The sequence below is a fragment of the Rhipicephalus microplus genome, chromosome 3 (assembly GCF_043290135.1).
Source record: "Rhipicephalus microplus isolate Deutch F79 chromosome 3, USDA_Rmic, whole genome shotgun sequence".
Taxonomy (NCBI): domain Eukaryota; kingdom Metazoa; phylum Arthropoda; class Arachnida; order Ixodida; family Ixodidae; genus Rhipicephalus; species Rhipicephalus microplus.
The window spans coordinates 230,336,297-230,408,385 of record NC_134702.1 but is presented as its reverse complement, the minus strand read 5'-3'; the positions used below and the strand labels follow the sequence as shown (position 1 = coordinate 230,408,385).

At 45.6% G+C, this 72,089-nt stretch overlaps 2 long non-coding RNA genes across 2 annotated transcripts; one reads left to right on the top strand and one right to left on the bottom strand.

Moving 5' to 3' along the window:
- The first annotated feature begins 18,399 nt into the window (after nt 1-18,399).
- LOC142804161 (uncharacterized) lies at nt 18,400-21,660 on the top strand. The gene is made up of 2 exons (XR_012894482.1): nt 18,400-18,718; nt 19,696-21,660. It is a non-coding gene; the product is annotated as an uncharacterized LOC142804161 (long non-coding RNA).
- Nucleotides 21,661-39,743: 18,083 nt separating this feature from the next.
- Nucleotides 39,744-66,608, bottom strand: LOC142803520 (uncharacterized). The gene is made up of 2 exons (XR_012894151.1): nt 66,518-66,608; nt 39,744-39,995 (listed from the first exon to the last, which is right to left on the bottom strand). It is a non-coding gene; the product is annotated as an uncharacterized LOC142803520 (long non-coding RNA).
- Nucleotides 66,609-72,089: the final 5,481 nt, after the last annotated feature.

Sequence of the window (72,089 nt, the reverse complement as noted above, 5' to 3'; positions counted from 1 at the left end):
GCCGTGACATATATTTCCAATGAAATTTTGTGCCAGCGCGGAGATTTATTTGAATATTATGTACGGCTTTTTAGCAAGAATGCAGCTTGAATTGGCCGGAAGTTTTTCCCAATCTTATACGTACTGGAAAGAACAGACAGTTACTCACCTCGTCGACCATCGCGTCACTGAGAATGGTGATGTCCAGAAAATCAAGGCTCGTCAAAACCGTGTACCAAATAGCGATCAGGTTCTCAAGCGTCCTGAACTCTTCGACGAAGTTGAGATAGATGCTGGCGCAGAATGCGCAGAGAACCATGCTGCCAGAGACCGCTATAGCATGCCCCCAGGTGTCGTTTAATTTTCGCTTGAGGTGCAATATTGTGCAGATGTTCAACCGGACTCTCTCAACCAGTCGTGCTTGCTTTTGCGGACCAATGTCGTGAATACTACCTCTTTGTACGATGGAGCGTAGAACCCTGTGCTGGTGCTCAATGTATGATCGGATCACTTCGCAGCATGGTCTGAGAACCAGGAAGCACGCCGTGTCGTACACATAAAACAAGAAGTTTCCCGCGGTGACCATAATCTTGAAGCTTATGCTCAGGGCTGGACCGTAGCTGAGGTGGTCTACCAATTTTATTGAGAGGTAACTGCAGATGCACACGTTCGCTATGAATGCCACCAATAACAGAGGTCGAATCAAGCAAGAGATAAGCGTTGGCTTCTTACGAATCGTTGGTGCAACGAAATGAACCTGCTGCTCGTACTCGAACGATTCGTTGAAGAAGCACTGCAGGCTTCTCGATTTTATGAAAGGTAGAGACGCGTTCAGAGCTGCTTTAAAAGCGATGACGCCGTAGAGTAGTGCATTGATGGCCGTGGTAAAAATAAAATCGTGCGCGAATATGGCGAGCCAAAGCTGGTAGAAGAAGGTTAGCTGAAGAAAGGTACACAGCAAGAGGCAAGTCATGGAATAGATCGAATACAACTTATTCAAGGAGAACTTTTTTGTGCCTTCGTTGCAGTCTAAAGTCCGAGGATTGTGGATAATCAAAAGACCAGAACATTTGCAGATCATTTCGTACCACTTGAAGTGACGCCTCATGAAAGAAGACATAATGACCGCTTTGATATTTGAAAAATGAACGTGTATTTTTTCTGTTGTCTTCGTTGAAAGCGTAAGAACCTTCTAGCGACGCCTGTATAGAAAACCACAAGTTGTCGGTGTCTCACGAGTTGTCTGCAAAAAGAAAACAAATATTAAATAGCAAGATGTCATGCAGCTTTCTCTGAGGATGCTTCGTCATATGAAAAAAAAAACAAGAGAATCGTTTGTAAACTTTTTTGCAGAAAGAAACTTGCATGAAAGATGTGAAAAAATATTTAAAACATGCATAATGACTTCGAAATCTTGCGCAATATCTTGTACTTTATTGTATAGAAGTATAACAAAGAATGCGTAATAAATGCGCAGATGCTGCTCATAAAAAGTCATGTAGTGACATGTTTGCACCACTTATGTCGACGTTGCTATATTCATCGTAATTGTCAAAGCTTATAAAGTTTTTCCAAAGGTCATTAGAGTTGTACGCTTACGTACGTAAAATCGCGTTCGGGAAAAGGTCATACGAAGTAATGACTGCGTGGAAGTTCAGCTGTCCCCCTCCAGTTTAACGTCGTTACACTCAGGCAGGACGACATGAGACGTTAAACTGGCATGCCTGTCCGACCACGTTATTAAACTTATGGTGCCCAAACACTAAAGAGGAAGAGAATAAATTGAGAGAAAAGCGTGTTGTCTTAAATTTGAAAATGTCTTCATATGTAAACGTGACTTCAGGCGTGTCACATAGTAGCGTTCTGCGTCCGCTGTTATTCTTGGTTTACATAAACTATATAGCAGATAACATAAAATCCAACATAAAATTATTCGCAGATGATTGCGTCATCTATCGTCACATCACTTCAATCGCAGACACTGAATTATTACAAATAGACTTAGACACAGTAACACGTTGGTGCTCCACGTGGAATATGTGCTTTTATGTCTCAAAGTGCAACCCCGTCAGGTTTGCAAAAAACAGTTCAGGAATCCAGCACACATACAGTATTGAAGAAAAGGCAGTTTAAAAAGTAACTGAGTGTAAATCTTTAGAAATTTATTTAACAGAATCATTTCATTGGAACAGGCACATAAACCAAATGATATTAAAGTCTCGTAAAATGTAAATTTTTATTCGCAGAAGCTTTCATTGTGCAACAAAACAGGTAAACGAAGCTCTCTACTTCCTGTATGTAAGGTCTATACTTGAATATGCTTGTGTTATCTGGGATCCGGCTCAAAGGTATCTTGCAGAAACCATAGAAAAAGTTAAAAACCGGCCAGCCCGTTTCGTCAGCAAAATTACGACCCATTTGTTAGTATATCAGATATAAAGGTCATATTAGGCTTGGAAACTCTACAATCTTGAAGACGGAAACTTTGACTAGAACTTCTGCACAGTATATACTATAACCTAATAGGAATTGATAAGTCAGAATACCTACTAGCACCAACATATCGTTCCACAAGATGTGAACACACACATAAAATACGAGAATACGCATTCAAAACCAGAACTTTCGCCAACTCCTTCTTTTTAAAAACAATTAGAGACTGGAACGAACTTCCCGAAGATATCGTAAAATTGAGTGGCAACAGCGCTTTTTTTTTTCATCGTTGTGACATCGTGACTTGCCTATTCACTTTTAGTACCTGTTTGCCACGTGCCATATTGTGATAAAATATTTTTATTGCATGCTGTAACTATTATAGGTTTTTTTTTACTTTCCAGAATGTTTAAAGCGTCACTCTCACAGAAATATAGTAACCACATTAAACTTTGTGTGTAAACCCCCTGCAGTAACGCCACTATGGAGTTGCAGGTACTCTGTAAATAAATAAAATAATAAAAATTAGAAATCGGGGCATCTCGTTTGCTACCCTGTACTGAAGGAAGGAGGAATGGGTACTAAAGATGAGCAAAGTATACGGGGGCCCAATAGCCTACTACTACCACGCAAAAACTTCAATAGGCCTTGATATTTTCTCTTGGCGAAGGCAGATCGTGTTGGCTTTCGAGCGCTGATCGTTCTGACAAAAGTCTGTCGTCAAGGCGGGCTAACGCAGCAGCTAGTGACTGTCTCTGCACGCTGTAACAAGGGCATTGACAATAAAGGTGCTCTCTCGTTTCATCGCTGCCACATTGGTCGAAAGCAGCACTGTCTTCCATTACCAAACATTAACTCACGCGTCTGCAAAGACTACTCGTACCTTCGCTCACTTGATGGTCAGCAACTTCAGAGGCATCATCAACGTTATTCTCTCGAAGCCTCCTACCAACATCAAGCGATCACCCTACCTTCGAAAAAAGTTTTGCTCGTTTATTTCACTTCCCTGTCGCTTTTGATCGGATAAAGTTGCCGGGGCTACTGTAGTTATACTCACTTAATAATGCGTCTTCCGTAAGCCTGAATGTTTCCTTCATGTGGCCACCATGGGGGGTCGCAGAAGTGGAACCTTCACTGCTTCAGTAAAAGTCTGGATATTTATCGAAAGAGAAATGCATCGACTTGAGAGGTTTCTTCGTCCTTCTTGGCACTTGTTCTTTGAAATCAATATGTGGCGTAGTAGGAACTTTTTATTAGTACACTCACATGCTGGGAGAAAACAGTGAAAGAAAAAAATTCACTGAAAACAAAATTCGGGTGCACGTTCACAAGGAAAAGTTGAGACGCCAACTTGGTCAACATTGATCTCTAACATTTAAAGTGATACTTGTTCGGGGGTCTCCATTATCACACTAATTGTTTTACCGAATGCAAGTGCTACCGGCCCACTAGCCGTGTCGTATGAGCCGGTGTTTACAGGACCCCTTGCATAGTGAGGACACTAAAAAGGCACTCACTCGGCGCTTACTTAGTGCTTTGGATCATTAGCAAAAGAGGTAAATAGAAAATATCACCCCTGGAGCAAGTCCCTAGATGTACTACATGAAGCTGGCGTTCGCTGAGGAATAGGAGCGTGCTACAACAGTATTATCCCCGAGAAGTTGGGGCTGAGTCGCCTGACGGGAGGCCTGGGGAACATCATGGCTCGCGCTATTCGATGCTCGGATAAATTCAGATCGACTTGAACAAAGAAAAGAGACGCACAAAATACAGATGAACGCTGACTCACAACTGAGCTTAGTTGCACTTCAACAAGCCTTTTTATGCCCTAAACCTGCTTTTATCAATATATACACACATGACCAAAATTAAAAGATGACCTCTAGCTACCACTATGCTGTAAGCAAACAAAAAAAGAGGAATTCGCGTGCCTACAGCGGGACGGAAAATCAACTCTTATGGACACGTTTATCACACCAAGCCAGGAAATTTTTTATCATAAAAAGGCCACTTTCAATTTCATTTTAGAAAACGCGCCTTCAAAATACAAAGCTGAACACACACAGTCCTTGAAATATTTAAGTAGCCTGAAAGTGAAATAGATGTCGAAAAGTACTTGTGAACAACGAAACATGGTAGAGCACGTGAGCATTCATGATCATCATCATATTAATTTTAATTACCATCAGCCTGACTATGCCCACTGGAGGACAAAGGCCTCTCCCATGTTTCACCAGTCAACTCGGTCCTGTGCTTGATGCTACCACTTTATACGCACAAACTTCCCGATCTCATCACTCTCATAACTAACTGTCTCCCTCTCATCCACTTTCCTCCGCTTGGAATCCAGTCTGTGATTCCTAAAGGGGCCCTGCAACACTTTTTGATCATGGTCAGAAAACGATCGGTAGTAGCGGCTCCCGGCAACACGCGAGGCAAATAATATAGCACAGCAGGTGGCCTGGAATTCACAAAATAATTGAAGTCGGCGTAAAACTGCTTTCTCTTCTCTTGACAAATCACGTTGTATGCCCGAAAATCACACGTCAACAATCAATCTATCAGCCATTGACTGATTTGAATTTGGTACGCTCGCTCGTTACAGAGATCACCGTGGGAGGCCGCTACTTGTCCACGCGTGTGCGCGCGATGACACTGCAAAAGCCGCGCATTCGAAGAAAAAAAAGGATCAATTTCGTGAAGCACGCGTGACGTTTTTCTGTGGCCCTGCCGTCTCTTTCTGCTTAGCTTCCAGTGCTTTCGCTGGGACGAGAGAAGAGGGAATGCAATTGCAACATGCGACAAACCTTTATAACTCCACTCGCACTGAACGGATTCTTAAAATTTCTGCCACGTTGAATTCATGAGGAAATAAGCTATTCCAGTGAGTTCATTATATGGTTACTTTAAAATGTGTTTCAGGGCCCCTTTGATGACCAGTGGTTATCTCGACTTCGCACTACGTGCTCTACCCATGATCAATACTTGTTGATTTCAACTATGATGTCCTTAACACCCGTTTGTTCCGTGATAGACTGCTTTCTTCTTGTCCGTTAGGTTTACACCTATAACTTAACTTTCTGTTGATTACTGCGTCATCCTGAACTTAGGTTGAACCTACTTTGTAATCTTTCAGGTTGTTTTTTCTAGGTAAGCACAGGTAAGATGAAGCAGTTATATACGTTTCTCTTGAGGGATAGTGGCTGTCTATCAGTCTAAATTTAATGTGAGCATTAAAGAACAGTAAATAGCGTCCTAAAGGGCAGAGGCCAGTGTCAGTTAGTAAAGCTATCACCTTGTGCGCTAGCGAAAACCGTGCAATACAAAATCAAAAGCAATGTCAAGAACAATACAATGACAACCAGGAACGAATCAACGTAATTCTGAACCCAGCACAAGGGGACACAACCATGAACGGCAACATTTAGGCAATTTACCTCGTTCGTTGGACGAAAAAGAAGCGTCAAAGAGAAGAAATGACCAACAAAAATATGAAAGAGCCGGTGAGAGCGAAACGAAACCTTCAACAGGACGTGCTTACGCACTGATGGTCAGCTTACCTAATAAAAATGCTTCAACAAGTTCACATTCAGTCCTATCTTGGGCTCTCCTTGGACATTTAGTGGCATTGAAATGTGGCGTGCAGCCACAACTCTTCCAGTGCTCGGGTAGGAAGCCACCAGCCTTATTGCGCCCATTCAGGTTGCGCTCCTTTTCACGCTCATTAAAATTACCACGTCTTGTCTCTCTGTAACGCCGATGCTGAATGTTCAGCCTGTGTTTTCACGTATCGATTCAGAGAAGTGCTGGTGAGTGTGCACGGCAGCTTTCGGTGGCAGCCTGTGTCCGTTGCAGCTGAAAGCGCGTTGCATCGATATTCATGCTCATCGCTCCTTTTGAGGACACTGTACGACAGAAGCAATGGTTCATTCAGGTTAACCAATAGCAAGGCTATGCTGTACAGTCATTGTTACTCCTCGGAATTGCGTGTTATTGAACCCAGAAGTGCCGATGGCATGCATGACAGACTCGGCCGGTAAGCTATAGGTTTACATTTACTGGGAGTTCTACTCGTACGGGTCACATAAATTTGACCAAAAGCGCCGCAGGTGGCTCACGAAGGTTGAAATTTGAGCATTACGTAAGCACCTCACTGTTACGTCAAATTGTGGCCGAAGAAAGCAAAACTGTACAGATTGCCAGAGATGCGTTTGAGTTGTGTAGTTAACCAGCGTTTTATTTTTACGTTCTAGTACACGCCGCGGCATCGCAAACCGGATCAGACGCCATATTGCACTGTTCTTAGACCATTTCACGTCCAGAACTGCTGAAAGACAATACCAACTGCGTTTGTAAGCGCCTAGCAGCAACTTCAAGACTTGAGCGTAAGTGGCTTCACCGCATTGAGCCTGTACGACCAATTGACGTCTGATAATTGGAATTGTATAATGAAACTGGCGTTGAATGCCATTTAGTTTTATAATAAAAGGTTGATGCACCTACGCAGTGCCTAACGATCACCAGATACTAACAGGTGCAAGATGTATATTTGCTCTTCAAATACCCGCCATAGAGATATTGCATCACTGGCCCTAGAAGGTGGCATGACATCCTGGATATCAATGGCGGTCACTGTGTGTATAGTCTCTAGCGCAGGAGATATATGTATAGCATTAATGTTTGCTGTGTTTGCAGGGTTAAAATGTGTCTGTCGATGTCCGTATTTTATATAAAGTGTGACGTAAGATTCAATCAATCTATGATTACTGCGTAGAAAAAGCTCCACGATCTTTTGTCTCCACCCACTGTCGGCCCCAGTGCCGAATTTGTAACGCCTCTGTATATACGCTGCACATAAACCTTCTTTAACTCACCGTCGTCTCATGCGCTCGTCTATCAGCTCTGCGCAGAAGCAGTCGCGAGCTGAGAAACCTACGCTACCAAATGACTGGTGACCTTCCCGGTAGAGTTCGAAGCAGTGGTGCCTTCAGGACCGTGTTGGCGTCACCGTCTTTCGTAAACAGTGGTTGCAGCGGTGAGATTTCGTGGCGCCCTTCGTAACGTCGTCGGAGGCGCGCTTCGCAACAGTGGTTGGCAGCTGTGGGATCGGCCGGCGTCAGCGACATCGATGCGGTGAGTGCCTGATGTTTTCCCCTCAGTTCCCCAGACTACTCTAGCTCAGGTTATAGCAGTTTACAGAAGGGCTGTGTGAAGCATTAGAGTGAGCTTTGATCGCTTCAAGCCAAGTCGAAGCGCTTTGAAACCAAAGTTAATGCAGAGGGTGTAAACACGGGAGTGTTAAAGATTGCTTGCGCGTCTTGCTAGTAGATTTATAGTGGGTACGGCAAGTAGATTCTTAACAGGGGCAAACAGCAAGAGGCTAGTGTGAACGCTGGAAAACCTTAAAGTGAAGGAACTCATCGAAATTTGTGAGGAACTCGGCATCACTTTGGGCCGTGCGAAACGAAAGCAATCGATCCTTGAGATCATGAAGAATGAGGGAGTGTCGGCTGAGGAAGTCGATGAGGCCTGGGTGGATATCAAAGCACGCCGCGAGGAGGCTGAAAGGCGAGAAGCTCGCGAACATGAAGAAGCTGAAAGGCGAGAAGTTCGTGAAGAAGCTGAAAGGAGAGAACGCTGCGAGGAGGCCGAAAGACAGGAGCGCCTCGAGTTGCAACGAATAGAATTGGCAATCCTACAGTGTTCGCAGGCGCCTAGCGTAGCTTCTCCGACGATTCAGGTCAGCGGTTATAGAGTTCGGGACCCATTGCCACCGTTTGTAGTAGGCGAGGACATGGCGAAGTATCTCGTCCAGTTTGAACACGTCTGAGAGGAAAATGCTTTGGAGCGGTCTCTTTGGGCGCAGAACCTGTTAGCTCTTCTTCCCGGCGAAGTGTCCGACGCAATAACTTGCTTGTCGAGGGAAGCGTTTGAGAGCTATGACGAGGTTAAGGAAGTGCTCTTGAGACGTTATAAGTTGTCACCCGAGGCTTTCAGGCAAAGGTTCCGGTATGCTAAAAAGCGGAATGAGTCACACGTTGACTTCGCGTTTCGTCTTAAAGCCGATTTAATTGAATGGCTCAAGGGCGAAGGTGTTTATGACGACCGCGATAAAGCGGTGGAATGCGTTGCATTGGAGCAATTCTACTGCTGCATTGAGGAGGATGTCAAACTTTGGCTGCAGGACAAACTTGGTGAAACACAGCTAAACAAGGCAGCAGAGTTAGCTGAGGAGTATTATACTCGCCGAAAGTTGCATAGCAGGGCAGTGCGCGTAGAAAAGGATGAAAAGAAATAGAATTCTTCAAAGAAACCTGATCAACGGAAACCCACTCCGCACCGTAATTTTAAGGACTCGTCTCTTACGAAGGACACTGTAGGGGAAGGGCAAAAGAAAGCGGAGAAATCGAGTGAGGTTCCTAAATGACGCACTGATATTACAGGGGCGTTTGAATCACGGAAGCCACTGATCTGCTACAACTGCAAAAAGGAAGGGCACATCGTGATAAACTGTAAGCAAAAGTTTGCTTTTGCAACAATTCGAGAATCGGAAAAGAATATGCGGTTGTTAGAGCCGTATCTCCAAGAGATTAGGGTGAATGGGAAAACGTGTCGAACACTTAGAAACTCAGTGGCAACCATGGACGTTGTCCATCCTTCATTGGTGTCTCCAGACGACTTTACAGGAGAATGCGCGTGGATCAGGCAAGTCGCCGAGGAGCAGAGTGCTTGCTTACCAATCGCTACAGTTGTCATTGAAGGCCCGTTCGGTAAGCTTCGCACCGAAGCGGCTGTGTCTACCGCGCTTCCCGATCGTTTTCCTTATCTTTTCTCTAACAACTCAGAGCAGCTTCTCAAAGAGCAGGGTAAATCGTTCTTCCCCAACTTAGCGTACATGGCTCTCACGCGATCGCAAGCGCGGAAGCTTCCGCAGGAGCGTGATCTTGTTCAATGCGGTGAACTCTCAAGTGACCTTGTCGGTGGATCGACGGAACCTCAGAGAGAAAACTTTCCGCGTGAGTCATCTGAGCAGTCACTCGAGCGGCCCGTCGACGAAGCGACCAGCGCGGTTTTCGTAGCAGGGGGAGACGACATGGCGCCATTGAATCAGAGCGAGAGGGCTGCAACGCTCTCGCCTGTAGCGGAAAGTTGGAGTGAGCTGTCGAGGGTTGATCGAGAAACGCTTATTCGAGAGCAGCGTGAGGACCTCTCGATTAAAGCGCTAATGGAAAGCGTAAACTTGGGAAAAAAGGAAAAGGATGTTTCTTTTTTTGAAAGAGCAGGGCTTTTGTATCGGAGCTACACAAATGCCCAAGGTCGCAAGTATGAGCAGCTCTTGGTGCCAGAAAAGTATCGTCGCCAACTATTGGAACTGGCGCATGAAAACGCATGGGCAGGACATCTCAGCATAAAAAAGACCAAGGCTAGAGTTTCGCTTGAGTTTTATTTGCCGAAATGCTGGAAGGATATCGAAGACTTTGTCCGCTCATGCGACACTTGTCAGAGAGCGAGGAAATCCACGGACAAGTGGAAGGCACCCATGAAGCTTGTGCCAATTATGACAGAACCTTTTCGGCGCCTAGTAATTGATATAGTCGGGCCATTGCCAGAGTCAAGGCAAGGTTGTCGGTACATCCTGACGGCTCTCTGTGTAGCCACAAAATTTCCGGAAGCGATACCACTTAAGGAGCTCAATTCTCCTCATGTCGAGGATGCACTGCTATCTATATTTGCACGCGTCGGATTTCCTTTTGAAATCCAATGCGACAATGGTAGTGTCTTCACCAGCTGCCTTACCTCTACCTTTATGGATAAATGTGGAATAAAAGTAGTGCACAGCTCGATCCATCACCCGCAGTCTAATCCGGTAGAGCGTATGCATTCCGTTCTGAAACGGATACTGAGAGCTGTCTGCTACGAGCACAAATTCGACTGGGAAGCGTGTATTCTTCCCGCTATGTTCGCTTTGAGATCAGCTCCTCATGAGAGCACTGGTTTTAGCCCTGCAGAGCTTGTGTATGGCAGGAGTTTGAGAACACCATTGCAAATGCTACGCGAGTCCTGGGAATGATTCGATGAGGACCCTATAGTAGTTGTGTATGTTTTAGACCTCCTTCAGAGGCTTGGAAAAACGAAAGATCTTGTGGAAAGCCACATGAAGGCTGCACAAGTGTTGTCGAAGGAGTACTACGACAAATCGGCGAAGAAGCGCTCTTTTGAAGTGTGTAGTCAGGTATTGCTGCTGCAGCCGTCCAAAAAGAACAAGCTTGAGGTTCATTGGGACGGGCCCGCCAAAGTAATATCGAAGCTTTCTGATACCAATAATGAAGTCAAATTAGGAAGGCGGCAATGCGGTACAATATGCGGTACATAAACCTTGTTTAACTCACCGTCGTCTCATCCGCTCGTCTATCAGCTCGGCGCAGAAGCAGTCGCGAGCTCAGAAACCTACGCTACCAAATGGCTGGTGACCTTCCCGGTGGAGTTCGAAGCAGTGGTGCCTTCGGGACCGTGTTGGCGTCACCGTCTTTCGTAAACAGTGGTTGCAGCGGTGAGATTAAGTGGCGCCCTTCGTAACGTCGTCGAAGGCGCACTTCGCAACAGGCCCAAGAATTCTAATTTGTTCGTTTGAAGATGTGATGTCTGTTTCGCCAATGTGTATTGTGATCAGTTTGCTCCAATTTGTTGGTCGTTTCCCATCTACACTGAGTAATTCGGTCTTCTCTGGTGACAATTGTTATCCAAGGTCATCTAAGGTACTGGAAAGGCTGAGAATTGCTGCTTGGAGTTCGATTTGCATACTCTGCTCGTCGGGATAATCCACTGCTTGTGTCTATATTGTTATGTCTTATGCGTATGTAGTAATACGCGCCATAGTGTCTCTCTCAAGGCTTTCTGCCACTCGAGTCATGGCTAGATTTAAAAAATTGGCCCCGTATCTACATGTTTATCTGCAGATGTCGTCGAAAGGATGATAGTCTTGCATGTGGAGAGAGAGAACAAAACGTTTATTTGATGTTTTGCGCAAGAAAATTGGTGGATGGTATTCTGAAGGCGCTGCGTTAGAGGGCCTCGAGCGTGCAGCGGAGGTGAACGAGCGCATCAAGTCACATCACACGTGAGACATGAGCGCCATCTAGCAGTTTTCTTGGAAAATAAAGCGCGTGGCTCTGATACGGGTGTACGCGCCCACCTTAGAGGTGATCTGGTATAGAACGCAAGGCAACGGGTAGGTGCTACCACCGTCTCGTCTTAGCAAGGCGCTGGAAACACTGGTCTTTTCGTGCAAGTATTGCATGGTCAGCGCAGCGTGATCAGCGCTACCGTGCCTAAAATTACTTATGTATGCCTTTTCTAGTAAAAGGCCCACATGCAGTATATATACTTGTTTTTATGGTTCCCCAGACATGCGCAATAATTTCTTTTTAATTGACAATTGCACAAGTTTGAACGCTAAATCTTGAGCAACATAGGTGGGCACTGCTGATAGAGTTGGCCGTTTTAGGTACCCGGTGCCGTTAAAAGAGGACAAACAGACAAACGTACAGACAAGCAAACGTACAGACAGACAGACAGACAGACAGACAGACAGACAGACAGACAGACAGATACCAAAATTTTCCCGTCGAAGGTACCCAAGAAAAACTGTCGTCTTTAAAAGCATAGGTTGGAGTATGGGTTCCTGTGGTACACTCCTATCCAATTAATAGGTTCTGGGGCTCCATTTCGGTGACATGCCATTGGGAAAAAATGTGAACCCAATTGTATGCCTTTTGGCTAGACTACCTTGCCGCCAACTCCTCAATTATGACCTGTTGTTTCACGTTTTCTAAAGTCTTACGCATATCAGCTGCTATAATGTATTCGGGTAGATGATTGCGAGACCTGCGGTTTATTAGTCTGCGGAGCAACCGTTGGCAGTCATGCGTTCGCATGTTCGGTCGAAAACCTGCTTGAGCCGGTGTAGGCGAGGCCATTCGTATTCAATGTAGTGTCGCATTCTCGTAAGTAATATTCGTTCGATTAGTTTACGGCCGGTTGAGGTTAGAGCTATAGGCCGGAGATTTGCTGGTACTGTGTAGTCTTTGCCCAGCTTAAGTATGGGGTAGATTAACGATAGTTTCAGTGACTCTGGCACATCGCTGGAAGATCAGAACTCGTTAATAATTGTCAGGAATTTGTCTAAGGCTTCAATGCTGAGATTTCAAAGCTCTTGTCAAGTGACTCCATCATGTCCAGGAGCTGCTCTCGTTTCGCCCTGTGCCAGGGCTGCCATGAATTCCCCCAATGTAAAAGGCCTGTCAAGGTCAGGCTTCGGGTTGTAAGTCGTTGTTGTAGGCAATCACCCCTGTGGTGTCTCCACGGTGCGAGAGAAGAAAGTTTGAATGACTTTATTTTCCAGCGTTGCAGCGTCCTGTCGCAGGAAGAGTTCCGTAAGTGGAGGCGTGCCTTTCTTTCTACCGAGCAGACTCCTCAAAATCTCCCACAGCCTTTTGAGGCCGCGTTCGCGTCCAAGCTTCTCGCGCGTGTTGTGCTATTCGTTGAATTCTAGAGGTTCTTGGTAGATCTTTATCAATTGGTATTGCCGTTTAGGAGACATTATTTTCGATGGCGTTTCTTTTTGTGTCGATATTGTAGGGTTATCCAATTGGCCTTTCACAAAAAGTTTGCAAGGTGGGCGTCCGTGTGAGTCATAGTGTCGTCACATGGGGCAGTCTCTCTTGCCTTTGGTTGCGCCTCCGTGATCATAGCGCTCAATCTCTCAAGCTCCGTAGAATAGTCTCCGGTAGCTACTCAAAATTTTGTTCCAGTAAAACACAACCACTTGCCATTTTTTCCTGAAACTTTTGCGATTTAGCGTAATTCATATAGGTAGATGATCGCTTCTCTATGTGGTTGAAAGTACGTCCCATCGCCTTATCAACTCAGGAGTGACCAGCGGTAAATCAGGTGTCGTGTCCTGCTGCTTCGCGTGAAGCCCTATACGGGTTGGTGTATCTGGCGTGTTACACACGTTTAGAGTCGACATTTCGATTTCGATTGGTTCGTGCAGAGAACGTCCTCTAAAGTCAGTCTCGACGTGGCCGCAAGATGGATGTTTGGCATTTAGGTCTCCGCCCACCACGATGTGAAGGCTTCCGGCTTGCGCCTGCACTTTACCGAGCCACATGAAGGAACCATTTTAATTCTTGCTCCTCAACGGTCTGCAATAAACTGAAGCTGCAACCAGCAGCCGCTGACCACGTGGGCAAAGCCTAACGCCCACAATTTCTTTATATTAGTTGCTTAGCTGCGGAATTTGTGATCAGTTGCAGAACAGTCATTTTCGATTTGTAGAGCGGTCTGCCCTCGCGACTGTTCATTCTCTTTACCCTGGTAAACAGAATATATAGTACCCTGCTGAAAGGTATGGTAGCCTCTAATGGTACACAATCCTCGCGTCTTCTGCAATATCACTACAAGAAGTTTAAATCTTCCTATTTGATGCCTTAATGTGGGTTCATTCTGGGTGAAACTGCAACAGTTCCATTGAATAATTGTCGGTCTTGTAGCCAGCTTAAACATCATCTCTTGCGTCGCTGGGGCTCCCTCCGTTTTTGATGAAAATTCTGAAAACCGTTGAACATAGTTTGCATTTGGTTTGTATTGTATTCGTTACGATCTGAAATTCCTCCTGTAGTTTTTTTCCAAGCGTCGAGTTTCTGTGGACCATTCTTGGCGCAGGATATTCAACGTCTGCACATATGCGGAGTCTTGCGCAGTAAGTGGCGTTGATGTTGTGAGCATCCTGGTCGGCTGGGGTTGGATATTTCCTAGTTGTTGCTGATTTCTGGAGTTTCCGTTTTTTTCGGCTCGATAATTGCCCAACCCGACTCCTTGAACTCACGCGTTTTTGTGTCACTAGCTGGCGGAGTCAGTTTATGTTGGCACGCTTGTGCACCTGTTTGCGTAGACCGTTGATCGGGTGGTAGTCTTGCTTGTATCTCTTGTAGCATCGTCCTTAATTGCTGGGTTTCTTAGCGCAAATCTTTGATTTGCTGTTCTTAGTCACTGGATGGCTCACGTTGTTGCGGTGTGCAAGCCTTAACTACTTAAGACCAGCTCGCTGCCTTTCGACCCTGTGCACTCTCGCTCATTTTAGTTCAATGATACGTGACGCTGATTTTGCCAGGCAACGCAGAAGTGTTCATCATGCATTCACTATCCTCAGAGTGATTTCATCAACATTTTTTACAGACTTCCTCTGATCGCCAGTACTTTGCATTGTGTCCCAATCCATGACAATTAAAACAGGTTATGACCGTCGGTCAGTACTCATGCACCATAGTGATTTCGTAGTCGAAGACAAGCCTGTAAAGCGTGATTCCGTGTTAAACGTGAGCAGCAGCAAGTTGGTCTTCCTGAGTCGCCGCGCATCTATAATTTCTGCCGTTTTGCATCACAAGTGGTCGAGTATATATTCAATGGTCTGACCGGGACGTACTTTGATGACGCCACGACTACTACTGATTCTTTCAGCCGGCGTTCTTTCAATGCTTACTTCATACGAACGGACTCGGCCACACGTTTTCTCAGCTAATCGCGTAAGTGCCACGAGTCTTTCCGCGTGTTCGTCATCTCACACTGTAACCTTCACGCTGTTCGCCGCAGAGTCGTAGCAAAAAATCGCCAATTCTGTAAGTTCCCAGCTTTGCACGGTCATTTTATTTGCAGCTGTCATAGCCTGATTAGGTATGTCATGCACATGTACCTTATTAAGTGGCTGTTTGAGAGTTCAAAATGAGGTCAGCTCACCCGTGCAAGGTGGAGCTGCTCCGGCTTTGCTTTCATGTTCGGCTTCCGCATGGCGAATATGGACCACTGCGCGCTTCTGTTTTCAGCGTCAGTGTCTTTGGCGTTGTCAGCCTCGGTTTCATCGTCGTCGGTCTCCCGGGTATCCATGTCATCGCTCACTTGCGGTCCCTCCTTCTGCTTGCACTCCGCCACCGAGAGTCACACGTCGGCGTGTTTGCCACAGCTGTGTGACGGTCGTTCAGCGTTTCGTCTTTGGCGCTCTTTGTTGGCCGCGTTGGTCGCGTTCCTGGGGGGGGGGGGGGCTGCCATTTTTTGATGCGTCCACTTTTCGGCGAGCACTCTGCTCCCATGCTAGTGTTCCTCTGGCCCGGCCGGTGCTGTAGTAGTAGCGACATATTTTCAAGCTTACTGGGCCGGCCTCGTTGGGCCACACTCTGCTTGGCTGAGACGGGGTTAGGCTTATGTCCGTGTGCCGCCGTTAAAAAAATGTCCTTGTAGCTCGGGATAAAGGCAACAAGAGCTGATAAAAAGCATAGCACACACACCAGGAGTGCTCACGGTGTCCGTAATCACAATGCTGCTACTTTGGAACAATATTTGCCTGTGAAATTGAAGAAAACATCGAGGAGCCGAGGTGAGCTGCGTCTACACACTCTGGCGATCCAGGAGCCCTCTCTAAGGCACAATTACACAAAAAAGGAGTGACGGAGCCTAATAGGCGCACGCGATTACCGGATAGACCGTTGAGGAGTAACCACAGAGAGATGCGTGTTGCGTGCGAACCACTTAGTCTGGAAAGGGATAAACCGTGCGGCAGATGCGGGCCGTGCGCGAACCGCTGTCGGGGAAACTAGCCGTCCTCTTCTCTCTTGGCTCAGTTTTCCCACCGTGAAGGAAAGAAAACTGAGGAGAGGCCCTCACTGTCTAATCGGCAGAGAAAAAAGTGTGGCGGAAATCAAGTGCTCTTTCGCAATGGTTATATGGCAATGTGGGCACGCCATCGATGCCCCGTCATGGCCCCGTCGTCTCGCGTCGTCGGCAAATCACACCTTTGATCGGCTTGTTTGTGAATCTGCATTTTTATGAGATCGTTCTGTTCGCGGATGACGTAAGGTGCTTAAAGCTAATCCTACATTTAGTGCATGTCGTCGCGATTGGGTGCGGAGTATTCAGCGTGCAATCGCGAGGGGTTATTTCAAGTCCGCGGCAGCTTCTCCGAGAAGGCTTCGCACCGCAAGTTCGCCGTTTTCCTTCTACACCGTGCTGTTGCACTCCTCTGCGATGAAACGATAAATTTTCGATAACAGAACGACACCCCCTGCGACTCTTAATGTTGAACACAGTGGTGACCCGTTTCCGTGCGTGACAGTGACGATTGCAAAGCATTGGCCCGGTGCTCTCACTGAAGGCTGCATTGTCAAGAGTAGAAAAGACGTGTATAACCCAGTTGTGTTTGACACAAGAGGGCGATTTGCGAAGCTGCTTGACGTGTTCAGATTCCATTGCGTTTTGTGCGCGGTAGTTTTATATGGGCCGAAGTTATCTTGGAAGTGGCCGTACCCGAACGACCACCCTGCCCCTCTATAGCTGGACTGAAGTGCCGCCACGTTGGTGTGATTGTATGAAACTCTATGGTGTGAATGTATGACGCACAGATGCAAGGGATAATCTGAAGGTGCAACATAGTTCTATGGTGGAAGGCCAATACAGATGGCCTTGTTAAATTATTTCGCCTACCCTCATCATACCGGCTCACCTGAAAAAAAGGAAGTCCACGGCGATTACCCTGCCGAGTTGCACAGTTTCTTTCTTGCATTCAGCTCAATGAGCTTGAAGCACGTACCTGGAAGTTTATTTGAAAAACCGGATAGCAACGCTTGCACTCAATAAAACGTCGTTCCATTTTCTGTACCCTCGCCTGGGCAATATACCGACGTATAAGCATGGAGTCAATTTACATGTCTGCGATAAAGGTTGGGCATTTAAATCTGCAGCGCGCGCGCCTAAGCGGTTTCTCATGGCAGAAAGAACGGCATCCTCGCGAAGGCGAACTGCCACAGGCACTGCCTGAATAAAATTTTCAGGTGAGAAGTGTTTTGAGCCCACAAAAGACAATTTCGTTGGTTCCCAGTCACGTTGGCTGGGTTTAATGACCCCGATTCAAGGCCTCCTTCGACGCTGATCTTTGGAAAACCTGCACGAAAGCAATTTTAAGTTCACGCGAATTTACTGACATTATTGACACATGGACAAATAGTCATGAATAAATTGAAACACAGTATCACGACACGGACAAAGCGAACGAAAGAAGAAAATCCGCACTCTAAGCCAAAAATGGCCAAAATGGGAGCAACGGCTGTTTTTACTCCTTCAGACCGACTGTTACTCTCCGAAAAGACCAAGCGGAACAAGATGGCCGACCTGTTCGAGAATGGGGGAGCAACTGTATTCATCTTAAGTTTGTAAGGGAGCAACGGAAGGAGGAACCGCTGTAAATGCTCTCGTCACGCAACGGTTACTCCCCGGCAGGACACCGCACACAAATATGCATGCCGCCCACATTGATATTCATGGGCCAGATTGTTGTTTGTTCTGTGTGCCAAACTTCACCAAATCAAAACAGTGATTTATTTTAGCATCCGTAGATAATAAGATAGCAGCGCTGGCTGAACACAGAAGGCCTGAGAATACAGTACGGCAAATACCTAACACACGCAGCAGCAGAATGGAGAGTTGGCACGTCAAAGCGGACCGAACGCCGAAACACGTGCAAAACAACGATAAAAAAAAGCCTAGACACGCCGTTCGTCCGCGAAGTAAGGGCGTCAAAGTCGATCAAGCACCAAAACACGTGCATAAAAAGCCCCCCCCCCCCCCCGCCCAGATATATCGGAGAAGGAAAAAAAAAGCGGACCCAGACGCGCTTCTCATCAGCCATACACTTAGTAGCACGCTTCACCGTGTAGTTTGAGGGCAGAATGACAAATCTGCGCCATCTGCGCCCGCACGACAAGTGTGGCGCTAGTGTAGCAAACGATGTAAATTACAAAGTAATTTTTATTCAGTGTTTATGTTGACTAGCACTAAATAAAAATTACACTCAACTTTTTATATTTATTTATGAGTTTTAGTGTACCTCAGTTTTTTTATATAAATGTATTAGGAGAACACTGAAATTATTGCGCAGACGCCTGTGCTGCCACTGCTCGACGTTTTTTTTTTCGGCGCAACTAGGTTCGCGTTCGCACTACTAACTCATTTTCATATGGTCTGTGGTTGGCGAGCACATGGACGTGCGCGCTTGCGAGCTATGTTTTGATTGTGTGTGTGTGACGCAGATTTGCGTTTCTACTTATTCGTGATGAAGGTTAGTGTATATTTATCTTTATGGAGCGCGAAGTTGTTGTGGATTTTGCTGCTGGGTGGAACAAACGCATCGTAAACACGTCTTCAGCTATCTGCAAGCCTGTTCGCTCGTCGGACAAAGGACTGTGCATTCATCAGCGTGCAGGTGAGTGGCATTTCCAGCAACATTTAATGCTCTTACAATACATTGTTGAGTGGTTGCGCTATTGAAAGAGAAATGATTTGCTCTTATTCACCGTATCCATTGCTAGCCGTATCGGACTAAATTACCTCTATTACCGCCTGCATACCCTCTTGCTTCTCCTGTCACCACTGCAGTGCCAGTGTACTTTTGCAGTTAAAAGTTCATTTCCGCAACACTACCTCGCTTGAAAAAACATTGGGGCGGGGTTGTAGCTGCATTCATACTGGCACTTTTCTACCATTGGCTTTATGTAATGTTAACGGCTGAGTGTTGGGGCCTTGGGCCGCATTTTTTAGAGATGTAAAGTGTATGTAAATCAGTAAGTGAACAAATCATTGTCGCATCACTTCACTGGCATAGCCAGGCGGTTGCGCACAGAATTTTTTGAGGCCGGGCGTAGGGAGCCCAAATTGACGACCATATTCGCTTGCCCGGCCTATTCAGATAAGCGGACCCCCCCCCCCCCCCTCCCCGCACGCCCAAAAAAAAAAAAAAAAAATCTGCCCACATCACTGCGTCACTTGCTTCACCTCTGCGCTGAACGTACTATTTTATAAGCGCACCATCAAGCGAGCAGTTTACATATTGACAGAACAATTGGAGGAGGAATGACCCAAATCTTTCAGATTTCTTTAGTGATGCAAAACCTTAGCGAAACTGAATAATGTAAAAGACAATCATAAATGCTGTATGTTCTCGTTAGCGCTGTCATTATTCTGCATCATGAAATCTTTATGCGCTGTGAAAACTTGGCATGTCGTTGAAGTCACATATCGACGTTAATACCAATCGACGAAAATTTCGACAACCTCAATAACGCCGTTTGGGATTTGCCGCATGCACATAATTAGGCTGATTCCCACTTGGCTGTTCTTAGCCTGTCTTCACTGCTACCAAATGAAACAATATTTGATGCATGTCTTTTACTTTTTTTTCAGGGATATGACACAAATTTGGTTATACTGCAGATAAAGATGCTCCCAACGATGCTAAAGTACAGAAAGCAAGTGAATTTTGGTAAGTGCAGACTTTTTGTACTACGTATATGAAAGCATCGCTTTTTAGGGGCAAACTGTGCATGTGTTGGCCAGAGAATAGTTCATTATGCCACATGGTTACACTGGCACTGACAATTCGACATGGCTCCGCTGGCCCGTGTGTGTGCTAACACTGTTACCGTTAAGATAAAATGTTTATGTTTTCATTGCAGGGATTGCTGTTTGTACTAAAAAGCCAACTGCCAAGATTTGTTTACGCTGGTACTCCTAAAAGTATGCTTTCCCTATTTACATGGATTTTGGCTTGCACAAAGCATAACACTTGGGCCTAGATTCACAAAGCTGTCCATGCGCAGGCCTTCATAACAGCGTTTCTTGACTTGCCTTTACCCTGTTTTCTGCAGATGTTTCGTGGGTTTAAAAGTGCCACAGCATGTTGACCTCCCCCACTCTGAAATATTCGCGTTCAAAGTTCCGCAAGAGTGGGCTTAACTTTCTTGTGCACCTCTTTGCTAGTCCAAGATACTGAAGTGTTATGCTCTTACTAGAGGTGGCAGTGTTTCTAATGTTTGTATTTCCATCACATTGACCAAGTATGCGATCTTGGCTTGACTGGTAGCACATCCTCAACAAATGTCTTTGTGGCACATGTAGAAGGCAGTACAAAATAAATAGGCAGACATTCACACCGGGAGCTAACTTCTAAAAATGGTTTTTTTTTGGAAACAATGGTGTGCTTATTCCAATTTGTCTAACAAGCAGTAACCTGTTTGGCTGTGAACCAACAAGACGTTGAACTAATAAAAGCTTCACATCTTGTTGCTCTCAAATATATATGTATTGGCAAGCTATCTGTGACACTGTCAAACAAAGAATCAGAATATCTGTGCATGCCTCAAGATATATTGCTTCGTTTACATATCTCGTGGCTGTGACTCGTCAACCAAGTGAACAAATGCACCCTAGTTTTCTAAATTTAAAGCATTTTTTGAAGGTAGCACGGTCTACATTTATTTGTCTATAGTTTTGTCCAGCCGTTTGCGTCAGGTACAAAGAAATATACTGAAGATTATCATGTAGCCTCTGCAAATGGTTGCTTTCAAGCAGGCTTTGCATGCTTGGCTTGTGCCTACAGGTATTGCACAATTCAAGACGCAGCAGCGTATGATAGAACAGTAGAATCGAGAGCAACTATGTGCACGAGCTAAATAAGTATTTTAACATGAGCGGACAGTACGTGTTATTTGCCACACACATGGCCTCATTTAGAATGCCCATTGGTGAATGGGCTCATAGAAATGTCACTCAGCTGTGTATAGGAAACAAGTTAACTGAACCTAAGGGTATCTTTAACTGCTACAAATATGCCTTGTTGAGGTGCTGCACATTTTCTTCCAGAATATTGCTGTCTGAGACATCATGTGAAGAGCGTCTACCACATCAGCATTTATATGGCTTGCCAAGTAACGTTTGGCCGAACCTTTCTTTTTTTCACATTTCGTTTTGCAGTATACATCCTAGAATGTAAGCGCTGCTGCAGTGTGTGTGACTCATTGTTATGAATTGATTCTGGCATGTTTAACCTCACACTTCTATTTTTTTTCTTGCAGCAATGAGATGCTTCACATATGCCTGCGGTGACGTTCTGCTGCCCTAGCCTGATGGAAACACCAGCTGCGAAACTTGAGTTCTTCAGAATTGGAGAAGTTGCCCTTCTCTCACCAATGATGACACAGACTGCCCTATGCTAGAAATTCAAGATTGTTTTTCCACGGATGACGCAGAAAATCTTTGATGTATTATGGTGTTTGTTTAGTGCTGGCTGTGGTGTGGCGAAGTCTACTTTTACGTGTGGTCACACGTTGCCTCATAAAAAGAACAATAAAGCATTTATTTTCCTTTCAATATTGTCCACTTTTTGTGTTAGAAGCACCCAAGCAGTGCTCTTCCAAGGAGCTCTCGCCATGTGTTAAGCGTGTGACAAGCATACTCGAGATAAATACTCATTTCCCCAAGAAGTAACTGGAAGCATGTGCAGTTGGTTTTCAGAGAGTAACTGCGAACACGTGGGAGGAACGGTAAAGAGTAACTGTTGCTCTTAGAAGAGCAACTGGTGGGAGTAACTGGTTGGTCGGCAGGGAGCAACTGGTGGGAGTAACTGTTGGTCTGCAGGGAGGAACTGGAGGGAGTAACTGTTCATCCCCCGAAGGAGGAACTGAAAGGAGAGCAACGGTTCCTCCCTCTGCAGTTACTCCTTTTAGGAGAGTAATGGGAGTGGCAATGCAATTGCTCCCTGAAAGGAGCAACCCCTATACCCCTGTTGCTCCGTTTTGGCTTAGAGTGCGGTGCTAACTGCGCCGTGTCGTCAGCGTCGTGGTTAGTTGCGCTCCGTTTTATTGCGTTCAAGAACTGTCATCAAGGGCCATAAATAAACCCCAGGAACACTACGGTGACGCATGCAGTATCGTGCATTATGTTCTGCTAGTGTACTCTAGATCATACCGTACGTCGAACATAAAGAAAATTCAGTCCTCTTACCAGTGGAAGTTTACACCTGGTTCCCGTTTTATCGAGGGCGTCTCAGTTCCTTAGCCGATGTGACCAGATGTATCGCTTTCCGGCTTGGTCAGCTGGCGATGTCTCTGCGCTCTCTTCAGCGCGACGTGATATCGTCTCCGAGCAACCAGATGAGCATGCCCACAAGTGCAAGGCGGCGCACTCCTACTCTTCTCTACTCTTCCCTACTCTTCTCCACAAAATGTGACGTCACGGCCTCTCCTCAGTTTTTTTTCCTTCCTCCCTGCTTCCCCCTTATTTTGCTGGAGACGGTTGCCGTTCTGTCAGGCTCGGAGAGCTTGACGATCTAGCGATTGCGCCGTGGTGCTTTGTGTGTACGTTTGGACGAGCGTGCGCTGCTGCTTTTACGTTTCGCCGCACCCATGAAGTCCGGAGAAGGACTCGTCACGTCGCCACGCCGAGCTGTATATCTCTGTCTCAAGGTGGTCACGACCAACTCACGACACCACCAGTTAGGAATAAAGGCCAACATGGCGGCCGAGCGGACGGCAAGCCTATCGGATACATTATTTCACTCTGACTCAGGGCAGAAATCAGTGCTGGAATATTTCACAAGCAGATGATCATCCTCTACTCTGCCGTACTTGTCAAGTGCGCGATACAAATTGTGCTTGCCGGCAACGAGTTTGGTCGTTTTGTACATCGCACGCACGAAACGCTCCGCGAATGTCGGTTTCGGTGTCTGTAGTTCGCCTGTGCTTTTCGACCACCCGGGAACTGGCCGCCATTGCCCTCGGCCGCCCGGACGCTCGCTCATAGAGTGCTCGCCTGTCTTTGCCGTCATGATGAGCTCTAGGCAGACGATATTGGGCGGAGACCTTGTCGCTGTTTTGCGAGCCGTGCAAAACACGTGCGGTTACATGTAACGAGCTTGGTTGTAGTATGTCGCGCGCTGTAAGTGCACTGGCTGGCGAGTCTTTCGCCAGCGTCGGAACCGATTTTGTGAAAATCAGTCGCTATTGAAGTTGGCTTCCCCGTCAATTGGTCGCAAGCAGCTCGGCGCTGGCCGTCGGTAGCTGCCACGGTGGCGCACTCGCATTTGCTCCCTGCACTCGCTCGGTTTTATTGAAAGGGGCCGCAATAACGTCGGCTTTCTATAGGCGCTCGCTCTAAACCAACTCGGCGCTGTTCGTGGCGGTGGCCCAGCGTGCTGTAGCTCTCCTGTTCGAGGTTTGGTAACGGCACATGCTCCGCGTACAACGACGTGTTTGGTCTCGCGTTCACTTGCTCGAGCTGAACGGTGGCGCTCACTTAGAACTCACCACCTCGCTGGCGGCACAGTGGTTCACGGCGCCTCGGAGTTATGACTGCGGTTACCGCAGTTAAGCTCTTGCGCTACGGGGATCGCAATGTGTCTTTGACGATGTGTGACATCATGATAAAATTATTTGCATGTCCTATTTTACACGTTTGTTTGTATCTCACCTTGCACGAATTTGTCATATCCATGCGTATTCATTCTCTGTTACGTGTGAATAACTATTTTTACAATCTTATTGCGCAGCCGTGGGGACACACTGTGCAGAAGGCTGTGGCTCTGTGCGCTGGCATCTGCGATGCCTGTCATCTATCGCTTTCGTCGGAGCAGCTTCAAAAAACTGTAAGAGATGTGATGGTAAACTTATTTGCGTGTCATATTTTACATGTATGTTTTTGTATCAACTTGCCCGTACTTGTTTTGTGCGTGCATCCTCATCTTCTGTCACGTGTGACCAACTATTTTTACTTTCTTATTGTACAGCCGTGGGCACACAGCATGCAAAAGACTTTGTGCGCTGGCATCTGCAATGCCTTTCATTTATCGCTTCCATCAGTGGAGCTTCACAAGGACTTGAGAAGATGTGACAACAAGGCAGGACTTGTACGTTTCACCACGGATTCTCTTAGAGAATGAAGAAACTTCATGTGTATAGAGTAAAAAAAAAGATTTGAATGTTTCACTTTTGTTTTTAGATGTTGCAGTGACTGCGAAAGCATTGCCACACAGATGGGTAAATAACGTTTCGCGTGTTGTTTTCCGCACCATTTGTTTCTCACTGCACAAATAAATTGGCGAAAAAAGTATTAGGCCTGGCGGAGAGTAAATATAAAAACAATATGTGAACTAGATATAAAAAAGTTCATTCGATAAGTATTTGAGGGGAACAACCGTTCATCCGGCGAGGTGCAACTGTGAGGACTGACGGTTTCCCGGTAAGGTGTGAATGTGGGAGCTTACGGTTGCCACATTTACACGGTTGCCTGATAAAGTGTAAATGTGAGGACTAAATATTAGTCCTTTGAGGTGAGTTGTGGACCAAATGGTTACCCGCTAAGATGTAAATGTGATGACTGAATGTTAGTCCTTTGAGCTGGTCTGTCGGGACTAACTGTTGGACCTGGTGCTGTATTTTCCTAAGAAATCAATGGTTGTGGCAGCCCCTTTATTCCCCATAAGGATGACCACACACCCTTTTACACCCTTTTGCCCAGCATTGTTGTCTTCACTCTTACCTGCTTTTTTCTGTTGTTTTTGGTGATTTGTTCACCTCGAAGCTTGTTTTCAATCCCACAAATCAGGTAAGTAGTTAGTTTTTCGCAGTTCGTGATTGTCACTCTGGCGCTAGGTTATTGAAAATTTTGTATTATGCATTTTTAGTTATTTTTGTTTTGTTCTTTACTTCGCTGTTGGTTTAGTATAGCGCGGTTTTTGCTAAGAGCACGAGAACGCTGATGGTTTCACTAATTGGCATCAATCTGAGTTTTCTAGGATATTACTTGCACTTGTTTAATGCCCACGTGCTCTTCCGCGTTTTGTTGGTCACAAGTTCTTTTGGATACCTACTTCACTTATACCAGGGCAAGTTAGATATTCCACGCCCTGCGCGTCTTCAACTTTGTATTTGAAGATGCGTTTTCTGAATGTAGTTCAATCTGCCATTGTGTAATGAAGAAACCATTGGCATTGTGTGATGAAGGGTTAATTAAGCCTTGGTTTTTCATCACCCTATAGGCATGCATTTTTTTACAAAAAAGGTTGTTTTGAGATCACAATTCAGATCACGCTCATCAACGTAGTCTTTCCGCTGCCAATGCCGGTGTCCGTGATAATTAATACACGAAATAAGAAAAAAACTTGTACTAAGGACACAGTGGGGCTCGAACCCGGTGAACACGGGTCCGCTGCTTGCCAGCCCAGTATTCTACCACTGAGCCACGCCAGTTCCTGGGACTTCTTTGCAAACTTGCCTTAGGCAGGCTAGATGTCGGGAAACGAATCGTGTTGACATGAGTAATAAAGCGTTTTAAAACATCAAGAAAACTACCGGTCATCACACAGTGCAAATAGCGTAACCAGTGGGTTGTCCATTACAAACCATTACAAAAGCTTGTTCTTGATATCCACTTCAGGCATAATTCCTCATGATTGCCTGCCACTACACGAACAATTTCAAGTAAAGGCCGAATGAGTGCCTCTTTGGTGCCCTGACCTCACAGGAGTCACGTAAGCAGCAACTCGTAACACACGGCTGGTAAGCCTGCAGCACATGTCTTCAGTAAACCAATTATGAATGATAATGAAGACCCACGGTGAACATTCTCTTCGAATGTAGAAGGTGCGTAACAAAACTGTAGCTTTGATAAATGAGAATAAGCAACTAAACACTGAGAATGACTCTCTCAGCCACGAAGTTGAGGAACTCGAACAATACTCACGCATGAACATTGTGAAGATCGAGAGCATTCCCTGCTCCCTGGGTCAAGACTGAAGGTCGCGGGTTCGTATCCTAGCTGCAGCGGCTGCATTTCCGATGGAGGCGGAAATGTTGTAGGCTCGTGTGCTCAGATTTGGGCGCACGTTAAAGAACCCCAGGTGGTCGAAATTTCCGGAGCACTTCACTACGGCGGCTCTCATAATCATATGGTGGTTTTGGGACGTTAAACTCCACATATCAATCAATCAAATCTGGGTGAAGACTGCAGTGTAATCGTGCAATTGGTAAAGGAGAAATCTGGCTGTTCTATATCGCCTGGTGATCTCGAAATTGGGGATTGCATGTCCACACGTTCTAATGATACGAAAAAATCATTATTGCCTGCTCCTCCACTCTGACTACGAACTTTGACTTCATCAATAAAGCACGTAAGGTGAAGCTCTGTGTTAGCGACCTTGTTATCACTAGCGTTTATAACGCCCCTGTCGTTATCAATGATCATTTCACCCCAAGCAACAAGGCCTTCTTTCCCAAGACTTTAACACTAAAAAACAAAAAGAACCGAATGTTTCCCTGGACGGACAACTGTCAAAGTAAAGCTAGAAAGACAACGAATAGCCGAGATCTGCGCATTCGCGAAGACTCTAATTTGACCAGACTAAATCTAGCACAATGTTTTCATAGCATCATATTTATTGCATCAACAGGGATGCTCTTCTAGAACCAGACTATGTTAGCTCGTTCATAAGTGAATATATTTTCATCATTCAATTTATGCTAGTAGCCTGCTTTAACACTTCACTGAAATCGATAATCTCCTTTCTTTTTATAGCAACTCTTTTTCAATTATTCATAACGGAAACATAATTATAGGTTTATAACAGAAATATCTAGTGCTTTCCAAGTTACAACTCGAAATACTGTGATAAACGAACTAGCAGCCACGATGGTGAGACCATATATATATCTCTTGGTATTTCTTATAGGAGAAGGCATGCTTTGCACTTTCCTGTAACTAATTGCAAATCATTTTAGACTCAATTCGTAATTGCTCTCCATTTTGCGGTCAGAAAGATTTTATATTCGGCTGCATTTATCCATCTTCCTACCCTTCAGTCGAAGGTTTTTTTTAATCTTGAAATTGTCTTGCATACCGTTCCTCTTGAGAATAAAACTGCCTTATTCCTGGGTAATATCCATACCAACCTAATTACACTTCACCTGTTGTTGTTAACTACACCAGTCTACTGCAAAGCTATCGATTTGAATCCTTAATTGATATCTCATTACGGCAAGTGTCCAGTGGTGCTGGGACGCTCATAGTTCATGTTTTCTCCAACTCGCTAACATCTTTGCAGGTGAATGTTTTGCACATTGAAATTACTGATTATTATACATTGCTGAAACGCTTCAATCGACAGTCACGTCGTCGTCGTTGTTGTTGCTGTTGTTGTTGTCGTCATCGTCGTCGTCGTCGTCGTCGTCGTCGTCGTCGTCGTCGTCGTCGTTGTTGTTGTTGTTGTTGTTGTTGTTGTTGTTGTTGTTGTTGTTGTTGTTGTTGTTGTTGTTGTTGTTGTTGTTCACCTATTGATAGTGGCGCATGCCCCCTATGAGGGATTGGCCAAGAATCGCGTGGTTTTAAAACTTACTGTTCAGATTTGGAATAATGGAGGTATAACAAAAAGATTACTGATAGCCTAGGAAAGTGCGGTGCTTAATGTAATGCATAAAAATATTTACATAAACGAATTTATCCTTAAAACAGAGCAATAATCTGATTTTATACGCATATAATTAAGTGAACATGTTGGGATAGTGAAACTAGTTAATTAGTCAACCTATTAGTTTCATCAATATAGTACCGGACGGCCGCGCATACTGTCGCATTAGAGAAACCAGAAATCGAAGCTCCAAAATACAAAATGACAGGCACAGATCAGTCCATACCAATACCAAGTAAAGGAATTTCTAAACGGGTTTTTCGTTATGTGTTAAACCGCCTGCAGGTCAAAAAGAAATGATCTATTGTTTCCAGTTCATCACAGAACGCGCACAGTGGCGAAGGCGTCTGAGCAGACTTGTGTTTATAGAAATTTAGATTTGGTACCCGGCAACGGAGCCTTCTTTGTGACGGCTACTTCTTGTTTACGAGTGCGGCAAAAGTCTCTTCGCCAGGGACATAATAAATGGCGATATTCCGTAGAGTTTGTTACTGCTGAACCGGTAAAGACTTCCATAAGCGTACGTCTGCGGAATCGAGCAGCAGTGACATAAGCGGATGATGGACAGGGCGGCAAAATCGGTTCGCTGATTGACGGCTTAGCTAGGGAATCGGCTATTTCATTTAGAAATAAACCTTTAGGTCCAGGGACCCAAACTAATCGTACTTTTCTCAAAAGCGCAGGTACTAGTGCATGGAACGCCTTTGTTACGCGATTATCAGCACCAACAGAAAGTGCCGCACAGAGAGATAAGGAATCCGTTATCTTGACAGCTGATGTAATTGCTGTATCTAACTTGCGTAAGGTGAGCACTAGTGCCAGAAATTCAACCACAAAAACGGGTATGAAATCGGGTAGTCGAATGGAAAAAAATCCGATCTAAAATCGGGCTGAAAATACCAACTCCTGACTTTTCATTATATTGCGATGCGTATGTAGCAATAATAACGTTCGTTTTAATACTGCGCAGGTGATCTTGTAGTAAACCATCCAAAATATTATGGGGAAGTCATTTCGCATTATTAGAAAAAAATGTCAAATTGAATTTTCACCAGAGGCTGAATCATCACGATTCGGCATGATGTCGCATATACGTTTAGAGGCTCCAGTAAATTTTGAACAAATATAACTTTTGGGGTGCAAAATCGCGGCCATCTAGCACCAAAAAATTATTCCGTGGTGGAAATAAAGGCTGTTTCTGTCTGTCGTAATGGGGACTCATAAATTCTTAAGAATGTCTGAACAGTCAGGAGGCGAATTCTACTGAAAATTGCAGGGACCCTCGATTCGAGATACAACACTTTGTTAGCAACAGTTTTGGGAAAGCCAAGGCATAAGCGCAAAGCTTCTCTTTCAAGAAAAATTAGAGGCGGCAACTTGTAGGTTGGAACTCCAGAGAAAAGTACAAAACTGAATTCCGAAATGGGACGAACATACATGCGATATATCAATAATAATGTGTCTTTTCTCATACCTATGCGGTAGTTGCTTAGCCCACGTAATATGCCAATGGCCCGCACACCTTTCCCGGCGATATATTCGATATGAGGTCGCCAGTTAAGCGATGTGTGATAAATTACTCCAAGGTATTCAACAGATTCCACCTGTGGTATATACTCATAATGGTAAGACAGAGAGATGTTCACATGATGTTGCAGCGGGAAAACAAGGAGGGCACATTTACTCGGATTAAGTAGAAAGCAGTTGCCATCGAGCCAGCTCTCCAATCAATTAGGGTAAGTCTGCAGCCGTTCACATAGGGTATGAATGCTATCTGCCAAGCAAAAAATGCGATATCGTCTGCATAAACATAAGTTGTTATATCCTGTTTACGTGGAATCGTGCTCATTAGTAAATTAAATAGCACCAGGGAAAGCACTGAGCCTTGCCGTACTCCCCTCGTTTGGGTATGAGTAGATGATGAGAGCCCATCTTTAAAACAATAAAATTTCCTGTCTGCAAACAAATTGTGAACCCACGCTACTATATATGATGGAAAACCAAGGTATTCTAATCGATCTATCAAGATACAGTGCTCCACGGTATCATATGCTTTAGCGATGTATAAGGTAACTAAAACTGCATATTTTTTTATGTAGCCGAGCTAATTGAAGCCGACTTTCTAAATCAACATGGGCATCCCAAATTGAACAACTAGCCCTGAACCCAATTTGACAGGGGCTTAGAATTGACCTCATGATAATAAGTTCATTAATTCGTATATTGATAATTCTCTCAACCAATTTCACAAATTTTGATGTCAGTGTTATCCAACATGTTATCCAACATGTATGCTTCATTTTCATTCTTTAGCAACAACACAATTTTGGCAAGTTTCCATTCTGGAGGTACCCATGCGTTCCCTAACGAATAATTCACTAGTCCTAGCAAAAGATTAGGTGATTCCTGGAGTAAACATTATAACATAGAGTTCGTAATTCCATCTTGTCCGGGAGCTGTCCTCGGTAAGCATAATACTGTCTGAATCCATTCAGCTAAAGAAACTTCTGGAAATTCATGCGAGTTTACCATGATGGACCGAATAGCCGAAAGATTAGCAGTGAAGCGGCGTTCTGGACCTTTCGCTATGTCTTCTAGAGAGGGGTTCATTTCTTGCGGCGTCAAGACACATGACTGCAACGTTAAAGGGGCTGGCAGTACTTTTTTGTCCGAAGATAAGCGAACTAAGCACGCTTATTTTTTTATTTAGAAATATAATCAAAATGTCTACTATGGTATTCTTCTTTCGTGCGGTTCACTGTACGCTTAAATACGCCAGCAAGGAATTGATAGTCCTTCAAGTTTCTTGGGCTCTGATTATGAAGAAGTTTTTTCCAAGCGGCTTTTCGTCTTCTATAATCGCGGGTACACTCATCGATCCACCAATGAGAGGAAGATCGTTTATTAGATGCAATAGAAAATTCGGAATTTTTTCTAAATCCCTCCAGCATTGAACCAATCGTAGATGCAATCTCCTTAGTACTGGCATTTCCAAGCTTGGAAATGGCAGAACGGAGGCCGACTTGAACTTTGCTACGGTTGATGTACGTGGGTTTTGGCTGATTTAAAGTTATTGTTGGACAAGTAATGTCAAAAACTACAGGAAGATGGTCGCTGTTAGTTGCCGAATCCAGAACAGCTTATGACAAAACCTTGATTTCATTGGAGCAAAACGTTAAATCCAATACTGAGCACGTCTGACCTCGGACAAATGATACATGACATTTATTCAGACACAAGAGATTCTGATCAATAGTCCTTTCCCACAGTCGCCTACCACAAGAATCTGTCCTTATACCCCAAGACAAACGATGTGAACTAAATTTTCCTGTAAGTACAATTCTCTTTCTACATGCTACCAAAACACTGTCAAGATAACGCGTACTTTGCTCACCAGAGGGGGGTAACTATTTATAGTTGAAAAAGGGTGGTATCCGGGAAAACACAAGTCTAACGCTACTATTTCACAATCCGAGTCTAACATTCTGAAAGAAATTTTCGCCCTAAGGCATAATTTACTTCATACAAGGATCATTAAACCACCACCACGTGATGGGAGATCTAATCGAAAAGAACGAAAATCTGCAAGATGGAAATTTTTATCTGGTGTGAGCCAAGTTTCTTGGAGAATCATAATATCAAGATTAAAATTATTGCAAAAGTAATGGAAGTCGGTTGAGGCTGAGACTATAGAACAGCAGTTCCACTGTAGTACCCTCAACTGACATATGGTGTTGGGCGCACCGCACAGGCGCATGTCGCACCCTTGTTAGCATCTTCGCGCGAAATAGCTGATTCATTCCGTTTAGATTTGGACTTGATATCGGTGAAGATAGTGGATCTGGTATGTTTATTAGTTCGTATATCGAGGTCTATATCTGTAGCAACACATGTGCTCGGCTGAGGCGTATGTCGGTCCAAGTGCACCTGTGTTCCTGACTGCTTAGCCTTGCCTGCAGATGCAGAAAGTTCGTCCAACACTACACTGCATAGCTGAGTGGCATCGCTGGTAATGTCCGATACTGCAGGTTCTGTACCAGCCTGTACTGCTTGCCTAATATGACTTGAAAGAGTTTGCACCAAACAGTCGGAAAGGTTAGATATAAGTTTATTCATTGCCTTATTCACTGCCTCTTCCACAGCAGTATCAATAGCCTGCGACATGTTTGAGTCCATACTGAAAGTGTAGTGCACTGTAATGCCAGAGGATCCAAAAGCCCTGTATCTAACTATGACAATGGCTTCCCTTCGAGAACAGCACCGGTGGTCAATAACTTCTAGGATTTACACCTCCTGGAAACGAGCGGAACAGTCAGAGTTGTTGGCGCAGTCACTCTCCCCAAAGAGACAACACTTTTCCGCTGTTGCAGTACACTTTCTTGAAGGATGGCTCTCTCTGCAGGTGCTACAACGAACGTTAGATTTACATCCTCATGCACTGTGGCCGAATCTCCAGCAGTTTTTGCACTGAATTGGGCGGGAAGCAAGGGGTTCTACTCGAAAGATCAATGGCCATAATTTTATTTCTGACGGGCATTTGTGCCCACAAATGTCGCGATGACAGATTCGGTTGCTACCCTCTCTTTGTCGACTAGGCGATTACACCGGTAAATAGAAATTACACCTGCTCCAGAGAGCCTGTCAAGGGTCTCAGCCGGACTCAGCTTGGAGTCGACTCCCCGTACAAGGCCTTTGGTACATGCAAGGTGAGGCAGAATGAAAGCACTCACCGAGGTAGCAGCAAACGAGGTGCATTTGAGATCCTGCACGCAGGTCTGATCCGGCGACCTAAACACGATATTTCCTCGCCCAAATGGGCGTAAATCTGTGATGGTATGGAAATTAGTGCCACGGGAATGCTGTCTATGCCACTGCGAAAAAAGGAGTCTAGCGGCAATTCATTAGACGGCAGGGACGCTGACCAGGCGGATCGCGCCTGGCCAGGAGAAGTAGTCGACATGAGCACTAGAGATATGGTTAGACTAAGAAACAGATAAACTAGAGAATCAGACTCTAAGACAGACAGTTAAAACCACTCAATCCTCAGCCAAGAACACTCCAGCAGGTTTCGCACGGGCAAGCTCCTTGTACTCTTTTTCACTCTAAATATGTACTGCATAAAGAGAGTTTCACAACCGCCATAGCTGACTTAAATTGAACCAAGGTTAAATTTTGTAAAAATCCCTAGAAAATGTTTTTTTTTATTTTTTTATATATCACATATTGAAAAACTCACTTGCAAAAAAATCTAAAAAATTGTAGTGTTTTTCTATACTCAATGAACGCTTCAAAAGCTATTAACACCTACGTAAGTGCAATAACCTCTTCAAAAAACAAACGTTAGCCACTTCATTCTAAGGTAATTAATTAACCGCTACAAAAACACACGTAAGGCTGTAAACCAACAATAAACACCACAAGATATTCATTTTTTTGTGACAAAATATTGTAAACCGGTAATAATGCTAAACTAAGATGGGACATTGTAAACTGCTTTCTAAACAGGAATTCTCAACTTCAAAGATCTAGAATTATAATCGACAACATAGAATATAACTCACCTATCGACATAGCTGACGTTTTTCGTTCTTACTTTATTAGTTTTGATGTTTTGACGCTCGCCCCGCAGCGGTGGTCTAGTGGCTAAGGTACTCGGCTGCTGACCCGCAGGGCGTGGGTTCGAATCCCGGCTGCGGCGGCTGCATTTCCGATGGAGGCGGAAATGTTGTAGGCCCGTGTGCTCAGATTTGGGTGCACGTTAAAGAACCCCAGGTGGTCTAAATTTCCGGAGCCTTCCACTACGGCGTCTCTCATAATCATATAGTGGTTTTGGGATGTTAAACCCCACATATCAATCAATCAAACGTTTTGACGCTCCCTCTCCCACTCAAATCACACCACTCAGACGTCTCCCTCACTGTTTTTTTTATCTTTTCCACCACTCCTGAATAAATCAATTCTGTCATAAAACACCTCAAACCCGCCAGTGCTGGATTTGATGAAGTCCGGCGTGCTCATATCAAATTAATTTCGCACCTCATTCTCGATGTTTTGTGTTTTATTGGGAGTTTGACAATCAAGACTCGCGTGTTTCTAAATGAGCTTAAACGAGGTTAAAAAAACGTAATAGCACAATGAATAATAATTACCGGCTCAATTACATCCTGCCCTTTTTTTGGTAAAGTTCTCGAGAAGTTAAATAGAGTACGCCTATCAAATTACATTAATAAATTTAATATTCTGTCCCCTTGTCAGTACAACTTTCACAGTCGTTTCTTTACTGATGCGGCACTCATTATTCTAACCGATAAACAAAAACAAAGTCAGTGACAAAGGTTTATTTTCAGGATTAGTATTCATCAATCTAACAAATACATCCGACAGTTTATATCATAGTATTCTTTTCACTAAAGTTGAAGCGATCGGTGTATGTGGTCCTGTTTTCGCGCTACTAAAAAGCTACCTACATAACCGCGTTCAATTTGCGTCGATTTCTAATGCGTATTCTAGAAAAGTGTGTACTATAATAATGAACTTCAAGGATCTATTTCAGGAAGGCTGCTATTTTTTATCTATAACAATAATTTTTTTAAGTGTCTGTCCTTCACTAATTCCATCTTGCAGGCTCCTTACACGACCACATTTACTTCTGACAAAAGCATTTAGTTTTTCGTTGACAAGCTATGCATTGAGTTGAAAAATGTTTCAAGTTGGCGCAGTGCCAACTTGTCAACTATTAACGCAACCAGCACGCTATGCAGGATTTCTTGAGTTTCACCCGAGTTTCGCTAAACTCAGTATGTTCCCGAGCTCTGGTGACACCCCCTTATGAATGAGCCAACAATACCAAATTCAAATCTACCTTTCTGCAGGCTGGGTTTCATTGGTTAATATGGAATCAGTTATCGCTTCAATGACGGTCGACTAAGTTGGGCGGTGTTTTAAAACCAGAGGCATGTTTATTTCATTTGTTTGTCGTTCAACTGAGTGCAGAAGTGCACCCATGCAATCAAGTTGTCAAAACCTTTTCGTGATGATATTTTTAGTGGCACGGGGTATTCAAATATACTTTGTAGCTTTTAATGCCTGCACTAAGTAAGTTTTAGAATAATAAGCACGGTGGCCTCTGCGTTCAGTACCGCTTGAGCGTCTTACAAAATCCTGACTGCCACTAAACCTGAGGCCATGTGTTAATCATTATTGTCAGTCTGCACATTCTAGCGCGCTGCTCAGCCGGGGCGCGTCGTCTTTCTTTTCCTTGCCCGCTATCCCCCGAGCCGGTGTGGCCAGCTAATTAGCTATTGGGCTGGACAGTACACTTTGCTATAGTTAGGCAACGACATGCAATGACCAAGCTAATTACGCCAAATCATGTTTAATCTGAGGTGATTACGCCACACTTAAAGAAGACCGTGCTGATGAAGCCATGTAAAGCTATAACCGGGGTAACTATTAGTTCATGAGCCAACTAAACTATGCAAATTAACGCGACGTTAGTTATGACTACAATAAGTAAAACCATGCTAATTAGCTTTTACTAATACCTCAACAATTAGTATCCTGCTAATAAGGAGAATGTTTATTAGCTCCATACTGATCATAGCCTTCCTAAATGTGCCCGAGACAATTGCCTTTTAATTGAAGCCTTATCAATGAAGACAGCTTAGTGTAATGGTCCTTAAGCTTCAGTCAATTAGTGCAATCAAAATTAGGACAGAACGGTTGCAATCTTAACTTCGAAGCCGACCACGCACATGAGTAGACGACTAACATGGAAACCTGGGCCTGCCGCGGTGGTCAAGTCGCTGGGGTACTCGGCTGCTGAACCGCCGGTTGCGGGATTGAAGCGTGGCAGCGGCGGCTGCAATTTCGATGGAGGCTAAAATGTTACAGGCCCAGTGCTCAAACGAGGTTGCTAGTTGAAGAGCCTCAAGTGGTTGAAATTTCCGGAACCCTGCACTGCGTCTCTCACAATCCCATATAAATGAATCCTATAAGCCTCATATATAAATCAATCAATCACTGTAAAAACCTGCAAGAAGCTAGTCTATCACAAGCTCCTCTATGGCTACAGCCTTGCCCAGGTAGTGTAAAATCACCAAAATATTTTTTTCTGGAAAGAAGCTGCCGCGTAGCGTTCACATCATCAAACGCTTAACAGTCACCCCGGCACCATCACAGTCAAGAGATGAAATGGGGCCTTCTCAGATTCAACGAGTTTGTATTCGAGTTCACGCGTCAATCGGTTTCTTGACAAACGCCCGCGGCAAAGACCACGTACGCCCACAGCGTTTGCTTTTGCCGAGGAGCAGTACTCACGTAGGGTGGCACAATTAATAGGCAGTTTTAGAATTGCGCACCGCGAGCCCTTGCGGTGCGGTCGCTGCCACCGCGCATGCCTCGTAACGCGAGCCGGCGCTCGCGTTCGCAGACCGCACGCAAAAAATCCGAAATTGCGTGCGGAAATGTGGCCCTCAAGCGCTGGTTTCGAGGCCACGGTGTCGCTTCGATCATGTGTTCCGGTTCGCAGCAGGGCAAACGCTATTCTAAAACTCATATCGCGCCCGCTACGCCTGCAACGCCCGCAGCGCTTGCAAACGGTATTCTAAAACTCCCTAATCTCTCATCGCGCAGACTAAGCACACGCGCACGCAGAACTAAAAGTGATATCACCACGCGCTAGGATGTGTCACATTCAATTTCACCGTGCTTACGATGAATCCAATCACAGCCGCGTTGCCGCCATGCTGCAGCTGAAACAAAAGAACCCATCCAAAAGAGGACTTGCGCCCACGAACGCGCCTTTGGGAGGCGCGTGCTGAGCTGGCGAAAAGATAGTGCGGCAATCACACTGACGTCCCTGCAGCGCTGTTAAAGTGTTGACTGAGTGGCGGCGCTCACGCGTTCGCACGTGGTGTTGCTTTAATAAACGCCGCAAATGTCCCGCATGCGTTTCCAACGCCTCGCGTTATTGTAGCCATTTTTTACAACGCTGCTATCACGTGCTCCGCACTGTCTTCATGCCATGGCTGCCGCAGAACGAGCTCGGAACGAACTCGTCAGCCCGAGAAGCACGGGCCATCCTGCATAGCACCCCAAGTTATATTTTATATCCAGACGCGTGAGAGCAAAAGGGGCCCAGCCCGCGTTAGAGACGTTAGAGACGATGATGATTATTTCAATGGTCTGGTTATACAGATGACGATGAAGTATACACACTGCAGTCAGTGGTCACACTATTTCCCACCCTTTGAAGAAGAGGGCAGCTAGTTCTAAAGGGTTAGAGAGAAGCATACGTAAAGTTCATACTTACGTATAGTTCTAAAGGCAGAGAGAAACGTACTTACGTAAAGAGCAAACAGTCCGGTAGGAGCCCTGCGGCCGAGCTACTTCGCTGCTTTTAGCGCTACGAGTGCCTGGTCAGACCCGATAATGTATTCAACATAAGTAAAATAACAAAATGTTTTCTTCTGTTGCTGGGATTTCATCCAGTACTCTCATGCACCGAAAGCGAGTGTCTTTATCACTAGGCTACACGCCCATGCTTCGGCATTGTTAATAAAAGTGCAGTGCATATAAACTATATTATTTCGCCCCCTTTGCGCAAAACAAATGCAGAAAGACAACACTTTCCAGTCAGATTTTACAGATTTTTGTAGCAAAGCATTAGATGTCCTCCGCGGGACATGATGTAGAGCGGATATCCAAAAATGCACAAATCAATAAATTTTTCCCTTTGAATAAATTTGCTGCCAATATTAAGTTCCTAATGTCCTTCCGAGGTGGCTCTTATATGCCTTGAAAAAAAGTAAAAGTGAGCATAGGTACGCCATCGAGCGGTTGATCATACCAATTCCTGCTGGGCCGTGAAAAGGCTCGAGTGGCCGCTGTTTATATAGTGTCTTTCTCTAAGGTTAGAACACCAAATATGTGGTCTTAGTATCTATCTATCTATCTGCCAACTACGTCTTTCTGCTCTAACTTGAAATTCGACGAGATGGTGCATAGTTGGCGGGAATTTTGAACCCAAAAAAGACACAATCACAAAATGAGAGGACAGGTCGGGTACAACTTTTATAAAACTTTATTCCCGCATATGTGCTTTCTTGGTTATGTTTCCGGGTGATGCCTCAATGCTGGTCCGCTTGAGGCCGTTTTTCTAGCTTTCAATACAGCCCCCGCTGTGGTCGTCAAGGGGCTAAGGCACTCGGCTGCTGACCCGCTGGTCGCGGTATAGAATCCCGGCTGCGGCAGCTGCATTTTCGATGGAGGCGATAATTCTGTAGGCCCATGTCCACAGATTTGGGTACACGTTAAGAACCCCAGGTGGTCGTAATTTCTGGAGCCCTCCACTAAGGCGTCTCTCGTAATCATATGGCGGTTTTGGGCCGTTAAAAAGGCACTATATGCAACTATTAGGTCGATGTTGATTGTTGAAATAGCAGTCCAGAAACCTCGTAGTGTTACTTTCGTTCCTATGAAGGGCTTGTTTTGAAATAAAATCACATTTTTGTGGTCCGCATTGGATTAACACACTCCAAATTACCCGTCTCAATAAGCGGACAGACTCACGTCACTGTTGCCGTGCACAACATTGCCCTACTTTACTGCGCTTGTAGCGGCAGACTGAAAGCAGCGAAAACCACAGCAGCGACAACGTCCAGTAATCAATTTCCTGCCATTGGCTCCGAGATGGCAGACGTGTTTTGGTTCGACTGGACCCCACTAAAAAGCACGACCTCTCCAGTTTTACTACGCAAAAATTAAATGTGAACCACTCGTGCTATTCCCAGTTAATAATGTCCGGTGTTTTTTTTTTTCATTATTCAAACAGAAACGATCAAGCGCCGTTTTATTGTCTCTTGATGCACGGAAAGTTATTTATTTAGTGCAGGTAGATCGATTACTAGTGATGAATTGTAGGCGGCTCATCTAATGTCATAAAGATCATTTTGATAATTTTCTACTCTGGCGCATTTGTTCTTGTGCATTTACCTTAATTTCTCGGTAAGTAGGGCACTGTTGATAATATTGTCGCTTTAAAATTTCTCATACATTGAACTTTCATTCTGATGTAACTTTGTACGTTACTTTTTTGTCTCTTTAAACGCCAAATATCAATAATTAGCTTCAATACACAAAAATCGGTAATGCGTAACGTCACTGCATGACAGACACGATCGACAGGCATTAATATGCGAGTGACCACATGCATGTTATGCATGTCAAGATTAACATAACAGACCTCAAGTGCTTGCGTTGATTCCATCTCCTTGATACGTACGAAAGTCAATATGGCGTGACGTGAGTGCATGAGTAAAAAAAAATGACAGGTCATGCACTGCTTACACCAAAATATACTTTCTCTGAGTCTGGTATATACTAGAATTTAAATACATGTACGGATAATAAACATGTGATAGTGGGACTCGCTCGCTGGATTTTGTGCTGACCGGTTGCGCCCCCGCAAACTCTGACGACAGCGCAGCGCTGGCCTACTGGCTCGCCCTCCACCATCTCATAACGGCGCCAAGAGCTCTCGCTGAGTGGTGCCCCGTCCTCGGTATTCAGCGACCTTGTCCATCTTTCGTATCTCCTCCTCATTTTCGTACGTGAGTCTCTCTGTCCCTGCTCCTATCTCTATCTCTATCTTTTTTATTCCTCCCTATTCCTTTTAATTCCTTATACCCATCCCTCGTGAGCTACTGTTGAGGTGTTGCACTGTGATGCAGACAGTTACGGGGCTCACTTTTATCTTCTTTTCCTTTTTATAAGAGTTACTAAACATCCGATAGTGAGCTACATTGTCTGCAATAAAGGCGTTCATCTTAAAGGCAAACTATGCGAGATCTGCAGTGCCTTGCCGAATCTCTTGCGACTGCCACATTGCGTGGGAACCGCCAATTGTTTTGCCACTGTCCGATTATTTCATTCGATTTCTCATCTCTGTCAATATTCAATCTTCAGATGCGAAGTGTCTCCTCGTGATGCAGTATCAGACTAAATAGAACGTTCGGTCTTTATTCCACACGAATCAAACAAATAGGAACAAATATAATGACAAAATTTTTCACAGAAGCCACAACGGCATGACGTCGTCAGAGACGCTGCTTATCGTTGTCTTAGTGTTTCAGGTGACGTGGTGTAGTGTCGAAAATTGTCGTCTTCACAAGTTCAGTCGGCTTTTCTTCACAGACTCACTGGTTTGAACGAGAATGACGGTGTACGTGATCACCGCTCCTGCAAGCTGTAAAAAGAATGAAATAGCAGAAAATGTGAGGTTTTACGCGCTAACAGCACAATACACTTGCGAGGCATGCTATGTGGAAACGCTGCGAATATTATGACTGCTCATTTTCTTTAACGTGCAGTGGCAACGCAAAACACGGCCCTCTAACAAATTGATTCCTTCTACACGCGATCGCCATGGCCGAGATCAAAACCAGGACCTTCGGACCAATAGCAGTTTGTTCCTTGATTTGCAGATTCCATCCGCGCCAGTCCATGAACATGAAAATTGCCGTGATCTCTTACCAAAAAGGGATGACCTCACGTGATAACATCAAAAGACGTCACTCATAAAATCATGCAATCGACATCAATTATCGGTGAAATGTGTGCCGATCATAATGGCATTTGGAACAGTGGGCCGATACCGGAGGCTGTGCAGAAAACTTTATCATGCGTGGTAAGCATGGCCAAAATGTTCTCTTTGAGAACACCCGAGAGGCAGTGCGCTTACAAAAATTCTCGGCACGAGCAGAGGGGCGCGTTCGCCCAACAGTTGCGATAGTCATAGAACTTGACTGAGTTCAATTGCTTGCTACGTTACTTGGTTTCTCTCCTAACGCCCTCTTTCCGGCGCTACTTCCCCGCTGCAGCACATGAGCGGATGTAAATATGTCAATAATATTTCTTCATATTGCCATGCGCGCTTTTATTTTCCTGTAGCCGAACCCTTTACGTGTCTAAACGCGTCGCGAAAGTATCCACAAGGAGACGACCTAAAATCATTCTTTTTGTTACCATTTCGCATGGAGTGATGCGAACCGCAACCTACTTAGCGTGTGCTGTGCCTTAGTACCTGATGCGGCGATTCTTTATTCATCGGAGTTTCCTGACCCCTACACGGTTTGTGTAAGATAACCTCGGCCACCCATTGGCCAAAAGCGCGGAGTTGTGCTGATTGTAACACCACCTGTACTTCTAAAAAACAAACCAATACGTCGCATTTATCTTGATATAATGCTGAATTCAGCAATGATGCCACATTGTTGAAGCGAGCAGCGTGTTCACTGTTGCACCACACATTTTGCAGTTGATGCAGCCACCAGAGAACCGCTGAACGTTTCTTGAATACATTTCTAATTTTTGCCGTAGCAGGTCGCATAAAAGCCACCGAATACTGCAACTAATGTGGCGATGCCGCGTACTTTTGCCCATATCTACGAGGTGGTGCGCCAGTGTGTTGTCTTCTAGCTCTTCTAGAGATATTGTATAGGGAGAATACACAGTAACTATACGGTTATCCGCCAATTTCTACAGAGCTTATTTTGTAGGTGCCGCTCCGCTCCTTGACGTGACTAGATAAATTCAGATCGCCGGAAGGCCTAATCATGCTGGTGGCGTCTGGCGTCAGACAAAAGAATTGCTGCCGTTTCCGCATGCTGGTTCAGCTTCGGTTTCCGAGGGATCGGTTCGCGGCCGTTGCTCGCGTTGCGCCGCAGTCGCGCAGCGCGGACGTGGAGCGCGTTTGATCGTGTTTTCTTTGCTTGCTCCACCTTTTCTACGCAAGGCTTCCGCATGCTGTGGCAAGTTTTAGCAATACACCAGCATCATAGACAAGCCAATGTCTATAGGAGCGACCATACGATGGCATACTGCGTGCAGAAGTATTATTACAGTGCTCTAGAAGATGCTCCTGGCGGTGCGTTTTGTCGCTTTTACTCCCTCTATAATAGTTTACCTCTTCAAGAAGTTCTTTGGGGTGCGGTCTTGCTGACCTCGGTCTCTGTAGTGCCTACACTGTGGGTGCTACTGCCACACGTCAGACACCCATGCAGTGCCTACTGTGTGATGGCCAATACCAAGTGGGCTCCAGCTTTCCGAGCAGGGTCCAATGCTCGCATTGTGGGGGACCCCATCCTGCCGGCTCGGCTGACTGCCAGCTCTGGCAGAGAGAGCGACATGTGGCTTTATAAAGGCGTCAGGTCCCACGCACTTGTCATATCATGAGGCGCAGGTGGTCCTGTGGGCAGGGCCCTGCAGAGCTGGATCCGCTAGTTCCGGTACACTTCGAGCCAATCTTTCTGGCACCCTAATTTACGATGCAGAACTCGGTGCTCCTGCCATGAAACTCAGGAGCCTTGCTACCTACCGCCCAGCCTCCATGCAGCAGCGTGGACAGGCAAGCACCAAGACAGGGGGCAGCGCCTCGCTTGCTTGCCAGAAGGAGGCCATTCAGTCGGCCAGCCGTTAGGAGGACAAGAAATTTCGACTTTTTTTGCGCGAGGTAGCCGACCTACTGCCAGCCGATAACCAGTATTTACGTTCCATTCGTCTCCAAGCTGGGGGCGTGCTTCCCCAGGAGTCCACATGGATTTCCTCTGTGACGTGACTATCAGTGGTAATTTGAGCAGGTTGTGTACGTGTATATCAAAGTCAAGACATTCCCCCTCCCGTTCCCATGTGTATGCTTGTGAAGATAGTAAGTGAAGGTGAAGTAGGCGCAGTGAAATAGAGCAAAATTCAGCTACAGGGACCGTTCGGAGCAACGGCCTGTCGTCGCACAAGTTAATGAAGTAGTCTTGAAAAGGGCATCGTTGCGTTGACCCGACCAATTGGCGAAGACATCGCTATTCGTGGCAAGGTATCTTCTATTGTTTGCAAGCCTGCAGCCGTAAGTTTCACTAAATTTACGTCAACAGATTCAGAACTGTCTAGAATATTCCACTGTGTAGCATAGGTAGACTGTGTATACACTGTTCTAAGTAGTACGTGCATTCATATTTGCAGCACGTTCCGGCGCGAACAAGAGCAGCCTCGTGCCACACAAAATCTTGTGTCGAGTTATCGGGTCACTAGTGATGAAGGAATAAACTTCGGTCTTCTCTAGAGCATAGTGCACCATAATAAATTTCTGAGAACGCCGGAACTCCTATGAGAACTGCCAGCGAATGCAGCACGAGTTTGCTAACGCTGTAGTGTGCACCATCTGTGCCTGTCGGTTCTGTGTTTTGGGCATTTCGATGCGAGTCGCTGGAACGTCACTGCTGGCATCAAATCCTTCGCGTTTATTCACGTTTGTGGTAGGGTATTCTAATGCAACAGCGCGTTACTACCAGCCTTCTGCAGAGGCGCATTCACAAAAGCGAGACGTTTCGGACGCAGAGTAAGATACTGGGCAAGCGCTACCTTCCCGACACCTGAATGAAAGTAGATGAAATGAGTAACCGCTAATCTTTCCGCCATGGGAGAAAAGAGCGCTAGTGTTTAAGGCGGATTTTTACCAGCCGACATGTGTTCTCGCTGAAGTTCTCTTTTATCGCAATCAGTGACACTGCCCGAACGTTTCTGAGCACGTTGCTTACTAGCGGTGCGAAGCCAACTCTTTGAAATACGCTGCCTATACGAGAATTGGTGGATTGTTCGTGTTCTGTGTCAATGAACACCTTTCTGTGACATTCGATGGCCGCGATTAAACGCCGTAAGGTGAAGTTCGGTGAATATTTCTTGAAAGGAGACGGTTGCCTTAAGTGCACATTTGACAAATGGTGAAAAGGCTACAGCAGCAAAATAAACGGTTCCCAACTACAGTTCTGCACTGCCTGAATACGACTCACATGCCAAAAGAACTTGTAATAACGGATTCAAGAATGATACATGCATAGAAACCACGATTTCTAACAATTACATTGGTCTTTACCTGTTTAATCGGCCAAGACGCTAGGAGTTGCCACACGATGATACTAGACGACGTTGGGTAATGACGCCATAAAAATGAAGTGCTAACTGCACCTTTCCCTCAATTAGGAAGCGCTAATAAAGTTCTAATATCTTTCGCTAGAAATGTTTTACTGGGTGGTGTAGTCCAATGTCAGGAGGGAGTTCTCTGTAAGACATGTGCGCTTTTTAGAAACAAGCAAGTTCAGGCAAGGTAACACACCAAGTTTTCGGTACTTAGGTCTTCCGCTGGAAGAACGCGCACGAATATTTCAGAAGCCATGACGAGTGTTATTATACTAAAGACTGCTGATCGATACGTAGGTTTATCTTTTTGTCGATTGAAAAAGATAATCAACAATATTCCACTTTGTCAAGCGTCTCTTTGCTGCGTGAAACGTTGCTTGCACAGTGTTCAGTTCTTTTCTTATAAGAAGTGGTGGTTAATATTTACAATGTACATTTTTCTTAATTTTACATGATACCATGTCCACTCATGTGTCTTCATTTTGTGCCTTCCTTGTTGTGCGTTATGCTGCTAGGGGCGAAAATAGCTCGGTGTGCCCTTCTATAGCCAAGTCACTGTAAAGGGACGAACAGATGAAAGTGTAGGAAATATATATATATATATATATATATATATATATATATATATATATATATATATATATATAGAGAGAGAGAGAGAGAGAGAGAGAGATCTAACAGACAGTAATGCCAAGGAATGTATAGGGGAAGTTATTAGAACAAATGGAATGTAAAATAAGAAGAAAGAAAAGTGGGTGAAAAAATAACCAGCCGTGAACAGGAATCGAATCTACGACCTTCGATTAACGCGTTCGATGTTCTTACCACTGAGCTATCACAGCGGCCTTCCCTCCATCCACTTTTCTGGGTTTATATGTGAATTTAGAAGTAGGAGTGTCAGTCAGTGCCATCTATAAGCCAAGCGACCAGTGTGAAACACTCTTTTATGCGCATGTGTGGCGTCACGTAGCACGTGAACTTATTACGAGCGGGCAGCTGATCAATAGTTCCTCGTATACAACCTAATGACACCAAGTCTGCCAGTACGAGACCCTCGTTAATGAATAAGGGAAAAAAGTGTATACCTAAGGGCTCTTCCGTGTTTTGACACAATATTAATGAGATCTAACAGAAAGCAATGTCAAGGAATGTATAGGGGAAGTTATTAGAACCAATGGAATGTAAAATAAGAACAAAGAAAAGTGGGTGAAAAAATAACCAGCCGTGAGCAGGAATCGAACCTACATACACTTCTTTCCCTTATATATATATATATATATATATATATATATATATATATATATATATATATATATATATATATATATATATATATATATATATATATATATATATATATATATATATATATATAAGAATAACTTCGGTTGCCGCAAGGTTATAAATATGAAAGTAGATGCGCTTTCACATAACAACTGTTTATTCTGCCGACGTTTCGACGGGAACCCCGTTTTTTTCAAGGCATAATAATATTTACACATGTTCCGTGTCTTCTTATAGCCTGTCGAGACAGGAGGGAAGGGGTCAAAACAAAAATTTAAAAAAAGAGAAAGAAAAAAGAAACAGCAAAACAGGAGGAGAAATATTAAATAATTATAGAAAATCTAGGAGAAGAAGCAAGACCGATACGGCGTAATTAGAAAGGGGCAGCATCTCAACAGAGTAGGGCAGAAGTAGATGAGCAATGCCATCATTATCAACAATACATCCCGCGCACCCACTCTTCCCCAAGTAGGCAGTGTGCCACCGTTATTGTATTTCACATTTCCGTGTAATCCGCTGGCGGCTCGTTCCTCTTTTAAGTTTAAGACAAGTTAATGGGGAAAGCTTAAGCGCTACGAGTGCGTGCTGGTGGCGTCGGGAGGAATGAAAAAGCCGGTGATTGAGCCGCCACCATTGATATGCATTATATGCTATGGCTCCTTGTCAGTGAAGGAACAGAATGTGCGTTAAAAAATGAAAAAGAAAAAAAAAGGGTGGGGGGACTGTAGGACATCCGGGAGAGTCACCACACAGTTGCGGCCCACTGGGAAGACATGCGCGAATGTATGATAAAGACGGTGCAAATTCCAGACGGTGCATTTCTCGTAACATTGAATGTTAGCTCACTCTACACAAATATCCCACATGACGATGGTGTAAGGGCGCTTGTTGAATCGTATGGCACACACAACCCTGTCGCACATCCAAGCAAAAAGTAATTGAAATCTTCACAAGACTTGTACTCGAATTGAACAGGTTTGAATTTAAAAACCAGTACTACCTTCAAATCAGCGGCACGGCAATCAGTACAAGAGTGGCCCCAAACTACGCTAACATATTCATGCACCACATAGAGTCCAATTTTCTTTCATCTTGTGATATCAAACCATTATTCTATAAACGGTACCTAGATGATATATTCATATTTTTGACACATTCTTAAAACAAGCTCCTCAAATTCATACAGGCATTCAACCATGTACACCCCAGCATTTATTTTACACACTCCTACTCTAACACTGAAATAAACTTTCTTGGTGTACTCTTTGAGTGGACGATGGTGCGTTGGTAGCTAGCGTATACAGAAAACCTACGGACAGGCAACAATACCTGCACTTCAAAAGATGCCACCCGTGACACTGTAAGACCAGCATTCCCTATTCCCAAGCACACAGATTCTGACGACTGTGCTCCCACACAGAGGACGTCCACAAAAACAGCACACATATGCGCGAAGTACTCCTTAATCAAGAATACCCGCCAGCTATCTTCGATGACGCCATCAACAAAGCTGGAAATTTGGACCGCCAGATTCTTCTCAACCACCAGAAAAACGCCGACCAACACCGCAACAAAAACTTGCTATTAACTTTCACGAGCAACCCACCGAACATAAACAAGGTCCTAAGGAAACACTTCAACATATTGGAACAGAGCGTGCGACTATCCAAAATTTTCACTTCTCCCTTTTGTGTGGTATACAGATGGCCGAAAAATATAAAGGACCATTTATAAATTCAAAGATAGGCGTGAAATCTCAAATTCGGTGTCACCCTTGCGGAAATTGCGGAAAAAGCAGATACAAGGTATGCAAACACATGCAGACAACGACAGTGGCGAAAAGCACCCACTCGGATTTTAGGCAAAGGATAATAGGTGCACTATACTGTGACTCAGACAACGTCATATACCTCCTGGAATGTGGGGTATGTAACATGCAATGAGTGGTCCAGACAGACACTCCGTTTAGAATTAGATTCAACAACCATCGGGCACATGTACGATCCCTGTCAGGCCTTCCACTTTCAAAACACAGCACATTAAAAGACCACAGCTTTGACGACATCAGGGTTACACTATTAGAAAACAGCTTTCGAACAATCAGAGAACGGGAACAACGGGAATGTTACTTTATCTATAAATTTAACACGATAAAATACGGAATAAATGAACACCCACGCACTCTCTCAGCGTTACGATCGCTAAAAGACGCAAACGCTTCTCTCTAATCAGTCCGGTCTCATTACGAAAATACTATTACCCGCTAACAAAGCTTTAGCCTATGCATCTGACAACATAGAAATGGTTTGCCTCATCAAGCACAGCCGGAACGCACAGATAAGTGGTCCCGGATGTCGTACAGCCCCCCCCCCTTTTCTTTTCTTTTTTTTCTTTTTTTTCTTCTTCAAGTTCTAACGCACATTCTGTTCCTTCACTGACAAGGAGTTGACATCTAGGTGGTTTCGTTAACTTTATCATACATGCGCGCATGTCTTGCCAGTGAGCCGCAACTGTGTGGTGACTGTCCCGGATCTCCTACAGTCCCTTCCCCCCCCCTCTTTTTTTTTCTTTTTCAATTTTTAACGCACATTCTGTTCCTTCACTGACAAGGAGCCATTGCATAAAATGAATATCGATGGTGCGCCTCAATCACCGGCTTTTTCATTCCTCCCGACGCCACCAGCACGCACTCGAAGCGCTTAAGCTCTCCCCATTAACTTGTCTTAAACTTCAAAGAGGAACGAGCCGTCAGCGGATTTCACGGAAAGGTGAAATACAAGAACGGTGGCACACTGCCCACTTGGTGATGAGTGGGTGCGGGGAGGTATTGTTGACAATGATGGCATTGCTCATCTACCTCTACCCTACTCTGTTGAGAAGCTGCCCCTTTCTAATTACGCCGTGTCGGTCTTGCTTCTTCTCCTAGATTTTCTATAATTATTTAACATTTCTCCTCCTGTTTCGCTGTTTATTTTTTCTTTCTCTTTTTGTTAATTTTTCTTTTCACCCCTCCCCTCCTGTCTCGACAGGCTATAAGAAGACACGGAACATGTGTAAATATTATTATGCCTTGAAAAAGACGGGGTTCCCATCGAAACGTCGGCAAAATAAACATTTCTTATGTGAAAGCGCATCTATTGTCATATATATATATATATATATATATATATATATATATATATATATATATATATATATATATATATATATATATATATATATATACATTGTCGCAGTTAAACGTAAGCAGTGCACCGAGACGTTGAGTCCGAGAACCGATGGCGTGTGTTTTTATGCAGGAGCCAAGAGCAGGCGAGCAAAAGAAAAGCACGTCGTCTTCTTCAGTCCCCCTTTTCACGAGCTGTTGGCGCGCACATCGTCTTCGTTCTTTGTTTCGGGCGCGGCATTTGCCTCCCCTTAAAAGAGCATCGCCCAGAAGCTATAGCTGAGACAGTAATTTGCGCATGAAGTCACTTTGTAGAAGCGACGGTGCCTCGCAGGGTCACTCGCTGACGTATGGCTTAATGCGCACTACGTGCACAAGCTCAGGTCGGTGCTAGTGACGCCTTGAACAGTTTGGGTTATCCGGGACGACTTCATAGGTAACGTCACTTAGTCGTCGCAGCACTCGATAAGGTCCGAAGTACCTTCTGAGCAATTTTTCGGATAATCCCCGTCTTCGGCAGGCGTCCACACCCATACCCTGTCCGCAGTTTCGTACGTTACAGGTGTATGACGTTGGTTATAGCGGCCTGCGTCGTACTCTTGCTGTTGGTATATTCGCAGACGTGCTAGCTGCCTGGCTTCCTCTGCGCGTTGAGTAAACGCGTCAGCACTCGTTTCGTTGTCATCGCATTCGTGAGGCAGCATCGCGTCTAACATCGTTCTTACTTCTCGTCCATGAACAAGACTGAATGGGGTCATCCGTGTGGTTTCTTGTTTCCCAGTATTGTATGCAAACGTTATGTAAGAGAAAATCTCGTCCCAGGTTTTGTGTTCGACGTCATCATACATTGAAAGCATGTCTTCTAGAGTTTTGTTAGGTCGCTCGGTCAACCCGTTGGTTTGTGAATGGTAAGCTGTCGACTTGCGATTAATAGTACCGCTGAGCACCAACACATGATCTAAAAGCGCGGCCGTGAATGCGGTTCCGCGATCTGTTATAACGATCGATGGCGCACCGTGTCTCAGCACAATGTTCTCTATGAAGAACCGGGCGACCTCCTCTGCTGTGACTCTCTGGATGGCTTTTGTTTCGGCGTAGCGAGTAAGGTAGTCGGTCGCCACTATAACCCAGCGGTTACCAACACTAGAGGTGGGAAGTTGGCCCAAAAGGTTCATTCCGATCTGGTCAAATGGCGTTGTCAGGATCTGGACAGGGTGTAACGAACCGGCTCGTTTCGTTGGAGGTGACTTGCGCCGCTGGCAATCGAGGCAGGTCCGAACATGATGCTTCATGGCATCAATGAATCTAGGCCAGTAATATCTGCCTCTGCTCAGTGTGCGCGTGTAGCCTAAATGTCCAGATGTTACCTCGTTGTGGCACGCTTGCAACACCTCAGAACGAAGAGTGGTAGGGACGACAAGCAGATAGGTGGACCCGTGTGATGAGAAGTTCATTTTGTAAAGGACATTGTTTCGCAGACAGAACGACGATAGTCCTCTTGTAAAGGCTTTGGGTGCATTCTGGCTTCGTCCTTCTAAATAATTAATCAAGCGAAGTAGCTCAGGATCGTCATGCTGGTGATCTGCGATGGTTGACGTGTCGAGGATTCCAAGGAACGCTGTCTCTTCATCAAAAGCAGCAGCCGACTCTATTGGTGATCGAGATAGGCAGTCGGCGTCCGTGTGTCGTTTTCCCGACTTATACACCATCGTTATATTAGACTTTTGTAGTCTAAGGCTCCAGCGTGCCAATCGCCCGGAAGGATCTTTCAGACTTGTTAACCAACACAACGAATGGTGGTCACTGATAACCTTGAATGGGCGGCCGTACAGGTATGGGCGAAATTTCATAACTGCCCACGCCACGGCAAGGCATTCCTTTTCAGTGGTCGAGTTATTTGCTTCTGTGCGTGACAGAGTTCTGCTTGGGTAAGCAATCACTCTTTCCTCGTCGTCCTGGCGCTGCACAAGCACAGCTCCGAGGCCAACATTGCTGGCGTCAGTATGGAGCACTGTAGGGGCTGTGTCATCAAAATGGGCAAGCACGGGGGTCGTCTGTAGACGTTGCTGCAAGTCATTGAAAGCATCTTCCTGTTCGTCGCCCCAAACAAATGCAACGTCATCCCTCGTGAGACGAGTTAAAGGTGACGCAATGCGCGCAAAATCTGGAATAAACTGCCCATAATATGCACAGAGACCCAGAAAACGCCTCACTGCCTTTTTATCTGATGGTGTTGGAAACTGTGTGACGGCGGCAACTTTTTCGGGGTCTGGACGAACTCCTGCGTAACTGACGGCAGGGCCAAGAAACTGCAGTTCCTCGAAGCAGAAGTGACATTTCTCCCAGCTTGAGCGTCAGGCCTGCGGCCCGTATGGCCTGCAAGACCATTTGCAATCGTTCAAGGTGTTCATCAAACGTTGTAGAAAACACAATGACGTCGTCAAGGTATACTAGGCAGGTTCTCCATTTAAGCCCAGAGAGAACGGTATCCATGAGACGCTGGAAAGTAGCAGGCGCGGAGCACAAGCCAAATAGTAAAACCTTAAATTCGTACAGTTCGTCTGGTGTCACGAAAGCGGTTTTTTCACGATCCCTGCGGTCTACTTCAATTTGCCAATATCCATTCTTTAATTCTATGGAAGAGAAGTAACGTGCGTTTCGAAGCCTGTCAATCGAATCATCTATACGGGGAAGCGGGTACACGTCCTTCTTTGTAACCTGATTTAGCTTTCGATAGTCCACACAGAAACGCAGGCTGCCGTCCTTCTTTTTCACTAGAACAACAGGTGATGCCCAGGGGCTTTTCGACGGTTGAATAACGTCGTCTTCAAGCATTTTTGTTACCTGCTGTTCTATCGCTTCTCATTCTTTTGAAGCCACACGGTACAGATTTTGATGGATTGGTCTAGCCGTGTCCTCTGTGATAATTCGGTGCTTGGTCAAGGACGTGCGGCCAACTTTCGAGGTCGACGCAAAACAGTCGTGGAACTCGTCTAGCAGCACAAGCAGGCGTTCCGCTGTTGCTGAGTTAAAGTAGGGCTGACGTCAAGGTTAGGTGCTAGGTCACGTGGGTCTTGTGCGGGTGTTGCTTGGAGTGCTGAAAAGCAGTCACAAACATCTGCGATCTCGTCGAAATGTGCCAACGTTGTGCCTTTTGGAAGGTGCCGTCGCTCGGACGTGAAACTGGTCAACAGCAAGTTCGTTAGGTCGTCGGAGACATTGACTATTCCTTGTGCTACGGAAATCCTGTCTATGAAAAGCAGCGAGGTTAGTTGGTCGGCGACTCCTTCTCCGTCGAACGGTACGTCATATGCTACTGAAACGAGGATACATGATCGAGGCAGCACGAAAATATTGTGGTCTTTGAGACGAAAGGATTTGTGCTCTGGTGATGTAGGATCAGTCAGACGAGCACTCTCGTAAAATGAAACCACGTGGTCCGGGATGTTGATTATTTCGCCATGCTCCCTGAGAAAGTCCATTCCTATAATTAAATCTTTGCAGCACTCTGGGAGAACAATGAAAGTCGCGACGAAAGAAGAATCTCCTATGCTGATTCTTGCTGTACATTTTTCAGTAGGGAGCAGCAATTGACCACCCGCTGTTCTTATATGTGGTCCTGTCCATGGCGTTTTTACTTTTCTAAGATGATCAGCCAGCTTGTGACTTATTATGGAAAAATCAGCACCCGTATCGACTAAGGCCATCACTTGCTCTCCATCAATACTTACATTGAGGTCGGCGCTCACCATTTCGTCGTTGTTAATATTCGTTGGCATCGAGTCGTTCTGTAGCGGCAGTACTGGGGACTTTTTATCGTCTTGCGGTCAGGCTGCAACCTTACCCCGAGAGGTCGCCGCCTTTAGTTTCCCCCGTAAGGGCTGGGCGACCTTGTTAACCGAAGGTCAGCAAAAGTACGTCGATTCGGTGACGACGTCTGAGCAGGGCATGGAGAGCGTGACCTGTAAGCGGAATTGGGCAGGTGATTAGGAGGCGACTCGTGATAGGAAGACCACGTTGTTGAAGGTCCTCGAAAACCAGGATCGTCATGGCGAACAATGTAGTCGTCGTTGGCATGGCGACCGTCGTACCCTGGCCGAGACGGGCGAAGCGATGTGTCGCCGTACCAACGATAGCGAGCTATATGGCCAGCACCACCACAGTTGAAGCAGAGAGGGCGCCGATCGACGGTGCGCCAAGCGTCCATTCTGCGAAATTGTGGGCGTCTTATGTCCTCTCGTGGTGGTGAGTAAGGCGCGGCAAGTGGTGGCTGGTGGCATGGAGACATCGGAGACATGGGCCAACGTCTGAAAGCCTCCTGCAATGGTTGTTACGAAGGCGCGGCTGTAGGTGGCTGGTAGTATGATGTAATAGGCGGTACGGGTGGTAGACGGCGGACAGCGTCGGCGTAACTCAGTTGACGCTGATCGCGACCGAGATCAGCTGCAGAAAAAGCGTGCCTAAGTTCGTCATGAACGACTGCGGCAACGGCGGTCACTGGTGTATCCACTGGAGGGGTCCAAAGCTTCTGAATTTCTTCTCGGACAATATCTCTGATCAGGTCACGTAGGGAGCCCTGATTGTCCAGTAACTGAAGCGGCGTTGACTGGGTTGGTAGTGGACGAGCGATCATATTACCTCGATCTTTGGTGCAGAGCACGCTCAATGGCAGTGGCTTTTCTTATTAAATCGGCCACGGTAGTTGGGGCACTGCGCACAAGTCCAGCGAACAGTTGTTCTTTCACGCCGCGCATAAGGTAGCGCAACTTCTTCTCCTCGGACATGTTGGGATCAGCCCGACGACAGAGGCGCGTCACGTCTTCAGCAAACATTGCCGCAGTTTCGTTAGGTTTTTGAAGCCTTAACTCGAGCAACTGCTGAGCCCGCTCTCGACGGTCAACGCTAGCAAAGGTGTCAATCAGCTGCTGACGAAACTCATCCCATGTGGATATACGGCCTTTTCGATTCTCAAGCCACGTGTGAGCGCCGTCATTGAGAGTGAAGTACGTGCGGGCGAGCTTCTGTTGAGCATTCCACAGGTTGATGTCGGCAATGCGTTCGTAATGCTCAAGCCAATCTTCAACATCTTCGTGTGGGGCACCACTGAAGCGATCAGGCACAAGTGGCTGAAGAAGTGTTACCTGGGTTGGATTGGAAACGGGGCTGCCTTGTATCCCTTGGACCAACTGTGGCTGGCTAGCGGAGGCCATTGGTAGAGGTACGTAATGCCTGGTAGTATGTTCGTCGAAGGAGGTCAGCTCAGGAGATAGGCCTAGTAAGCGCCGACTGAAGCGGTGCACTGGTGTCGTAACAGGTGGCTGCGTGTCGGGACTTGATGAACGGCTCCCAGATGGGGTGTTGAGCATCGGCAGGCTTGCAACCCAGCGCCTCCACCAGTGTCGCGGTTCAACGTAAGCAGTGCACCGAGACGTTGAGTCCGAGAACCGACGGCGTGTGTTTTTATGCAGGAGCCAAGAGTAGGCGAGCTAAACAAAAGCACGTCGTCTTCTTCAGTCCCCCTTTTCACGAGCTGTTGGCGCGCACATCGTCTTCGTTCTTTGTTTCGGGCGCGGCAATATATATATATATATATATATATATATATATATATATATATATATATATATATATATATATATATATATATATATATATATATATATATTATACTGAATCTTACTGACGGATGCTCTGCTGTTAACTCTGCTGGTAACGCATATGATGATTGGGGGCTGTAGCAGTAGCTCACGCACGTCGCTCGCCGGAAGCCAGACCTGCCTCATAAAGCACCTTTCGCTAAGCTGCGTCTCTGCACAGTTGATCAAGCTCCTCCAGCGTTTTCGAGCCTCCTTTGACCACAATAAGCCTTCCTTTAGTCGAGCGTCATCTGTTATTCACCGTATAGATACAAGTCAAAAGACACTATTACGACAGCATCCATATCGTGTGTCAACTGCCGAACGTCGTGTCATCAATGAAAAGGTCGGCGATATGCTGAAACGTGGTATAATCAAACCGTCAAGCAGTCCTGGTCCTCCCCAGTTTTTCTGGTGATGAAGAAGGATGGATCCGTAAGGTTCTGCGTAGACTACCGACGTCCCAACCTAATCACGCGCAAGGATGTCTATCCGCTGCCACGCATTGATGATGCCTTGGACTGCCTACAGGAAGCCGAATTTTTCCGTTCTTTAAATCTGCGCTCTGAATACTGGCAGGTATCCATGGCAGAGGTCGATCGCGAAAAAAACAGCTTTCATCACTCCCGACGGGCTGTACGAATTCACAGTCATGCCCTTCGACCTCTGCAATGCGCCACTTACTTTCGAGCGAACGATAGACTCTATCCTCCGGGGCCCCAGATGGAACGTTTTTCTTTGTTATTTAGATGACATTGTCGCCTTTCCAACTGATTTCACAACCCATTTAACCCGCCTCGAGAAAGTCCTCGCTTGTCTCTCCACCGCGGGGCTGCAACTAAATCTGAAGAAGTGCCATTTCGCCGATCGAAAGCTTACGATCCTCGGCCACGTAGTTTCGAAGGATGGCGTTCTTCCTGACCCTGCCTAACTTACAGCCATTTCAGCGTTTCTCAAACCAACCACCATGAAACAGCTCCGAAGCTTCATAGGCCTTTGCTCCTAGTTCCGGCGCTTCGTCCGCCATTTCGCGACGATCATCGCTCCTTTGACGAAGCTCCTCGCAGGCTTTAGGGACCTTTGGGCCTGTTCTGTCACCTGTGACGATTCTTTCAATGAACTGCGCTGCCTCGTCACGCCGCCGCACATTCTGTGACACTATACGACCATCGGCACCCACAGATATCCACACCGACGCCAGTGGTGTTGGTCTAGGCGCTATTCTTGCGCAGCAAAAAGGCGGCTTCCAAGAGTACGTAGTTGCCTACGCAATCCGAACTTTTAGCAAAGCCGAAACCAACTATTCCATCACTGAAAAGAAATGCCTCACCATTATTTGGGTGATAGAGAAATTTCGACCTTACGTGTGCGGGCACCCTTTCGACGTCGTGACTGACCAACACGCCCTCTGCTGGTTGTCGTCACTGAATGATCCAAGTGGTCGACTCGGCCGATGGGCGTTACGCTTTCAAGAATATGATGTTCGCGTGGTCTATCGCCCCAGCCGGAAACATTCGGACGCAGATGCCCTATCCCGTTTGCCCCTACCCCCTGACCCTGCCTGCTGCAAAAGTCTCATCTGTGATGCCACTGCCGTCACCATTGCTGACATGCCATCTGAGCAACACAAGGACCCTTGGGATGCTTTTATTCTAGACATCCTGGCTGGGAGGACGACTTCTCCCCTACTCGCACATTGCTTCGACAAGTCGAGCACTTCACCACTCGCGACGACGTGCTGTACCGACGCAACTATGCACCTAGTGGACGTCAGTGGCTACTCGTGATTCCACGTCATGTGCGATCCGAAATTTGTTCCACGTTCATGACGACCCCCAATGTGGCCATGCAGGTTTCCTAAAGACTTATTCTCACATACGGCTCTGATATTACTGACGTGGCATGTACCATTTTATTCGACAGTCCGTTCGGGCTCCCTCGACATGTCAGAGACGAAAGTCTCTGACATGTCGAGTCTCTCCCTCATCACGCCAACGGTACCTTTTTACCTTTACAATGTCCATCCCGGCCGTTCGACCGTGTTGGCATAGATATCTATGTCCCCTTCCAACACTGCAGACGGTAACCGGTGGATCATAGTTGCCGTCGACCACCTCACGCGGTATGCCGACACTTCATCCCTTCCTTCGTCTACAGCAAAAGAAGTTACGACTTTCGTTCTTCACAAGATCATATTATGTCGTGGGGCACCTCGAAAGTTACTGAAGGATCGTGGTCGCGTATTCTTGTGAGACGTCATCACGGCATTGCTGCGTGAGTTCCAAGTCGTTCACCCCCCTACAAGCGCCTACCATTCCCAGGCCAATGGAATGACGGAGCGCTTCAACCGCACCCTCGGTGACATGCTGTCTATGTACATCTCGTCAGACCACTCTAATTGGGACTGAGTGCTCCCGTTTATCACGTTTGCCTTTATTACGCCATTCAAAGCACAACTGGGTTCTCTTCTTTTTCCTCTTTTACAACCGCGAACCTTCTTGCACTATGGACACCATTCTTTCGTACAAACCTGACGCCTCAGAGTCCACAACTCTATCTCAAGCCGCTACATACGCTGAAGAATGCCGCCAACTGGCAAGATCATTCACAACCCAAGACCATGGACGCCAAAAACACCACCATGACGCATCAATTAACACCACTTCCTTCAATCCAGGTTCGCTCGTCTAGCTGCATGTCCCTTCTGCTACACCTGGCAATTCTACCTAGTTGGTCCCCAAGTATCATGGGCCATATCGTATAGTAGAAAAAATGTCTCCAGTGATTCACCTCATCGAGCCACTGGAACCATCTTCTGACCAACGTCGTCATGGCCAGGAAATTGCCCACGTGTCGAAACTTAAGCACTGATAGGACCCTTCGGTGTTTACCTGCCCATAGGTTGTCCGGATGGCTCCTCATTTCGCGGGGAGTAATTGTAATGAATCTGAATGACGAACGCTCTGCTCTCACTGAAGAAGAAGATGATGATCGGTGACTGTAGCATTCTGCATCATAAAGCACCTTTCGCCAAGCTGCGTCTGAGGCTTTCTTGACGTAAAACACATCTCTTTCAATATATATATATATATATTTATATATATATATATATATATATATATATATATATATATATATATATATATATATATATATATATATATATATATATATATATATATATATATATTCAGTCGTATATTTTTTACAGCTTAATGATACCCCTACTGCATTTCTTATTACGCTGCTTAAGGATTATGGCGACAAGGTAGTGGAATTGAATCTTGTCTGTGGGGGCTGCAATTTCGATGGAGGCGAAAATGATCTAGGCCTGTGTGGTCAGATTTGGGTGCACACTAAAAAACCCAAGGTTGTCGAAATTTGCGGACTAATTCACTACGGCGTCTCTCATAATTATAGGGTGCTTTTGGGGCCTTAAACCCCACATACAATTTCAATCTTGTTTATAACCACTATCATTCTATTTCTCAGCTATAATTACACGATGAGTATGTTAGGCCTTTCTAAGGTTATGATTGACCTGTACATTTGCCTGTGTTGCATCTTCGTCCTTACACACTTCGAAGTACCTTTAGCCGTTAGGGCATAGTGAAGATATTTATGAATATACTGTGCACTTGCATTCAAGCGAAGTTTGGGGATGAGTCAACTACTCTGTTAGCGGAACGTACGAAGGTTCAAAAAAAGGTTCTTCTCTGGCTAGAGTCACACTGTAACATGCTTGAACGTGGCCTATCGGGCCTTGGAACTGTGTCTGGCTTTTAACATTAAAATAAATGTCTCTCTAGTGAAAATTATTGTAATGATCGACTTATCTGTTCTGGCGGGTACACGTATGACCACCACTGTAGCACTTATCCCATCGCCCAGCTAATTTACAACGCTCGCGGCTGAAATTCCTGCCCTTAATCTCAGAAAGTGAAACCATTTACAAACACCATGACACGTTATCCCATGTGCAGATATCATTCACCGTAAAACGCCCAGGAATGATATAGTGATAGTAGCACTGCTTAGTTTCTAAATTATTTCAGCAAAAAGCGACGAAAAAAAGCTGCGTGAGTGGTGGGGGGTCGCGCGAAAAATGAGAAGGGGGGGTTGAACTCCTCAAATCCTTCCCTTGGCTACGCCAGTGGTACATACCTGCATAATTTGACTACAGTAGTCGCACCTCATGCACCCGGGAGTCCTGCTAGTTGGCCCCTTGTCTCCATGAAGGCCACCAGCATGACGCAGGACGCTCCTCTGTCTACGTGTGGGGTGAACTACAACAGGCTGAGGTTATTGTGGCGGGCCTGCTTGTTGGTTCTTTGTAATGCCGTGCCGTACGAATTTGACTTGGTGCAAGAGACATAACCGTGGCCAGTATATATTGTCATGACGCAGACCCAGCATAAGTCCGATATAGAAGAGCTCTCTTTAATTAAAATGAAAGGTGCTCGTAAAGAGGACCGGGCAAGAACTTCGTCTTTCTTTATTTCTGCGCGAGCTCTTCTCTGCGGGTTAAATGTGGCATTCGCCTCCCTCTAGGAAGAGCATCGTCCCGATGCTCATCTACAAAATACATGGTGTATGTAGTTGATGTATTGTGCAACTGGCTCACTGCAATATGGCTTCATCTGCACAACGTGTGCTATTTGTGATTTTTGCTTGCGAGTTCACGAGGGGCTGTCAGGGATGACCCCATAATTCACGTCACTTAGGCGCCATACAACATTGTAGGGACCAAAGTATTTCTTCAGTAACTTTTCAGAAAGGCCGCGTCAGCGAATAGGGCTCTACACCCACACTTTCTCGTCTGGTTGATAAGTGACGTATCGATGTCGCAGGTTTTAATGTTGTGCGTCGTAACTCTGCTGCCGGGCGATCCGCACGCGTGCTAGCTGCCACGCCTCTTCAGCTCATTGGGTAAAGGCTTCAACAACCGTGTCTGTATTGTCGCTGTCATGCAGCAACATGGCATCAAGCATTGTCGCCACTTCACGGCCATAAAGGAAAGTGAATGGCGTGCTTCGGGTAGTTTCCTTCTGCGCCGCATTGCTGCTGCGGCAATAAGTCAGCCCGGGAAATCATTGGAACCCTGCTAGCCTCGTGCTGCTGGCTCTACGCATCGGCGAGTACTTCCTCCTTTGTGGGGACGTCAATGCCCTCCACTGCGCCTAGGGAAGCCGCTGCGGCTGTGCCCGCGGCCGAGCGCTAAAGGACGTCACCAATTAGCTCGGCCTGTCAATCCTAAACACCGGCACTCCCACGTTCATGCGGAGCGTGGCCCAAGTAGTCCTTTCTGCCATCGAAGTGAGCTCGCCTACAGTGGACTGTCATTATACAGGTGCATCGCTGCGAGACACCTGGAAGAAGGACCATTTTCCTCTACTGCTCAACCCGATTAGAGGCAAGATCAACAGATACAGAATGTGCCATATTGTCCACTGGAAGGTATTGCGTAAGCTATGTCAGGGATATTTCAACTTTGGGATAATGTTACAACTGGTAGCTGACCGCGCACGAGTGGCCACCATTCGTGTGACACCCCAAGTGGGCCAACCAGTCTGAGACACCCAGCAGCTACAACTACTTCTACAACTACTTCTTGGCGTCGCGCACATTGTTTAGCATTGCGCACCACTCTGCCTGAATACTGGACAGTGTTTAGCCATGTGGACGCCGTCTGCAGGCAGCATGCCCAGTGACGTAGCACCGAGAACTGGCAAGGCGAGGGCTGCTTCAATAACCACTCTCCCAAATTACTACGAGCCTGGCGCCTTCTGATGTCACGCCTACCGGGGCTCTCTGCACATCGTCGCGTCGTCCGTGGTGGTCCACATGGGCATCAGCGTGGGAACCTTGGGAGAAATCCTGGCGGATTAGTTTTGCTGACAGGCCTTCTGTAGTGCAAATACCATCTTCATTGTCAACCATCCGGTCAATAGCATCTTTTTGCTTTCAAGCAGACTCGGGGACTGCGCAAATTCAAGCCTTCTGCTTGAACCCCTTCATATGCACGAGCTCAAGGCTGCCCTAGAGCACACGAGGCGACGCTCTGCTCCTGATAATGACGGCATCGCGTTTTCAGATGCTGTTAAACCTCAATAATGCCAAGCAGACGCGGCTCCTCGAATGTTTGAAGAGCATCTGAGGCACCAGTGACCTCCCGTAGAAGCTGTTTAGTTGCCATGGTGACTACTGCATTGAAACCGTGGAAGCCTGCCATATCCCTATCTTCATATAGGCCGGTGTCTCTCACTTATGCCGCCTGCAAAGCGATGGAGAGGGTGGCACTTGCTCGGATTGAGTGGATTGAGTGGATAGCAGCAGACTGGCTTCAGGCGCCATCACTGCACAGCTGACTCAATCTCTGGCATCGTGGCTGCCCTTGAATATGCGAAGACCGTGAGAGATGTGGCCATGATGGGGCTCCTAAGCGTTCGGAGTGCCTTTTACGGACTTCGCCATGTGGTCATTGATGCCTGTTTGGACCAGCTCGGGCTGAATGGTTGTCTCAGAAGATTCATATCTGCTTTCCTTACCGGGAGAAGAATGGCGGTGCGTGTTGAACAGGATATAAGCACGCTGAAGGATGTCCTGATTGGTGTCCCATAAAGGTTGGAGTTAAGTCTATTTCTGTTTATTCTGACTCTCGCAGGCCTTCCCGCATCACACCCGGTAGACTTTCGGTTTGCTGTTTGGCGTTTTTATTATGCTGATGACTTGGCGCTCTGGACCCGGGGTCGAATGAAGTCCATGCCTTCCATTCGGCCCTCGCTGCAACGCCTGCTGGATGCACTGGCAGGTTTTATTGGCAACATTGGCCTCACAATGTTCGCAGCCATGACCAAGGCCATGCTGATCCAACAACTGGCCTCTGTTTCTCTGAATCGGCTGTTTCGGGGGTTTCTATTTTGTTTCATTGGATGCCAGAACACATTGGAATGGACGGAATTGAGCATGCGCACTCTCTTTCTACAACCGTTCACCGAATATTGTGCCAGTTACAAGAACAGCTTCTGCCTCTAATTTTTTGAGGCAGTGGTTGAAGCAACTGCTCACAACGCTATGTTCAGATGCCAAAGTAGCCAATGGCAAGGGTGTTAAGCCTCTTTCATATGGCGGCATCACTAATCGGGAGCAAGCTACTATCCTTCGCCTGCGCAGGCGTTGTGTGTGGACAGCCGCGTGCATGTATGCCAAGGGTCGCTTTTCTTCGCCAGCCTGCGAATGATGAGGCTCCCTTCACAAGCTGAACACCTTCTCTGTGCTTGCTCATTGTTGGCGCGGGAACGCTCATGGCTCAGCACTGCCTACAGACTACAGAGCCTCCCTCAGGCCACCCATAACGACTTCCTGTTCCCTTCACCTCCGCACCCTCAGCAGCCGGTCAGATTTTATGGAGGTGACTAGAATCGCCACCTACCATTATGCACCCGCAACTTGCTGGAGTATTCCTCTTTGACCACCCCCATGATTGGTCGAAACCACGGCTGATTGTTCATTTATCTTCCTATGTCTCTTTTTCTTCTGCTTACCCCTTTATTCCCTGCCTCCCATTCCCTGATGCTACGCTGTGCTCCCCATTGGGCAGTAGACTGAAGCGTATACTTAACGAAAAACACTACTGCTCCACTAGAACCGTCTAGTGGCTAAGGTACTCGGCTGCTGACCCGCAGATCGCGGGTTCAAATCCCGGCGGCGGCGGCTGCATTTCCGATGGAGGCAGAAATGTTGTGGGCCCGTGTACTCAGATTTGGGTGCACGTTAAAGAACCCCAGGTGGTCAAAATTTCCGGAGCCCTCCACTACGGCGTCTCTCATAATCATATGGTGGTTTTGGGACGTTAAACCCCACAAATCTAATCTGCTCCACTAGAACCTCGCAATGTTTTAAAAAGGGCAATCCACACACACACTAAAGCTTACGTGCCCGCTCAGGCAAACGCTGCTGGTGTGTGCTCACAAATGCTGCAAAAGAGGAGGTACACGCCCGGCCATTAGCGTGTTCTGCCTCCCTCTTTTAGATGCGAAGCATCTTATGGTTAAGTTCAATCCGACGCATGGCGTGACAACCTTTACTGCACATGCGCATTCACTCCCCCTTTCCCACCTCACAACACCGACGCTGGCAGGATCTGCTATCCTATGCTCGCTCCACCCTCTCCTTTAGGCATCTCTCCTAGCGGCGTTTACAACCACGTTGCGCATGCGCGTCATCTCCCTCTCTCTCCTCTCCTATGCTGCTCCCTCACTTCGCAATACCGGCGCAAGCAGCGTGTGCCAGCGAGTGTCTTCTTGATTCAGTGAAAAACAATTGACTGCTCGTGCTGCACAACCGTTCATTGGCCACCCCATATATATAGGCACTGAATATTGACCTCCAAGGTAGTTGAAAAATTTAATTGCTGCACAACCTTGAAGAAAAAAACAAGGGAGACGAAAAAGAGCGCAGACTAAAAACTGTTTATTGTCGTTTTTTGAAGCCAATATATACGCATGCTATGCTGCGCTTCCACGATGCGCACAAAACCAAAGACGCCGCAAACGAAGCCGACCCAAAACAAATCAAATCAAAATTGACTGCCACCACAATGACAAAAGTGAAAAATGGCAAAATACAAAAGTGATACCCACCACAATCTAAACTGCGTAATTCCAAGGTGTGCGCTCATCTTTTTTTATTTATCTTTTATTATTTATTGGACCAAGAATCAACAAAGGCATGAAAAAATGAAAACGTACTCTAGAGATTTTTGTTTAAAAACCCTAAAACTAGCGCTTACCACCAAATAAAACAATGAATTACCTTTTTTATATTCACTCCAAGCAGCCCTTATTGAGAAACCTGAAGAAGCAGTACGCCGAGAGAGTCAAAAACTATACTAACATAAAACCTTACAAAACATTACGTTGGGTCACATGGGAAATAAAACATGAACACTAATGAACAAAACAAAAGAAGAGGAATGGAAGAGAACACAATGCAAGGCGTTAGCCACAACATTACACATGACCATGTAGAAAGACTATTTCCCTGTCCGAAAGTGAAATTGAAGGCATTCTTATGCACTTGTCATTATATTGCTTGATAAAGTACGCTTCGATGATCTCTCTTTCGGTCTTTTCACGTGCTTTAGCCATGACTGACGCATTCTCGAACCGGGGGGTGCAACCGCATGTCCTACAGTGGAAATCTAAATGACCACCATTTTTTTTTCTTTTACGGCTAGACTGTGCTCACGCAAGTGTTCGTTGAGGCAACGCCCCGTCTGCCCTATGTACACCCTCCCACACGACAAAAGGATCAGATATACAACAGCAAATACACACCTAATGAACACGTTCGCACGCTTTTTTGTGCATTTTGCCTTCTTCTGTTTAGTCATTAACGAGCCGATTTGACGTAACTTTGTAGGCGCTGAAAACAGTACATCCACACCATACCTATTAGCCACCTTTTTTACATTATGGGAAACACTATGTAAGTGAGGCATAACATGAAAAGGCCTCCTCTCCCTTCCTTCGACGCTTGGGCCCATGCCCTTGTATGGGTACAAGGGCTTGGACCCATGCCCTTGGGCCCATGCCTACAAAGTTACGTCAGATCTGTTCGTTAATGACTAAACAGAAGGCAAAATGCACAAAAAAGCATTGATTGATATGTGGGGTTTAACGTCCCAAAACCACCATATGATTATGAGAGACGCCGTAGTGGAGCGCTCCGGAAATTTCGACCACCTGGGGTTTTTTAACGTGCACCCAAATCTGAGCACACGGGCCTACAACATTTCCGCCTCCATTGGAAATGCAGCCGCCGCAGCCGGGATTCGAACCCACGACCTGCGGGTCAGATGTCGAGTACCTTAGCCACTATACCACCGTGGCGGGCGACAAAAAAAAGCATGCGAACGTGTTCATTAGGTGTGTATTTGCTGTTGTATATCTGATCCCTTTGTCGTGTGGGAGGGTGTACATAGGGCAGACGGGGCGTTGCCTCAACGAACACTTGCGTGAGCACAGTCTGGCCGTAAAAGGAAAAAATGGTGGTCATTTAGATTTCCACTGTAGGACATGCGGTTGCACCCCCCGGTTCGAGAATGCGTCAGTCATGGCTAAAGCACGTGAAAAGACCGAAAGAGAGATAATCGAAGCGTACTTTATCAAGCAATATAATGACAAGTTCATAAGCATGCCTTCAATTTCACTTTCGGACAGGGAAATGGTCTTCCTACATAGTGATGTGTAATGTTGTGGCTAACGCCTTGCATTGTGTTCTCTTCCATTCCTCTTCTTTTGTTTTGTTGATTAGTGTTCATGTTTTATTTCCCATGTGACGCAACGTAATGTTTTGTAAAGTTTTATGTTAGTATAGTTTCTGACTCTCTCGGCGTACTGCTTCTTCGGGTTTCTCAATAAGGGCTGCTTGGAGTGAATATAAAAATGTTAATTCATTGTTTTATTTGGTGCTAAGCGCTATTTTTAGGTTTTTAAACAAAAATCTCTAGAGTACGTTTTCATTTTTCCATCCCTTTGTTGATGCTTGGTGCAATAAATAATAAAAGAATAAAAAAGATGAGCGCACACCTTGGGATTAAACTTTTTAGTATGTGGTGGATATCACTTTTGTATTTTTCCATTTTCCACTTTTGTCATTGTGGTAGCAGTCAATTTCGATTTGATTTGTTTTGGGTCGGCTCTGTTTGCGGCGTCTTTGGTTTTGTGCGCATCGTGGAAGGGCAGCATAGCATGCGTATATATTGGCTTCAAAAAACGACTATAAACAGTTGGTAGTCTGCGCTCTTTCCTGTTTCCCTTGGTTTTTTCTTCAAGTTTGTGCAGCAATTCAATTTTTCAAGTATGAACCAACTAGTCTGCAAAAAAGTATTGCTCCAAGGTAGTGCCGGTGGCTTATTTATCCTGTGCGTTGTTGAACAATCAGCATGTTCATTATCAAAGGGTGGACTGTGGGTCGCCGTGTCCAATCAGTCTTCTGTCTCTCATTGCCCATTACCTGTGATTGGCATACTCCAGTAGGAAACACTGATGCCTCACTGCGTGATTTGCCCCTCCCCAGGTTTCTCTCCGGAGCAACGCGACGATGAGTGCCAGCGTCAACGCGGCCGCTAGTGTAAGCGTCAGCGCCCGCTGCCTCGCATCTACACATGGTTCCCTCAAGCGGGAGATGGTCTTATGGTTATGACTTTACGCTGCAAAGCACCGCCAACTGAAATGACTCCTTCGTTTTTTTTATTTTGTGTGGAGTCATGTGATCGCTGCAGATGCACGTTCTAACGGTAGTTTCTCTATGGTTTCACAAGTATCTATTTCTTCCTCTGTGCCCCGCTGCAGTGGTCTAGTGGCTAAGCTACTCGGCTGCTGACCCGCAGGTTGCGGGATCAAATCCCGGCTGCGGCGGCTGCATTTCCGATGGAGGTGGAAATGTCATAGACCCGTGTGCTCAGATTTGGGTGCACTTTAAGAAACCCCAGGTGGTCAAAATTTCCGGAGCCCTTTACTACGGCATCTCTCATAATCATATGGTTGTTTTGGGACGTTGAACCCAACATATCAATCATTTCTTCCTCTGTGACAGAGGCATGTGCAGATTGGAGCAAGGAGCTCCGCAGCTGGCATACAATGAAAGAACTCCAACTTGAGCAACACCCAAATGCCTATTCCTTTTCCTAACCATGTACATTTTATTTATTTATTTATTTATTTTATACATACTTCTTTAGCCCTGCCACAACTGTTGCAAGAGCTGGGATTTGCGCAATGCAAAGTAAAATAAAAGGAACATGTCAGAGCATAGACCTGATGAAAGAAAAGACCCATAGCAATATGCAAGGCATAAATACGAGTCAACCTCGGTGGAAGCCGCAAGCCAAGGGTTTCATCTGGTCTGCGGAGGTCGCATTTTTATGGAGGCGTTACGCTAAAGGCTTGTGTGCTTTGATATGTCAATGAACTCTCAAGAACACAAGCGTTTCGGAATTCACGTAGATCTACCCTATGGCATGCCTAATGCTCTCGCCATGCTTTTGATACGTAAAACAGTGTATATTTTAATTAGTAGCATTAGTAATATTACCTTTGTTTTTGATTATTACTGTTATTACCATAACAGTATTATTAACAGCCATTTATATTAGTAGTAGTAGTAGTAGTATTAGTAGTAGTAGTAGTAGTAGTAGTAGTAGTGGTGGTGGTGGTGGTGGTGGTAGTAGTAGTGGTAGTAGTAGTAGTAGTAGTAGTAGCAGTAAGTTACTAGTAGTAGTGTCAGTTTCAGGGTCTAGACTATCACATCATGTATTGTCTCGGTAGAATGCTCAGGATATATTCAGAATACGTTGCCTAACCAGCTTTGTTCAGTGCTCCGGGGCCTTGAGGACAGCAATTATCATATATCAGGTTAACTTCCATCTCTCGCGTGTCAAGAGGCAGTTAATGGTTCCCTGAGAACTTGAAGTGCGAGCTTGAAGTTTCTACATTAGTGATCGTGTGCCTTGAGATTGATATCGGAGAGAAGGACAAAATGAGTTAAGAGAGAAACTGCTCACCCACCTCACAGGTCAGAACACTAAATCATCCGTTAATACAGATACGTTACTTTTGAACATGTACATGTCGTATGCGTGGGTGTATCAGACGCTATACCTTCAAAAATTTACACTGAACTTTGCAAAAGTGCCCAGAAAGTTCTTACCGATACAAGCATTGGCAGCGTGAGCTTGAAGAAACCAGCTGCAGATAATGCCATTTCACCGGGTTTCAAGGAATCCTTCAGATAGAGCACCTGCAAAAATGCAGAGTGCTGATCGAGCGGGCAAAGAAGATATTCTATCAGACCAAGTTTCTGGCAGTTCATAAGCACTGAACTTTGAAAATGGAGAAGCGTCGTCTACCGGATACCACAAGTTCCACATGGCGCAAGTAAGTGTGCAAAATAGTCCTTATAGTACGTGCCCTTGAGGCTGAACGTCCACATGTGTGGACGCAACCTCTGTTCGCTACTTCTTTGGAGTGGTCACCGTCGAGAAAGAGCGAGAAACGGTGAGTATAGCATGAATTTAACGTTTTACAGTGCACCACTGTGATTCACTCTAGATGATCATTCTGGTGACGGGCCTTCGATATTCAAATCCCGTTCAACGTGCCCTGTTGTAGGACTAACATGAAAAGTATGATTTGTGTGTGCTCAAAATGAAAAAAAGCACACGCGTGGCCTTTCAACGTCTAATATGCTTCTTTTTGCATAAAAAATTAAACACAATTGACTGCTGTCTGAAATGATAACATTGATTGTTTAACAACGCTTTATTTAGGACTAAGTCCTGACCTTCACACAATGCAGCATACAATATAATACGCTTTTGTGGTCTCCTACTGCTTTAATACGGAAGACCTCGTTCCTACGTTCAAGCACAAACTGTGAGTGATATTCATCTAACCAGGTGTACTGCTACACAAGTGTCAAGGCCTTGCTTTCCCCGAGGTTCTTGCAAAAGCAATGTACTGTGCCATTGGGTGGTGAACTGTTAATGAAAAGCATTTATTAAGGTTAATAAACAAGAAAGTTCAATAATGTTATGAATCTCCACCGAATAATAAATGCATGGGCTGGGGCACGTAACAAGTGATAACCCCCCCTCCCTTGTCAACTGCGTCAAAGTGAGCCATATTTGATTCATTGCTACATTCAACATATTACGCAACATGCAGCCGTGCAACACATGCAACAGAGACTATTAGCTTGCGTGTGCGCACTGGTAAAGCCACGACGCCATGCAGCATGGTAACGCATCTTCTCTTGTTTGAGTACCATTTGTTTGCACTGCCAAGTTTCTATAATGAATAGTTGCGAAATAACAGCCGGAAACCACAAAGTGCCAGGGATAATGTTGCTGTACGCGTGGGCTCAGAATTGCGTTTTCCGACTAAATATAGCTGCCGCCGTACTTGTCTAGCACGGTACTATTGAGCCTCCATCTGCCTTGTGGAATTCAGCAGAACTTATCTGCCATGGACAAAATGTTTGACTTGCACTTGATCTTAAAAAAAAAGTCCAGGTGATATCCCTGCACAGGAACAGTGTTACTTATACAAATTAGGAGCCTTTCAGCTGTACTGTAAAGAACAGTCAGCACTCTGAACTGTGATGCATGCGTACTTTGAGCAGGGCTGCTATGCAGGATAGCCCGAGCTTCTCGATAGTACGAGATTGCTCCGAGCTCCCTCTACCGCGACCACCTCTGAAGACGCTGTAAAGTGAGTGATAGTGCTGATAAAAATTGCTGCAAGACAGCGCGTGACGTCAGAAATGCATGTCGGGCATTTTTGGCGGCTATCCAAAAAAACCCTGCGTGCGAACACGTAAGCGCCGCCTCTCAGTCATTATTTGAACCACTCCGCTACGTCAGCGTGATTGTCACGCTATTTTAAATGCGAAGCATTTCTTAGCGAACTTCTGTGACTTTGAACCTACCTACCTATCTATCTATCTATATATCTATGTATCTACCTATCTATCTATCTATCTATCTATCTATCTATCTATCTATCTATCTATCTATCTATCTATCTATCTATCTATCTATCTATCTATCTATCTAGCTAGCTATCAATCTAGCCACCTACGACTTTTAGCTCTCCTGGCCGTTTCGTTAATGGCTTCGGTACCAAACCTGGTATGGCATAACATGACTGTATGAACAACATGTTTGACTAAACATAACAAGAAAATCTTGACATGCATGTCGTGAATGTTATGATTTACATTACATGGTCCTTCAGCTCTTGTGGTGGTTTCGTTCTGGTGACATGTTGCAAAACTGGTATGGTATGACATGAATGCTTGGCGAACACAAGTGACACACACTAACATAAAACTCAAGATATGCGTGTCATGTAACATGACCAGATGCCTGCTCGTGTAGTCATGTAACAACATGACTACATGCCACGACCATGATGCGCTTGCGGCCATTTCGCTAGCGTCACATATACCAAAATTGGTACTATGGTACGTGAATGAATGACGAGGGCATGTGACTGGTGCAAACATGATTATTATGAGACGCGTGTCATGTAACAACATGACTACATTCCACGCTCATGATGCGCTGGCGGCCGTTTCGCTAGCTTCACTAATACCAAACTTGGTAGCGTCGCTGTGCCCAGCTAGCGCGCGCGTCAACGCTATATTGGAGTATCTTAGGCCCTTCATGATGTGCTCACGGCCATTTTTATAGCTCTACATATGCCATATTTAGTGCAACGTGACGTCAATAGATGACGAAATATATGACTGGTGTAAACATGATAATCTGCACACGTGTTTCATGTCAGAACATGAGAAAATACCACGCTCCTAGCGTGCTCGTGGCCGTTTCACTAGCTCCACATATACTAAATTCGGTATCACGTGACATGAATAGATGACGAAGGTAAACGACACACCTAAACATGGTAATGATGGCACGGAAGTCATGTACGGCATCATTTACTTCCACCTTGTAACGTTGCGCTGATTTTAAAGTGACATATATCAACCTTCCCCATTCGTGCTTCGCATGTCATCGATTCCCACTGTACATAGGATCTGCCAATTTTTTTTATGGTCGAAGCTCCTTAAAACGTGGGTTGTTGGTCACCTGTACTTATGCATGTATGTAATAACCACCTCACAGCATATCCACGGAGTGAATGGTCATTAGTGGGGCGAAGCTTCTCAAGGTTTTATTGGCAAACCATGTACGAATCATCCGCTGGCCGCGTGTGTGCACCATCTGTCTGTCTGTCTATCTATCTATCTATCTATCTATCTATCTATCTATCTATCTATCTATCTATCTATCTATCTATCTATCTATCTATTTGTCTGTCTGTCTGTCTGTCTGTCTGTCTGTCTGTCTGTCTGTCTGTCTGTCTGTCTGTCTGTCGAAGGCAATGACAGACGCACGAATGTACGCACAGACGAATGGACGGATGCACAGAGGGACGCAGGGATAGACGCATGGACGGACGCACCCACGAACTGGCAAACGGACTCACGGACGGGTGCACGGACGGTTGGAAGCGTGGATGGACTGACGAACGCTTCACCCCACTCATCATAATTGACTCCGTGGATGTGCTGTGATTTTTTTCGCCAAGTAACGCGCACCTATCAGAGGCGTGTTCGTGCGCGTTTTTCTTCTTTCGCGCAGGTTCTTTCGCTCCGCCTGCAGCTTAAAATTTTCCACTCTTGAAGGCAGCAAGGGTACAAACGCAGCACTCTCGTCCTCTTCCTTCTGTTACTTTCAAATATTGCAGATAAATATAAAAACAGGTTTCCCCTATGTGCGCTCGCATCATGGCAGCAGCGCGGCTCTGAGTGGGCACGTCCTGCGTGCGGTGAAATTGAATTAACATTGTTTTATTAGTGTGTGGCTTAATTGCCTCAATTTTACCACGACTTGGCTTAATTAGCTTGGTCAAAGCATGTCCTCACCTAACTCGCTAGCTATACAGCCAAATAGCTAATTATGTGGCCACACGCACATCGGTGCTAGCAGAAAATGAAGATGACGAAGAGGACACGCAACGGCCGAGCAGCGCACTAGAATGGACACGCCGACCAGGACGTTAAACACGTGGCCTCAGGTTCAGCTGCGGTGACGATGTTATAAGGCGCTCGGCTGGAACTAATCTGAGAGGCCACCATGCTCATTATTAGAAACATACTTAGCGAAGGCATTAAATTTTTCAAAATAAATTTAAACAGTTCATGCCTTTTGAAAAAATCACGGCATATCCACGGACTGAATGATGATGAGTGGGGTGAAGCACCCGTTAGTACATACGTGCGTCTCTTTCGATTCGTTCTTGCTTCCGCCCTTCTGTTTGTCTGTCCATCCGTTCATCTATCCGTCCATCCGTGTATCCGTTCGTCCGTCCGTGCGTCCATCTGTCCGTACGTACGTGCATAAAACAGACAGGCACACAACGGATGGACGTGGCCAGCGGGTGATGGATGATTTCCCGATAAAACCCTCCGAAGCTTCGCCCTCCTCATCATCATTCACTCTGTGGATATGCTGTCAGATGGTTACTAAATACATGCATACAGGTGACGACCGACCCACGCCTTAAGCAGCTTCACCCCTAAATTATAATGAGGAAAAACTTTCACGACTGTATTGCATTGTTTACTTCTGCACTTTATAAAACGATAAGCAAATAGAAGATGCCTCCGGTTTGAAAACACCACCCATCTTTGTCGACCATCCTTTTCGTGATTTGAGGTCCCATAATAATGAATTAAACTCCGCGCGCTGGGTGGTAGACTTGACGTTTCCGTATTGTTGGCCCATTTGAAACGCTGTTTCGCCAGGGCTCCGAAATATACCCGAGTTTCGACAAGCTCGGGTCATCCTGCACAGCACCGCAAGGCAGTTCACAGTTTAACGTGCGGGTTGAAGCAGGAATAGCCCAATTCAAGGGCACAGATGCGTACAAGGTGACTCGTAATATTATATTAAGACAGGGGCTACTGCTGGACAAGGTCTTTATCCTGTCATTAACGAAGCCGCATTTGAAAGCAGCTCTAATCAATTACCAATCCAAGATGATTCAGGATATCCCCTAATGGATCTAATAATCATTGATCAATTAGGCCTTTTTCACCTCGTACTTAAAATGAAAGCATCAACACCCGGCATAGATGGAATCACTCGCCAATTTCTCAAAAAGACGGCCATTTATTGTTGAGTCATTTTTTCACAGCTTTTTTCACAGTTATTGTAACATGCCTCATTGCCCGGTGACTGGAAAGCGGGGAAGGTGGTTCCTGTGCCCTAAAAAAGATGAATCATCTAATCCTTGAAAATACAGGCCCATTACTTTGACTAGTATCTCATGTAACCTTCTTGAACATATAATATATTCTAACGTAATTCTATTTCTAGAAGAAAATAACTTTTTTTCACAACAGCCAGCATGGTTTTAGAAAACACCACTCTTGCGAAACCCAACTACTTATCTTCGCCAATGACTTATCTTGAGCATCTGACACTGGCTCCAATGCTTGATTTTCAAAATACTTTTGACGTCGTTTCTCACCGTTTACTTCTACCAAAACTAAGTAAGCTAAATATTGACTCAAACATATTACGTTGGATTGAACGCTCCTTGTCAAACAGAACTCAACATGTAACCAGTAACAGTCACAACTCACTAAATTGTTTCGTAGCATTTCATGTGCTGCAAGGTTTTGTCCTTGGACCCTTACTCTTTTT